The 72089-nt window shown below is 45.9% G+C and overlaps 1 protein-coding gene across 1 annotated transcript; it reads left to right on the plus strand.

Moving 5' to 3' along the window:
* Positions 1–3914: 3914 nt before the first annotated feature.
* On the plus strand, positions 3915–49469 carry LOC119406068 (receptor-type tyrosine-protein phosphatase mu-like). The gene is made up of 10 exons (XM_037672926.2): positions 3915–4011; positions 7243–7378; positions 15003–15152; positions 16186–16285; positions 23108–23184; positions 26755–26883; positions 28326–28442; positions 42970–43121; positions 48077–48212; positions 49268–49469. Exons 2-10 carry the CDS (start codon positions 7286–7288, stop codon positions 49343–49345), a joined length of 1032 nt encoding a protein of 343 aa, XP_037528854.2. The 5' UTR covers positions 3915–4011; positions 7243–7285; the 3' UTR covers positions 49346–49469.
* Positions 49470–72089: the final 22620 nt, after the last annotated feature.

The raw sequence follows: 72089 nt of genomic DNA on the forward strand, positions 1-72089 counted from the left end.
GGGAAGAGTGAAAAACACAAACAAGCACAGTGGCTGTTTGTGTTCTTTACTCTTCCTGAGTTTATTTTGTTCTTTTGCGCTGCGCCCACAATGAATCTATACCAACTGGCCCACTTAAGGCAGTATAGTAAGGTAAATGGCTCGTCCTGGTTTCACCTTTAAATCTGACCATCTGTTTCAATTGTTATAGTGAAATTTTCTATGTGCAATAAGAAAGCTTCTGGCCTTCACGTGGTGCAATTTATACTCGGTAGATTGTCGTACTTATTTTCTGTTTCATTAACAAACTTTAGACTGGTGTGTAAAATTAAATGTGTTCGCTCATTTAAGCGGTTGGCCGTCAGTGTCAATTCGGCCACTTTGATGCCTTTGTAACTCCGATTTCGCAAAAATAATGGAAGATTTTTTTTGACAGATTAGGTTATAACGCCCGCTTGGCTGTAATTCCGGGGAGAATAAAGAAAATACAAGGAGCTCACTTTTGAGTCGATTTTCAAAATATTGCACATTAAGAGACACGCCCTTACTTAAGCATTTTTCCTATGCGCTTCGCACTATACTCGATAAATAGATTTGGCACAATTATTATTGTAATGTAGATGCGCTGAACGAAATGCACAAACGAGTAACGGAACAGGAGGACAGCACTAAAGGACAGGACTGTTTCGTTACTCGTTTGGGCATTTCGCTCAGCGCATCTACATTACAATGCCGTACCAACTAGCCCAAATTGACGCTTTGCAATTATTAAATTGATGTGTGGCAACGCTCTGAAAAACTTTGAACTTACTGAAAATCATACCAGTGGAGCGAAAAATGCGAATTTAAGGCAATATTGAACGATATGCCGTATTCGTGATTTTTTTTTCTTAAAATAAGGGCCTCAATACTTCAATATAACGGCATTTTCTAAACTAATGGTATTTATACTATGCAATGAAAAGTTTTCAGACGAACAGGTATGATAGTTGTTTTGTAGTATCTCGTCAAAATACCATTTTCGCGCAATTCGCAAAGAGTGGTTCTGGCTCAGTGCAGACTTCCGAATTTTTTTGACAAAGGCAATGTTTTTTCGCGAAAGTAACACTGGTGTTATTGTTTTGGGGAATCGGATAGCAAAATTTATGTTTTCGAGCGAAATTAAACTGGGTCACCAGACATGCACCAACGTTCTTGTCTGACCACACCCCTTACCATACCCCCTAAACCAGGCCTCTACTACTGAAGATGCCTTGAATGGTTTTAGGCTGTTGCGTGCAATGTTTGGGCTTAAGTCTTTCCGTACCGCAGAAAAAGGGCATTTTTTTATGGGTTGCACTCGATCTTTTTTGCTGAAGGAAGTACTGCACCTAATATTTTATCGAATACACAAACGAAAAGCAGAATGAATCAACTTTTCACGCATGGAAGTTTTATGAACCAGAGGCTTTTTATGCGAGCGATATAGGTTCCCGAATTGAAGATTGTGAGACGAAATTGAACGGAGCTTGTAAAGACACGCTTCTGTCTACAAAGAAAAAAGGTATCACAGAAATTACGAGGTATGCAAAATGTATTGCCATCTAATAGGCATTGAACAGGACTTTCCCGACAAAAATTCCACTGTAAGTACTACAATTGGGCGTTTCATGCGCCAAATCAGTTCTCCGATGTAAAGCATAGCGTAACGTCGCATGTCTTGCAGTAAACTGTTGTTTTCTCTTCGGTTTTCTAGTCGCACTTGCATTTCTTACAGTTTCGATAAGTTGCCATCCTGGCAGGCTGGTGCTGAAACGTGAACAAAGACGACCCCAAACAGAAAGCGACGTTGATCGATGTTCCGCGCAACCTTGCTTCGTCGTTGCTCTCAGAGTCCGACCAAAAAGCAGCATCCTCATACTCGCTGCTGCTTGTTAAATCGATAAAGTCCGCCGCAAACACACGGGAATGCCGATATCTGCGATGTTTTTGAAGCGCGCGCGCGCGCCACATCAGGCGGCGGCCATGTTTGCTTTCCACTTAGACCAGGGTTCGGCACCTGCGGCCCGAGGGGCAGTATTACGCGGCCCCGGTACAAACCCCCCCTCTCTTTATCACTTACCTGAAGGCTGACATCGCAGTTATGACCTCAAATGGGGTTAGACCGGCACAAAGAAAGATCACTTCCAGATGGCATTGTCCCCCATTTTCACTTCTAGCCAAATAACATCTCCACTTCCTTTCTTTGCACAGAACTTGAAACAGGGAAAGAAAGATTGTTTGTTGAAATACTGCGTCAGGGAAGGACATTTCATCCAAGAGAACGCGAAACTCGTGACCGGCGTGCTCGCAGGCGTTAAGGCTTTTGAGCTGAAACTCAACCTTTTCTAAAGCAGGCTAGGGAGTCTAAGCTTTGTCACTTGCCTTGCTGGAAACGTTTTGTGGGATGGCTCATTGGGCGAGTTGGTGATTCATAATACTTAAAAATACGAGCGTGTAACTTAAACAGGGACTTAGGAAGACGAAAACAAGCGCATTGTCCCCGCTTGTCCTTGTCTTCCTAAGTCCCTGTTTAAGTTACGCGCCCGTATTTTTAAGTTTTGTGGGAGAAACGAGGGCACCGCTTACCACAGAAAAACTCTGTCAAATATTACGGCATTTAAAGAGCGAGTTAGAAGTTAGCTTCTCTGATCTTCAAAAAAAAAACACATTCGATTAGCATCAGATTCTTCCAGAATCGTTTTAAGGTGGTAATATGTACTAGTTGGAGCTGGCTGTCCTTCAGACAGACAATGAGCTCAAAGGCGCAATTTATGCGGATCACACTGTGAAGCTTTACGCTGGCCACAGAGACTCAGAAGCTTTCGAGTTTCGAGGAACTAGCAGAGCCATGGTTACAGTGATCGGCAGTACATACGTCTGCGAACAGACATCCTCGAGAACGAAGTTCATCAATTCAAGCTTTCATTCCCGACTAACCGATAACCACCTCTACGAGTTCCTGCGTCTCCAATTGGGCAACCGTGACATAGATATTTGCGAATCGGCTAAGAATGGGCAGCAGCAAAATTTGAATAGAAAAAGCGTTTTTCTTTTATTTTTTTCGTAAATTGGCATCTTGTGACATGCGTGCTGAAAATACACATGATTTGTATTCCAGTTTTGTACACTATTCACCATTCTACTCTCTCCCCACCCCCCCTTCTCGACGTGGACGATCCCTGGCGTGGACGATGGCGCAACTCTGGAGTTTCGGCGTGCGTTCAAAAATCAAGGCCCTGTAAGGAAAAACAAACTACATAACTAAGAAGGCTATAGCTTTTCTCTTTCACAGCGGATTGTGCAGTGTGTCGTGCACGGCGCGGAATGCCTCGAAAGCGGTAATTTAAACCATCAATAGCGGTCTATCGATTTATTTTTGAACGACTTTGAACGCATCGAGGAAGTGCTTTGCCGCATGACACGCCCAATTGTAGTGCTTACAGAAATGTTTTGGTCCGGAAAGTCCTGCTTAATAAAAAAAGTTTGAATTTTTTAGAGATTGTGCCTATTAGACGGCAGTACATATTTTATAGTTCATAATTTCTGCTATATTTTTTTCATAGTAGATAGAAGCGTGTCCTTACAACCACTGTTCATAATTTTCCGGAATCTTGAATTTGGTGAGTTAAATCGGTCGCATAACACATGTCTCTTTAATGAAACTTGAATTCCTGAAAAGTTCATTCTGTTTCATGGTTTATGTATTACATAAAATATTACTACAGTAGTTCTTTCAGCAAAAACAATTTTGTGCAACCTACAAAACACCCATTTCCCCCGCGGTACGGAAAGAGTTAAAGTGTCACTGCGCGGTAATTTTCGCAGTGGTGGATTGCGGTCGCTACATGAATATTTTACGCAGGAATCTGAAACTCGTACAGTGATGCTGTTTCACTATAAGGCATGGCCTTGCGGCAGAACGCCGCCATGCACTGACTCTCTTGAGTCCTTCATCGATACTGTTCGCTGCTGCCACCTTGAGGACTCTCATCCGATCTTGGTCCACAGCAGGTATGCTCGAGAACGTTTTTTAGGGGCGAAGCTCCTTAAGGCGGCACCCGTTCGTCCCTCGTAGTCGTCGTCGTCGTCGTAGTAGTAGTAGTAGTAGTAGTAGTAGTAGTAGTAGTAGTAGTAGTCGTAGTCCGTAACAAGTCTTACGCTTTGACCTCCAAGGTGGTGCCGGTGGGAGATTTTTCCTGTGCATTGTTGAACAATAAAAAATTCGCAGCGTGCGCGTTAACTAAAAGCCGAATTCTTCTGTCTCTCATTTCCCATTAGCAGCCATTGGCATGTTCCAGTAGGAAACGTTAGTAGAAGTAGAAGTGTAAGTGTTAGCTAAAAGCCGACTTCTTCTGTCTCTCATTCCCATTAGCAGCCATTGTTTACCTCCAAGGTAGTGCCTGGTGAGATTTCTCCTGTGCGTGATTAAACAATAAAAATTTTGTTCAAAACGCCGTTGATTGATGAAATAAACCAACGAAAGACGCCAGATGTTTTGTAAAAGCAGAACGAAAGAACGCCAGATGGTTCTAAAGCAAAACGAAGAGACGCCAGCTGCTTAACGAAAGACGCGAGATTTTTCTAAAGCAATGGTTTTCTAAACAATGAAAATTCACAGCGTACATGTAAAATTAAAGTGAACTGCAAGTCGTCATAACTCATCGAACCTTTAGTATAAACGCGCCCGATCTCACGTCGGTGATGATGTACTGGGCAGAATTCACGGAAGATTCACGGTTTACCGATGAACCTCCGCAGCTTCGCCCACTCATAATCATTCACTCCGTGGATATGCTGTGATTTTTTATTTTTTCTCCTCGAATCAATTGCAACGTCTATCGCTTCAGGTATTACAAATTTTTCCCCCTTTGCGAAATTTTACCATCACTACATTGGAAGTAATTCATGGGACCTGACCTTATTTGCGTCTCCCGTGTTTTCAAGAATAAAATCCTTCGCGGCGACCTTTCTAAACGAAACGCAGCGCTTACTTAGGATGCGGCAGTGACACACGTCGCAAGTAAATGATGAATATGCATCATTTGTCGAAACAAGCTCCGCAACGGATGCGAAATCTGCGGGAAGCTTGACCTTCGTCTTCGAGAGTTGAACGGGATGGCGTAATTGGGCCCCACTCGCATCCCCTTCTCAAGCGATAGCCTCGCTTCGCTTCTCGGTGCACAACTCAGCCGTGCCGCAAGGAAAGGAACGCCTGTGCGCGGAACATAGGCCCTTTGAAGCTACCCTAGAAAGCCTACTGCAAGTAGAGTTACGAATTGCCTTCTACGCCACAATTCTTCCTTTTACAAATTCGCAAAGCACCCGCTACGCCTCCGTAAGGCAACGCGCGCGCGTGCGCATCTGCCGCTTTGTTGATGCTTATGCTGATGATGACTGAATTTGGCTGAGCACTTTGTAATGGGTAGGCCTTTAAACCAGCCACTCGTTGCGCAACTCATATGTTTTCACGACCGGTAAAATTCTACACTACTGCCACGCAATATTACATGTGTTAATAATTAATGACACTCCTCTCACTACTTAACATTCATTTCAGGTTTTTTTTTTCGAGGAAATTTCGAGAACGGGCGTGGCTTTGTGTTAGACCACCTCATTGTCAAGCAGCAGGCCTGGGTTCAATTCCCACTCGATGCGAAGATTTTTTAATGTTTATTTATTAGCAACTATTTTGATTTTCCTGCTGTGCTTGTCACGCATTTAATATTGCTGTGTATGACGCTAAAACCGGCAGTAGTGCTAAAATGATGTAACGGTGTGTTCCGCTTTGTACTGTCAAAGGGCAAGTAATATTCAACCGCTTCGTAGTCCAAAGGGAAAGAATTATATTGTAGTCGACGGGCTGCAGGACACTTCTAGAGCCTGCTGTTTGGCTTCTGATAAGTAAGTTGTATGGCCTTGCGTAATAATTAGCGGCATAATTATACTGTAGTTTACCTAATTTGTTCTAAATACGTTTGAGGTATAGGTGAACGCATGTTCACTTACCACTAGGTTGCCTGATGAAACTATGTATCCTAGGTATACACGTTCAGAGACGATTCAATAGCGTGCTCATAAATGACACATTTTTCAGCGACCTTTTTCTTCGTCGTGCGAAGGGAATCAAAATGTCTGCCTCCTCTCCACGATTTCCTGCTCAATACCTCGTGCTGTGCGTGAGCAAAGGCCAGCAGAGAGAGCTGGCGGGCAATTTTCTCGCGCACGACGTGTGATGGAGGGCGACAGATTATCGACCGCTGCCGGCGCAGCTCCTCGTAGATTTGGCACCGCGTCATTACCTCTGGCAGAGTGCGAGGGTTTTTGGCGAGTTGCCCGGTGAAGGCATCGTTGTCGATGCATTTCATAACATTCCTGATATTCTCAGGCTCCGACACGGTTGCGTAGGCTTTCTTGCACAAGTCGAGGATGTCTTCGACATAGCTAGTGGCATATTCACCGGCGTCCTGAGCTCGTCCGCATAGAGGCTGTTCTGCTTGCAGCTCACGAACGACAGGGTGGACAAACACTTCGATAATGGCGGTTTTGAAATCGGACCACGTCGGAAAATATGATGTGTGGTTGTATCACACCCGTGAGGTAGAAGACCAAGTTGCTCAGTTTTCCTACCTCGTCCCATTTATTGGGGACGCTCACGCGCTCCTAAATTGCCAGCCAGTCCTCCACGTCGGTGCCATCCGCGCCAGTGAAGACAGGTGGGTCGCTGACACAAGGAACACCGGGACATGCGGTCGGTGCGGGAGGAGGCATTTGTTGGGCGGAGCCTTGAGGCATACTAGCTGGCAGGGTCCGGGATCGAAGCTACAGAGGCATTGAATGGGGACCGAAGTTATGAAGGCGCAGCACTCTCACCAATTTGTAAGAGTGTTTATTGGGCGGCACTCGGAGACAATACGCAATGGTGACAGTCAGGGCGCAGCACGGACTCCCGGCACGAGGGGCGTTCGTTCAGAGAGCAGCCGAAGAGGATGACCCACTAGAAGGCGCTGGAGACGACGACCCATAACAGAGTTCGAAGGCTTCGCTACAATATATATTATTGCTTTCTCACACCGAGTAATGGGCAGAGGGGCCCAAAGAAGTGGCAGTAATGATGTTATCATATTCAGGGTCAAAGTTTCTTCAAAGTCGTAAATCTTCTTTCCGAAAAATTTCCTGTCCACGCCATGTGCATGAAACATTTCCATGTCAGCAAGAGGGAATGCATATTCGCTTCCATTTCAGGTTGGGTGTCGGCAGAAGCGGCACATTCATCCTCATACACAGCATGATCTCTCAAGCGGAGGCAGAAGGCAAAGTTGATTGCTTGAGGCAGCTTCACTCTATGCGGCGCAGCAGGATGAACATGGTGGAAACTCAGGTAATGATGTGCTTGCTTGCTGTTGTAGGGAGCTAGACGCCAAATATTTCCTTCCGTCTCTATCTCGCACTCTTCATGTGGATAGTACGTGTTAGATGATAATTTATGTAACCTCTTTCAATACTGTCTTATTTGAAGAAAGGGGGCGGGGTGAACAAATCAGGACGTCTTGAGGGGCTAGTTGGTTCATACTATGCAGGAAAATTTGCGCTAAACTAGAAAAAGGCGACACAAAGAAGGAACACTTCAACAGATCGAGCGCACCTGCGCTCGATTTGTTGAAGTGTTCCTTCTTTGTGTCGCCTTTTTCTAGTTTAGCGCAAATTGCGCTCGATCTGTTGAAGTGTTCCTTCTTTGTGTTGTCCTTTTCTAGTTTAGCGCAAATTTTCCTGCATGGGTGAACAAATCATGGCAATTTTTATATCACTAAATATTCTGACATTCGATAGTCACTATACGGTTAGGCATAAGAAATTCTACGAGTATAAATGAAATTGGATAAAGTACGTTGGCCGGTAGTTGGTTGGCATTCATGACAACATGGTACAGCGTAACACCGTTTCCTGAGGTATCTAAAGCTTTCGCCTTACAAATTTTGTAAAAGAAAATTCAGAGGTCACCGTCACGATGCGCTTAGTTTTTGAATGCGAAGCATTTCTTAGCTAACCTCAAACACTTTGGCCGTATGTATCTATCTATCTATCTATCTATCTATCTATCTATCTATCTATCTATCTATCTATCTATCTATCTATCTATCTATCTATCTATCTATCTATCTATCTATCTATCTATCTATCTATCTATCTATCTATCTATCTATCTATCTATCTTTCTATCTATCTATCTATCCGCCTACGTGTGGGCACTTTCCTTGTCGACTTCATCACTTGTTATATTCGCAATGCCCACGAACTATAGGTGGCGCGCCGTGCTTTTCAATATGGCGCCAGGAGGAGGTCAACCCGTTTGTTAGCATAGGAACAGATAGGACGTGCGGACGTATGGACCGTGCCACTTTCACCGGATGAAGTCATGAGCTGCGCTGAAATGGATATGAGACTAAAATACTTTCCCAAACCATGGAAAGTGCTAAGTACTCGCCACCTAATTATTTGCTGCGAAGTGAAAGGTTATACTTCAGCTCCGTTACCGTGCATAACGATGCTTTGCGAAATCCTGTGCGTGCTACATAAACCTGTATGAACTAGAATTGACGTATGAGCTGAACGGCACTGCGAGGTAGTACGTACCGAGCTTGCCTGACGGATTTGCCGCAGTAGTAGGCCGCCAGCGAGTAGCGCCATCGCTGCTGCGCGTGATCATGGCTTGCAAACAAAGTGTTCTGTGATAATACCCCGTCGTCATTACTTGCGCAGTCGAAAACGCGGAGTTACGTCTTCAACGGAACACAAGCATTTAACATGCCATTCAGTAGCGCTTGTGTCACAGCCATGCTGAGACTCTAGCCGTGTGTACTTCACTCGCATGTTGCATGTTCGATCAGCACGATGGAAACATGAATATCGAAAAGAATAAACACGTATGCTTTTCGCAACGTCGAAGAAGTTCGCCGAGAGGCGTGGATTGTGGCCGTGACTGCACGTTCCATCGCTCTAACCATTTCGCTTCGTTGGTCGAGCTCGAGCGTGTTGGCGGCATGCGGCGCTCCATAATATCCACAATAATTGTGATACATGCAATGCACAAGAGGAACTATGCTTTTATTTTGATATCGCTCAAGGATATTATACATTAAATACAATCAAAGTGACTTACGAGCGTGAAAGAACATTAACGCACGAGGGGACGTGAAGTGCAACTCGCTCCTCGTGAGTTAGCAGCCGGTGGTTCATCGTCGCTGTCACTCTCGGTGCTTTCACAGTCTTCTACGTCCAGTGAAAAATCCTCGTCGTCAAGATGGTTTCTTTCAACATCACTGCTGAAAGCAATCTGAAGAATTTCCTCCGCTGAACGACTTCGACCACTCCGCGTCACCACGTTTACAATTAGACAGAAGTCTGGGCGCGGAGAACGTTTTGCTCTCAGACCGGTCAACTCAACAAGCAAATCGCTTGCAGTGTGCTGCCACCTATCAACAAACGTACAAAAACAAGCGGCGCAGCGGTGGCTATGAAACCCAACACCCCAACACACTGGCGAAGGACGGCGTGGATGGAAAGCGTTCGCTCTACGAAAGCCGTCGAGCAGACGCGTCCTCGAATGGTTGAAACGTCGCTCGCACGATTCGTAACAGCGCTTTGCTGACAAAGGATAGAGGCCCTATTTTTAATGTAACGCCAACTTGAGATCGCTCGGTTATACAAGAGCACATCGCGAGCCCGCGCGACCTCCCGCGTAAGTGTTATGGGACTCATGCACTACAAGAAACACTGACCAATGCTATATGCAAGTAAAACAGGGTGAGGTTCAACTGAATATGTCAGACGATAACATTTAACTAACCTACGTGGCTACAGAAAGCCTCGCGAAGCTGATGGTATGTGTACGCTCTGGGCTAGCATTGAAAGCGCGAGTTGCCACGTATTTTCACGAAACTTTGCGTCTCGCAAGAACGAATCAGATTTCTTGTGTCACGGAGGGCCCCGTTTGTTCACTGATGCAGGGAACATGCAAAGTCGTAGTGTTCCTTCCTTGCCAACGCGTTAACACTGAGGCTAGCACAGCCGAACAAGGGAGCGACTGCATAGTGCCGCCATTTTGTCGTCTACTAACCCCGTGTCTGTCTGTTCGTGTCTTCGCTTCGTCCCCGTCTTCTTTGCGTCATTACAGTTTTACCTCATACTAACCCTCCTCGAGAGGACGCTCCTGAATTCCGCTCGGTGGCGCGACAGTCTATGGGCATTGCGAATACCCAAACTGGCATAGCAGGGGATCAGCGTATGGCGAACACGATTCACTCCTCATGACATGCATAACGCAAAACCCCGGTCGCGTACGTCATGAAACCCTTTCCATCAGTCACGTGTGGCCAGGCCCGTAGGCAGGAATTTTTTTTTTGGGGGGGGGGAGGGGGGCGGGCACTTGCTGAAAACCTTGACTATTTGAGAAAAAAATGTATTTTCATTATTTATTTTTGGTAAAAACACCTGCTTCGCCAAAATTTCAGAGGTAGGGAGGCGGGCCGCTAGTGCCCCCCCCCGGCTACGGGCCTGCGTGTGGCACATACCCGCATATCACAGTTCATGTTAGCGTGTATGTGCCACTGGTGATTCAGTCACAACACAGTAACCGCGAACATACACATTGAAACCCAAAGCAAGTGACGGATCTGAAGGCAGAACTTCCCTGGAAGACGCTCGACTGCCATCCACTGGTCCACGTAGTCCGCCGCAATGACGCAGTGTTCTCTTCATTTGTTATCAGGTTTGGCAATGGCCTGATGCTGAATAAGTAGAAAGCCATATTGATTGAGAGCCGCCTTGTGACACGCAAAGAAGCCGCCGCTATGTGGCCTGACAGCATACGGCTATACTACAGCAATGCGGACGTCGACCGCTATATCGCACGTGGCCTGGACGCTGCGGACAATGTGTTATGTCATCCCGCATGAGATAGCATAATTGGCTCTAAGAATGAGCAGGTACACAGGGATGCCCTGACCAAGGTGGCCAAGATGAACGCAAGCGACATGGGTGGCCTGCCGGCCTCAATTTGCCTGAGGATCGGCAAGCCGCACATGATCACGGCCAACATCAACGTAAACGACAGCCTCGTTAATGGAAACAAGCGCACCTTGTGGTACATCGAGCGTGACGAAAACGACAACCTCGTGCGACTGTGGGTTGAATTTCCAACGTCCACGGTAGGCATTGTCGTCCCAGCCAGGACGAAGCACATTACTACCACACACCCCTCAATACAATTCAAAGGGGTGGGTGCCCGTGGTAATGCGAACCACCACCACCACGATATACGCCAGAAAAAGATATCGTATAAGAGGGCACAGTTTTCCCTTGCGCAAGCAGACATCATAACTATATATATGTCAGAAAGGGCCACATGCGCTCAGGTAGAGTACGGCACGGTGTTAGAATGAGTTGTCTACTGATACGATAAGCACCAACCACTGAAGTTGGTCTACGTAGCACTTTCCAGGGCTACCTGCCTCGACGGCCTATACCTCACCAAATGAGATAGCCAGCAGCACAACCAAAATCGACGTTGCACCGACATTACGCCTGCATAGGCTTTTTTCCAAACCAGTTTAATGACCTGGCGTGGCTCTGTGGTAGAATACCTTATTTCCAGGCAGGGGGGAATGCTTGGGTTTGGTTGCTGCTGTGATTCTAATTTTTATTTTTCCCATTCGCCTGGTCAACACTGCCGATGTCGACTTTTCTTAACGCTCTCGCATTTAAATTGCGAATGTCTGTTTTCGCCGTTCCTGGGTAGCTTGAAACTGTCATTCAGCCGTAGCGCATATCCGTACACCGCGGCCCGTGGTAAACGGGTATGTGCCACACGTGTCTGGAGGAAAGGGTTTGATGACGTACTCGACAGGATCTTCCCGTTATTCATGTCATGACCCGACAGTCATATTCGTCAAATCCTCTTACCCTCCCATGCCAATTCTGGTTTACACCAAGATACGTAGGCGATCATGAGAGCACCCAGACGCAGGCGGATAGATAGATAGATAGATAGATAGATAGATAGATAGATAGATAGATAGATAGATAGATAGATAGATAGATAGATAGATAGATAGATAGATAGATAGATAGATAGATAGATAGATAGATAGATAGATAGATAGATAGATAGAAACTCTCAAAGTGCCAAAGGTTCACTAAGAGATGCTTCGCATTTAATAACAGCTGGGCCATGGAATGGGCGTTTTGTCTGTTTCTCTTGTCTCAATCGAGATCACACCCTGTGCGCTTCGTTCCCCGGCTAGCGTGTGGCTCCGGCCGCGCGCGGCTCGATCGGCGTGAACTGCCCTGAAAATGGTAAGATGGTGGTCATAGCTACGGCGACACGCAAGCCATGCGTCTTCCTCGCCAACTTGGAGACGTCCCGGTGCCACTCGCCGCACGGCATGCTAGTTTACGCAGTGGTGCCACGCCTATCCTCATTGGCAGCCATAGGTGGATTGCAAGACGGTGCGTCGTCTGCTACGGTATTTCCTGTTCGAGGCCTAGCTCTTCGCTGCTTCAACGTGCCTGTTGATCAGTGTAACCGGGGAGGAAACGCACGCACTTCTGTGACGCGCTTGTTACCGATTGCGCAGTGATCGTGTTCTTGCGTTCCTTTGCGAATCGATAGAAAATATTTCGCATTCCACAGGACGAAGCAGGAAGTAGAAATAGACGGTCGTTGCGAATGAAACACGGGGAACGGTGAGAGGGGGGTCTTGAGCGCAGCGGCCAGCATACGTATACGGTTGTGCTTTAAAACAAGCAGTATTATTTTACCGAATAAGCTTGATTATGTATTTTCTAGCACAAACGGCGGCTACCTCAGAATCACACACATATGAGCACATATGGGGCCAAATCAACATATGTTCCCAAATCGTTTAAGAGGTTCTGATAAAGTACAGGTGCTCTGCCATCAAACGCGCCTATTTAGTCAACTTGCAGTGCATGTACTGCCTTGTCATTGACTACTTTACGTCAAAATTTTAGAAAATACTGAGCGCGGAAAAGGCCGGCCAATGGAACAAAACGGCCCCTAAGGTATACTGGCATGGACTAGGACGTAAAACGATCGACATCGCTTTTGAAACGACGAATGACGTATAGATATGGCGCCTGTAGTATTTCAGACACTTACGAACGTGAAGTGCTGAAACCTTAGAGTTGAAATTGAAAGAAAAATGTATGGAAAGTGCGCAGAATTTCACGTGCCTTCAAATAAAAAGTTCGAGGGTACAAGAGAACGAACTCTCAGGCAAAGAAAGATTCGGAGTATTAAAATAAAAACCAGAAAACTACCAGATTTTTTCACTCTGAGTAAAACGTATTTTACTATCCTCATTCAACACATCGAACCCGATATGGTATCTTTGTGACACAATTAAAGTAAACAAATCACTTTACTATTTTGCTACACAAAAAAAAGAAGCACAAGTCTTACATTGCACTGATATTTGATGACATTAGGAAGTGCAACGAATCTTCATATAGCTCAAAACATGCGCGAAAACACTCTCTGCTGCCGAAAAACAAGCACATGTGAGTTCCATGCCACTTTATGAAAAAATGACCCTTCCCATATTTTATAATTGTCCGGTAGTGGTTAAACTTAGCTGCGTGGCTTTCCACGATTTTATGCAGTAATTTTTGAGAAAAATTCCACCGCGACTGCTAGGTGAAACACGGAGAAGGCGACCGCATATGTACCAGTGCCCATACGGCGGCGCGTACTCTCGCACCGGAAGTCGATGGAGACGGCCGCCGTCACACACAATCACTTGTGAGAGTCAGGTTTTTGCTATCCACCTACTGACAGCTCGCTGGCACCCTCTCTACTTTGAACTCACTGATGTCTGGCGCTTGCTCGCCGCTCGGAGATGCTCTCAGGCCTGCAAAGAGAGGTTCACGCGCTGGCTTAGAAGGCGACCTCTCGTCCTTGCGCTCGGCTGCTACCTTTGCGTGATTGTCGTAGCGCCACCAGCAAGCGTACTCGATCGGTCTTGCGGAGTTACCCTGTACGGCCCGCAATCCCGTGATTGTCGCACTGTGTTGCATCTTGAGTTAATAAGCCCGCGTTTGTTTGCGAGCAACCTGTGTCGGAGCGTCGACAAACCCGGCTGTAGCGTCGTTGTGCGATGTGGCATTGGGGTAGATATATATATATATATATATATATATATATATATATATATATATATATATATATATATATATATATATATATGTATATATATATATATATATATATATATATATATACATATATATATATATACATATATATATATATACTGAAGAAGCTTTTCCAATGGGCCAAACGTACTTGGGAAGAGAAGAGACACAACTAAGCGGTTGTCTTAATTTTATTTGCCAACGGTTTCGACCGGAGGACCGGTCTTCATCAGGGCTTATATATATATATATATATATATATATATATATATATATATATATATATATATATATATATATATATATATATATATATATATATATATATATATATATATACATATATCGAAAGAAAGTCAGGTGAGGTACGTGTGCGTCGGTGCATAAGTTGATCGATGGAAGACGTATGTTGGTGATGACAACCAGTGGTGTAGCCAGCATTTTTTTCGTGGGTGCTCACCACTCGATAAATCCGGGATTTAACGAGTGGTGAGCACAAACGAAACAAACTGCTGGCTACACAACTGGTTGTCATCACCAGCGCTACTGCTGTTACACACGTCTTCCATGTCTAGGTATCGGCGAACGGTGGTAAGGAAAACGGACTTCCAAAGTCCATCGAGGGGGTCGTTCTCACGAGAAGGTCGACAGCACCATTTATGAAAATCTCTTACACGGCCGATGTTCACCTTGTCACCATAGTCCCCTCAATGTTGCATCTCCTTCTAGTCTTTTCATGAAATGTACGAAAAGTGACAAACGCCGTCATTCATTTTGGTTTGCGTTTCCAGGAGCAGTACATCGCCGCTCACACGGTGCTGCTCAATATGACTTGTTCAAAGAGCAGGAAGCTGACAATCGAGGAGTTTCTGAAGTTGTACCAGAACTTGAAAGCAACACATCCAGCCACTGGGAAATCTCCGATTTGCAAAGAATTTGAGGTACATTTTCACCTATGCGCTCTATGGCGCTTTATTACTAGTGGAATTCATATTGCTGAACTTAAAACAAAGCGAATTACTACGGGCTTTTTATTCAAAATGAAGTGACTAGCCGACGCAAGTCAGCCTTTACGGCCGTACTACTCGTAAAATATATGCAAAAATAGCAACTCAAATTGCAGTACATGCATTCATTTACATCCTATTGTACTCTTTTTATCATTTGCTTTCTGCATGCTGATAGTTGCCGGCCTGCTGCATCGTGGTCTTTGTTCGCGATGCGAGAGGTGACGGGATTTATTTACATTGATTTCGGCCACGTTGATGGCTTGTAGATTGTTCCAGACTGTTGTCGAATGCAGTAGCTCAAAAGTTGCACACCCCCTTTAAATCAAGCACTACCGATAACAGTGGGCATTCCCTTACTCAACGACCGCCGAGCACGCTAATGGCTGCCACGGCAGCCGAGTTGTATACTTTGAATTGAGTGGGCGCAAGTGAGCCTAACAAAAAGAGTATTTGACGAGCCTTTCAGCGTGCTCCTGTCTGCCGGCTGCCGTCACCTCCAATATTACACCGAATGTTTCATAAACGTGGCTTTGTAGAGGAGCTGAAGTATGCTATTTTGGAAAGAAGCGATATGAATGCATAGCACGTGAAGTGTAGCGCTGCTAAGTTTAAAGACGTGAATTCGATTCCCGGTCACGGCGGCTGCATTTTGATTTGCGCGCAATGCAAAGAATATCTGTGCGCTCAGATTTCGTTGCACATTACAGAACCCGAGGGGGTCCAAATTAATTTCCAATCTCTTGTATTGCGTGCCTCCAGGTTATATCGCCGTTTTCGCGCTTGCTTGAAACTGCCCAAAATATAACATGTGATTATATTCCGGCAGTGGAAAGCTCTCTAGGGTCCAGTGTACGTCACTCTCACTTCGCCGCACGTTGCAGAGAACATAAAATTTGATAATGTGCAGCCAAAATTATTTATATCAGATATAGCTTGTTCATAAACTGTTAACGTGTTTTCAAAGGAATTGAGTCGAATGCGTCCACACCCTCAAGCCTCGGAATACAAAGGTGCACGGGATGAGCGGAATGCCTACAAGAACAGGTCGCAGAAGATCTTGGCTGGTAAGCTCACTTTAAGTACTCCCTAACTGAAGACGAACGAAACAAATCACACTGAACAAATGAAAGTGTAAAAGACGTTCTAACTTCCACAGCGAACGCGTGTTCACAGTGACGACAAAAATAGAAGTGCCTCGTAAATAGGATCGCGACAACGATCTTTCTATGTACAGACTCGATCCTATGGAGGCCTGCGTCTGGGAGCTAGGCCAGAACTTTCATGCCGGAACTACCTTGGTCTTAAGAAAGGCCACTTATGTTGCAGACCACACTGTGAGCCAAGTAAATCACGCGTTGTCGGTGTCTTCTCTCGGCTCCGTTAGCAGAAACTTGCTTCTTCGCTTTCTACACAGCAGCGAATGGCTGCGAAACGTCTTCGTGAGAGCAGTGACATTGTTATTTTTCTAGCTGACAAGGAGCTTGTCATATTGGGCCTAGACACGTATGTCTACAAAAAAAATATTGGCCGCGTATCTGCGTGCTTCGCTGCAAATTTCGTCGAAAGACTATGGTGTTCTGCCGGCCGTTCTTTTTCTGCCGGCCGTTTCTGCGCCCTTTCAGCGCTGCCTAAGAAACACTAGCACTTTCGGCGCAGCCTAACAAGCAATAGGGTGTTTAGAAATTCGCATCTATACATTTTTTAGTAAAGGAGCACACCACCTAATACTTACGTATTGATGTTGCACCTCAGATATGTGTAATATTTGCTTTTTGATCGACAATGTTCACAAACATGAACGCAGCTACCAGTTCATGATAGCTGGGCGTTCAGCAAGTGCTTAAACTATGGTCAGGTGGCTGGATCGTGTGAGAGACAGAAAGAGAGGCACACAGACCAAAATTTCTGCGTTTAAGTTCCACAAGGAAGACTATCGTCTATAAAAACTAGATTTACATGATGAGCCAGATGCTTACATCCGGCTCACCCAGGGCCCTACGATGGAAGTGCAAGAGGAACTACAGAAGACCCTATGGTATTTGTTCCCTTTTTTTTCCCTAAGCACAAATGTCTACATGACTGTCTTGTCTGCGCAGACATTTCCCTTAAAGACAAAGTTGTAAAAGACATATTCGAAGATAAACTTCGCATGAACTGAAAATGCCTTGGCCGAATTCATCAAATTGGAAATCACAAAGTAAAATGACCAGTGATCATATACCTCCAGGATTTCAAATAAACAAAGGCAATCTTCGCAAATGTGAAAAAGTTAAAAGGCAGTACAATATATATTCAAAATAACTGTTCAGCATCGACGTTAAGAAAACGGAAACTGCGCTTGGAAAGTGCAAAGGGTGAAAACAGACCCGGGAAGAAGGTCTCGCTTATCCACGACAGACTTGGAATCGTTAATTTTGTTTAGATGAGACGCTAAACAAACGCCTTAAAGCTGCAAGATCCATACCATATAAGCGCGTGAAAGGTGAGTGCTATGACGCATCTACATCACCTCGCGATTGACATGATGCCTGCGCTGCTCCTAAATGAATCCGAATATTGAATGTAAACGCCCGCAGTGTCAAAGACAAAACGAAGTCCTTAAAAATTTCGCTGCTACAGTATTGTCCCCTTGTTATACTAGAAACCTGGCTTAATGAGGAGATATGCTATAATAACATTTTTCCTCCTTATAAACTATTTCGTAAGGACCGGTAAACTAGGGGCGGTAGTGTGACGATTTTATTTAAAGATAACGTTGAGAGTGCTTCATTGGACGGCGTACTTGGTGTCGAATGGCTGCGTGTTACAATGTCTTGCTGGGGTCACAGTTTTATGCTATACGCATTTTACAGACCTCGGGATGCCACAACGGATACATTAGGGACGCTTCATAGTGAAGCGTTCATGCATCAAAAAAACCAAATCGTTCTGCTGGATGATCTTAATCTACCGGGAGTAGATTTGATAGGCCTTCTGTCTAGAAATTCACGCAATAAACATACTATTATGCTTGATATTATGCTGCGGCATAATTTAATGCATGTAGTCTATGAACCAGTTCGTGTACAAAGTACATCTAGCTTGGTGTGAGGTTTGGCATTCATTAGCCGCGATTTCCCTGATTACACTGTAGAAGTCAAGCTAGTGCTTTCCTATCATCATTTCGTAAACATATCGTTACCACTACTAAGTGTAAGCATTTCTCTGTTCGTTTCTCGTGCCATTGACCCAAGCATTGTCGAATGCATGCAAAGCTGTTTCCTTGATTTCAATGGAACTAACGTTGAATTAAATTGTAACAAGTTCAAATACATTTTCCACCGCTGTCTAGATATTTTCATCCCCAATAAGCTAAAGAAAGTTAAAAGCAAACGCCTTATATGAATCGTAACATCGGATGAATCGCAATTCGTCAAGGATCAAACTGTGATTACCCACTGCAAAGTAATTTTTTAAGTGCTTAAGCTTCCCTTTAAAGTACACACTCGAAGAAAAACCTGCTCAAACTTAGAAAGCAATCATCGCTTTCTTTACTTACTTATTGCTGGAAATACTTCGTTTCGGGTTTGGCACCTATTTAGTTTCGTTATTTCATTGATGACAACATTGAACCCTGTGGGTAGCTGTCCGGAAACGGAAATTTTTTCGCTAGATCGGGAACTTTCTTAAATTGGATTTCGTTAGATTAAATTTGAACTTTACAACGTTTTTATCAAACGGCTATGTGCAAAAGCCTTTTGGCGAAGAAGTAAATAAGCACTGTTTCAAGACTTCAAAATCAGAATTGTTGAGATTAAGGCATAAATTTTTTTTCTTTATCAATCATTTCGTTCAGCATGATAGAGTAGCTTGCGCGGTTCCAAAAATGGCACTATCTACACGCGTCTTGAGTACTGGAAGTAAGAGCCTTTTGGTAACCAAAATTTACTACGGCACGAGTGTGCTAAAAAGCGCAGTAAATGTTATTCCACCATTAACTGTGGTGTTCAGTGTCACGATAATTTTTATCGTTAGTGTTCCTGAGTCGCAGACCGTACCTAATCCTGAGTCATGACAAAACCACTTCGTCCTACATCCGATTTCTAATGTTGAGTTCAGACCACCCTCCATGCGGAATACGAAGCGGTTTCGATTGGGCTGTTCACTTCCAACTTTGGTTTAAAGTCGTGCTGAGTATTAGATGGCGTGCAAATTGAAGGCTCAAGCAGAAGCTTCCCTCAATTCCAGCCACGCATCCGAAAACTGGTGCTTTTGTGCACTGCAAGCGTCAGCTTAAATTTCGGAAGCTGCAAACACAGCGGCCACCATGTTTCGACACCACATACTCGAATGCCAGTGGCTGTGGCGTCACCAGATATTCATAATTTGGCTGATGTCGAAGGAACTAAAAAGTAGCCAAAAACTAACCAAGTAGTGAAGAGTTCTTTTTTGCCCCCAAAGGGCCTACGAAAGAAGCCAAGTAGGCGTAAAGTAGCGAAACCTGGCAGCCCTGCAGGCTGCCAATTAAAAATATCCACCACACCTCACATAGTGTGCGAATTGATAAAATGCGCAGCAGTCAGCGAGAGGCTGCTCAACCAAACTGCTTGGAGTGTAGCAAATCTAGACATTCCTGTCATAACACGTCGTTCACTATCGTATGTTGGGTCATGCATGCATTCATGTGTACTCTTGTCCACCGCGATAATATTAAAAATGAAACTCATATTCTGGTATAAACCAGGCATATCATTTCACTTGTCTGTCATACTCATGACATGCCAATTTTGTGAGAAAGTAATGAAACGGTCACGAGAGCAATGAAACTGTGTCATAGAAATCATGACGTACATGACATGCATGACCTCATTTTCATCTTATGGCCTGTCGCCTATGTTCCTTATGACTCATGTCATGGCAAGGCAATCGTGGTGTGCAGTCTTCACGGATTGAAACACCACATAAATTTTTGTAGTAACGCGAGTGCTGAGCCATTGCTCGAGATAACAGGGCCATTCATTTTTTTTCGCAATCTTTCTTTATCTTACAATATTTGTGGGCTGCAGTGGCATATCTTTTAGAAAAATTGGGGCAGCTAAACGAAGGAGGCGGTGGACCTTGTGGCGTTGCCTTCCTTTCTTCCCTCCTGCTCACCCTCCACTAACGTGAAGCCTGGAGAGGTAAGAAGCACCGATGCTTCCCATAGCAATGAGAGAATAGCGTCATAGACAGCGTCCAGCGCCCATCGCGGACGGCGTCCATCACAGAACCGTGGGTTTTCCTGAGTCTTATTTGCCACTCGGAGAAGTGTACGTGGCGTTGTTTCACGTGGGCAAACGCGCGTTCTCGCGAGCTTTGCCTGAGCCAACGCGCCGTCTTATCTGCCACTTCCTTTACCGTGATGGGCCAAGACAGGAGACACCGTCACGAGTTACGACGACAGGAGGCGCCGGAAGCCCTAGCGCATAAGGTGCTTCGCGCCTAAAAGACGAGTCCCGGTGCGTGCGCACTTTTTGTGTCAGATAAGCAGGGAAGCCTTCCACTATGTTATTCCTAGGGGCGGTGTCCAGCCTGTGAGAAGAGCCTAGCACACAAAACTTGGGCTACACGTACGCTTGGTGCGCATGCACGACTCTTATTGATCTCAGCGCTTCGCGCCGCTAGAAGGCGTTGGCTGGCTGGTAAGTCAAAGCCCGTGCAGTGCTGTTAAAGAATATGGAGACAGTACACTCCCGCTTGGAGAAGCCTACAGAATTTTAAAATTAACAAACATAAAACATTATTATCCTTTCATAGGGGGGAAATGATTGTCGTGAGAGGGGTGGTGCGAACCTAGTGTCAGCCACTTTTTTCCGAATGTGCAACTTTCTAATCCACGTCGTTCTCCGTTACGTGTTGTCTGCACCTTTCAGCAAGCGATACATCGTTGCCCTTTCCCCGCGAGGAAGCTCATTTTCGCCCGGAAAAAAAGAATTAGGACATTGGAGTGCTTTTTCCTGGGCCAATTGGTGCGATGTTTGCGAAGTTAAGCAGCATGAAATACGATACGAAAGACGCGCGTACAAACAGGACCAGACACATGTACAAACGGGACCCTTCAGCTCTCGTCCTGTTTGTACATGCGTCTTTCGCGCTGGTAAACTTCGCAAATTAGGGCATCTCTCTCTTTTCTTTTTCGGGCTAGTGCGAGGCGTTCTGGGAAAAATTCAAGAACAATGCCGGACCTTCTCAGCGCGCTCCATTGTGAGAAACTGTTCCGCTTCAATGTTTATCCTTGATCTGCTGCCTCCAGGCACACACACGCAAGTCCCGAGCCATCAGTTGGAATCAACGATTAAGAAATCCAATTAGCTAGCATCGAATAACTGAATAGCAAGTCCTGTTTATAGACCATCGCAGAAAAAAAAGCCAAAAACGGTTGTTCCCTGCTTGTACTAAAGAAAAAATTGGCCGCGTATCTGCGTGCTTCGCTGCAAATGTCGTGTAAAGACGATAGAAGAGGCGCTGTGTGAGATATGGACGCCATCTGGCAATACGTCGGGAAACATGAGTGCTGTGCTGCGTGCTGGTAGTCCCGGCGCAGCAGCAGGCGAAGACCGGCGGTGACCAACGCGACCGGCGGGGACGCCAGCCAGCCCGAAAACGCGGTTTGGCGCGAAGCGCTGAAGCAGAGAAACGTCCGCACTCAACGAGTACTCTCCACACACTCTTTTATTTACACGTCGCCTGGGTAAAACAGGAACGCCAGAGCGGCGCCCACAACCGGCAGCCTGAAGGCCGCCCACAACGCTGTTGTTTCATTTTTTAAATATTTTTTTTCACCTCCTTGGCCTTCTCAAAACTAAAGTTTTTCAACACCAACCCATGGAATTCGTACAGTGCAACAGAACCGAAACCGAAACACAACAATGAACTCGTGCGAAGGGCACGGAGGAAGGCAAATTTCAGCGCAGTCGCATTTTCAGCTTTGTTGAAACAGCGCTCACTAGACGACGACGAAGTAAAAGAAGGCACACGACAGGCAGCGCCTGTCCTGTGCCTTCTTTTACTTCGTCGTCGTCTAGTGAGCGCTGTTTCAACAAAGATGAACGCATACCAACTCACTCAAGCTTCCATACTTATGCATTTTCAGCGCAGCTTAAGAAACTAGGGTCCTTAAAATTACGTATGTATGCATTTTCTATTAAAGGAACACGCCACCTAATACTTACCTAGTGATGTTGCACCTCAGATATGCATGAAATTTACTTTTTGATCGACAACGTTCACAAGTATGAACAGCCGTACCAGTTCAAGACGGCTGGCCCTTGGGCAAGTGGTTCAACTTTGGCCGAGTGGCTGAATCGAGGGACGTGCCGACAAAGAGAAAGACAGACAGAAAGACAGACAGACCAAAATTTCTGCGTTTAAGTTCCCCAAGAAAGACTATCGTCTTTAAAATAAGACATACAGAAGGCCCAAAATGCGGTGGTCGCGCTACGCCTGATTGTCCGAACGTGGGAGCGGCCCGCTGCGCGCTGAGTCGCGCACCTCAGCACTTTTATTAAAGTTTTGCATCCATTCATCCACCCATCAGAACTTTTGCATAACAAATAAACTGTTATGCTTCAAAACCGTCGTCATTTGAGCTGTAAAACTGTGTTTGCATTTGAGGTTGTCAATATTTTGTCGTACAATATGTAATTAGAAGTTAACTTCGGCACTCATCAGTGAATTGTCACTACCTCTTGCTATTGGGCTGTGCAAGGTATTACACCCTGTATTTCGGGTATTATGGCACTTTTCACGATTGCAGTATTGGTCTATTTTTGCTTTCTTTAGCGAGCACACTGGCGCTTTGTGTTCCAAGATGGTTGAACCTTATTACATGTAGAAGTAATCAGAACTGAAAGTGTTTATACTTTCAGCCGATAGCAAGAGACCTCGACTGGACGTGACATTGCACGACAGCAAGACCGATTACATCAATGCCGTTTATGTGGATGTGAGTATCAATAAAACTGTCACTAGCGCAGTCGCGCTTCTTCTTGGAGCAGAGCTTTGTGTGTATGTGTGAAATATGTATCGAAAACTTTTATTCATCTATTTACACTGCCAGGTGTGGATGGGCAAGTCGGAAGGCCCCGCGTCTTACAATAAAACCCGAGCTTGAACGTAGTAGTTGATGTTCGCAGCATAGCGAAGCGGTTTAAGTGGCACAGAACTTGTGCAAACCCCAGTACTCACTGCCGGTGCACTAAAAATTAACAAGCTCTCTCCAGTATACCGTGCTCTCGTCCTGTACGCGCTCCTGTATGGCTGTACGGGCCTATGCGCTCGTCCTGTACTGTACGCTCGTCCAGTGTACTGTGTTCCTTCGTCGTCTTCTTCTTTTTCGCTGTGTTTCCTCAGCTAAGCATGTACCAACTCGCCCAAATGAAAGTCTTGTTCTATTTTTATTAAAATACTTGCGGCGATACTCAGACAAGCAATAAAACAAAAGAAGACAGGATAGAGGAGACAGGATAGCTTGTTTGCTTGCTTGTCCAGTTGGGCCACAAATATTTTATTAAGCTCTGCACCAACTAACCCAACGTCACTCTCTGCTCTTGTTCTGTACTAGCCAAGCGGGTACGCGTGAAAGACCTCTTCGCATGGCGTAGTCACGCAGGGTATGGTATAGCAAGTAGGTGGGAAAGGAAAGTGACGGTGAGGAGGAGGAAAGAAGGTAAATCATAACATAGTCGTGTAAAGTGCAGTATAGCATGGAGATGGGGTATAGTGAGAGTGAGAAGGAGCGATGTTAGGATGAGGAGCAGGGACAGGAGAGGAAGAGAGGGCTAGGTATAGTATAGCGTGCTCCGTCCTGTACGCGCTGATTTGTACAGACATGCATCGTTTCCAACTCGCCCACCTCTCTACATTACAGCATTGCGAGGGGTTGGCAAAAGGATGATGCGGGTGAGTAGAAGAAAAAGGAGACCGAGAAGGTAAAGAGCCATATATAGTATAACATAGCAAGGGGGTGGGAAAGAGAAGTGTGCATGAGGAGGGGTAGATGAGAAGGAAAGGAGGAGGGGAGAGGGCAGTGCGTAGCATAGTCATGTATAGTATAATATATCAAGGGGCGGGAAAGTGAAGTGAAGAGGAGGGAAAGGAGGAGAGATGAGAATTAGAGGTTGGAGCGGAGAGGAGTAGCAGTGGCACAGGATGTAGGGCGGAGTCGGGCATGGAAGAAGGCAATGTGCAGCCGCGCCTAGTGCAGGTGTTGTGACGTCAGTGTTGATGTCATCAGCCTTCGCGATGTTCTCAGTGAACCTGGCCTCTCAGTTGCACTGTACATTGGTCTTTACGACCTTAGGTCAGTTACGTCCACGCGCAAAGTTTTTACTTACATATCTTTGGCTTCATTGAGCTCTAGTCGGAGAAATGCTAGATACAAAAAAAGCTTCTCACATTCCCTTTGCTATGCTCCGTATAAACGTTTCCCTTGAAATGAACTTTGATATGTGTTCGTATATTCAAACTTTTATCACACGAAAATGCACTGACAAAATAAAGAAATGAGCAAGCCAATCAAACTATTTTGCTTCAATATAACCGTGCACAGTACAAAAAGCTGCAGCAAATACAAAATATGGCTTTCCAGTAGCTAGGTTATTCACTTATATTAAATCTCTCCTGCATTTCCTTCACTGAATTTAGCTTCCCTTTTTTCACGTCGATTAATCGAATAGTTAAATTTTCTTGCACGGCATCGTCACCTGTTCAATTAAATTCTGAAATAACACCTGTACAAACTTCGCGCCATAGTCACAACTTGAACTTGATGTGGGCTCTAAAATGTTTAAATTTAGCTTTCTCCACTTGTGGCCAACGTTTCGCCGAGCGGACGTGCGGTGCCGGTCAGCAACTGATTTGCTTCGTCGCGGCAGTTGCTGCCTTCAGGAACACAAGTTCGCTTGTGAGAAAGGTGGTTCCACCGACATTACCTGTTTAGTGATCTTTCATTATTCATGGTTGTCGTACTTCATACACAATACATGTGCTGCTTTATTTGTGCACATAAAGCGCGCGAATCATTGCCTACGCAAAGAAGAATTGCGATTCCAAGCTGTTCATATCCATGTGCACTACGGTTTCTCACATAAGATGCCTAAAACTTTGAAGTACATCACATATGAGTGCCAAAGGCCGCACTGAAGGAAATTTATTGCGCCGTCTTGGTCATGTCACGGGCATAATATGATGTACGAGGGGTAAGCTATACATTATCAAAGTGCACAATATTCTTTGACCGAATGTGTTTTTAACGTACACCTCATTGTGACAGCTGTAAAAACTACTTCAATATGCACGATGTTCTCGTTCACATACGTCGCCCAAACTTGCTCTTTCAAGTGAAGCGTACTTCTAAAGTAGAGTTCGATGGGTATAGGGCCAGCCCTTTCCTATATGCAGTATGGAGTAGTGACAAAGCACTCGTAATCATTCGAGGTCAATGTTTTATAAACATTTAATATGCACAATAGCACGGTGTTCATGAAACTTGCAATCATGGCCACTTCATTGTTTGATATTGATTGAGCCTTGGACACACGCCTACGTCGTCATCCCCAAATCACGTGGGCCATCATTGATGCCAGCGTTACATTCACTTAAATACTGAGCCCTACTCAAACCCCTTAAACACCATCTAGATCAATTAGAACTTTCTGAAAGTGGGGTTCATTCAGCGGTGCCTTTAGTCTGCGTCAACTCACTATTTCGCTCATTTATGGCTTGGCATATGGACTGCTCAAAACAAATCAAAAGCTAACTTAGCGACCTCTATAATTACTCTTGTGCCGTATGATGTGTGCACAGCTTAAAATGTCTAGAAACGACAATTGCGTGCAATTCAGGCTTGCCTTTTCCGCGCTTCAAAATTCTGAGCGGCGGTTCTAACTAGCTGAAATTCGTCGTGATAACAAATGTCCACACCCTATTAGTGTTTAACTACATTTCGCCCTATTTGTCTGTCTTAGTAACATCTGAAATTATGTACAGTACGCTTTTTTGAATACTAAATAACACTTCGTTATCATACTAATTACACTGTTTGTTTGTTGTATATACGTACAATCGGTGTCGAAAGTTCAGAGATCACTAGGTCTAAGAATACTTTGAATTTCCCAGCAATTGTTTACTGTATTCGCTATAACTGCAAAGTACATGCTAGCGCGTTTTAGAACAGGCCGGAAGTCTACACAGCGGGAATATTCCGCGTTTTTTTTTTTTGTGTCTCGTGGTCCTTAAAATTTTGATGCTGACTATTTGTAATCTCTGCAGTAAGACAATATATCTACTTTGTGGTCGCTTACAAGGAAGTTCCTAGCCATGGTTACTTGCGTACATTTTTGATGTTCTTGGAACTCGCAGCCAGCCTATATGCTTCGAAGCGTCTTATCCCCCTTCCCTCAACTCTGTACTGCCAAGAGGCTATGCGCGCATGACGTAAATATATGAAGTAATAACTATAAATCTGTTTTGTACTGCCAATTTCAGTGCTATCACTTTATTTTTCCCTTTTCAGGCATTCAGGAAACCTGACGCCTTTCTTGTAACACAGACGCCTTTGAAAGAGACTATTAACGACTTCTGGGAAATGGTGACCTCTTCTGGTTCTATAACACTGGTTACGTTGGGGCCACTACCAGACGAGGTATGCCTGAACTAAAGGATCTTACGAAGCGTTCAAGGTTTAGTCACTATCTTGTCTTTTTAATTTTTTCCTTTTTCGCTGCTAATTTCCACTCACCGATGCTGCAAGCACAATAATTCTACGTTTCGACAGCAGTAAACTCAATCGCTGAGCTAACGAAGTTTCCATTGGTGAGGTTTTCTGCTATTGATGGACAACTTTTGAAGTGCTATTATACGTCCAAAAAAACGGCAGGAAGTGGAAGATGGAAGCTTGGGATGAAAAAATCCGTAAACAGGGGGTGGGTGCTCGAGCCGACGTTTCGACAAGTGGACTTGTCTTGTTCCAGCCTTGAAGAAGACAAGTCCACTTGTCGAAACGTCGGCTCGAGCACCCACCCCCTGTTTACGGATTTTTTTATTATACATCCAGAACTACTGCCTTGCACGTGCTCTTATGAAAAAAACTTACCATGTGAAACTTCTTGGGAATATTGGCTGGATATGCTGTTAAATTCGCGGCTATTTCTAAAGAAACTTGGCTTTTCAGCACTAACAAATCTATGAACGTTTGGAGGCCAGCTGTCTCGCTGTAACACGTTAATGGTAAACATTATCAATGCACCCTTCAAATCTTAGTAAGTTATATATTCCTTGTGCAAATATTAGTCAAGCACGGAAAAGTACTGAACACTGGAAAATGTTGCGACTTCTCTGCTCTTCACGCTGTTCTGCCAGCGTCGTTTGCGGGCTTAGCTCACACTGCTTACCTATCAGCTAGTGCGGGCTTTAGCTCTCTGGTTGTTGGTTACTAATGTAGCATCACTAGCATGGCGCTCACTCAAGTATTACGGAAACATGCGGAGAAGTGTTCGTTAAAATTGGAAGAAAAAACGTGTCAGGGTATTAAGAAAAAAACACTAATAATTTGCAAACGAAAAAAAGTACTGAGACACCGTGAGTCACTTGAATCGTCAAAAATACTCTCGTTGGCTGTTTTGTGGGAAAGAAAAAAGGAATGCGAATTGTTCAAGCACGCGTTTAAAACAGCGCACAAGGCGGGCCAATCGGTTCCACCAGTTAGGATAAAATCATAGTAGACACAGGGAGTCGCTCAGTGTTGATGTCCTCCACACCAACCTCTGCAGTTTTAGGAAAGCCCTCGACCATAATGCAATGTTCATCGTGGTGAAGCATCAATGCCATTCACCTGACCTTGTGATGTTTTTCGTGCACCTTCTAAAGTATAGCATACAATCATTATGGCCAGCGCAAATATAATACGAACGAGGAATGAAATGACAACATAGCCGCCGGCGGGACGACGAGATAGGCGTCCGTGTTCTGTTTGCGCGGCCCTCATAAGTTTTTCCCAATTCGCCCAATTTGCTAGGCTATGGCGTGCATTCGTAATAGATCGTTCGCCACGTATTCCGATCAGACTAACGTTGTGCTGTATTACAGACATTTTGGCCGGACGTCAACAGTATTTCCATTTACGGGAAAGTCACAGTGGAGCACATAGAAAGCACGGAATTCCCAGGCTTGGTAGTGCGAAGCTTCAAGATTTGCCAAAACAAAGTAAGTAAACCAAACCATTGATGGCAGTACTATGTCTTTCTTAAAATAAAAACAGCTCAAAATAAGAGGAACAGTAGGACATATGGAACCGCGCTCGCTTAAAAGAACGTTTATTTGTCACAACCGGGCAATATATACTTGCGCAGTATATAACAGAACATAGAATGAACAATAAAAATGACAAAAGCAAGGACCTGGTCCAGTGTATTTCGCGTTGTTATATTTCAAGTTTATCGTGCAAAGTAAAAGTAGCCCAAGCATCCAATTCAGCTGTGCCTTTCGCTTGAATTGTCAATGCTGTTTGAATTGCTGTTTGGCGAAAACGTTATCCAGATTTTAGCTTATCGGGATGCAAAGTTGAAAAGCGCCATGTGTCTACTACAAAGTGAACTACAAGTAGTATTCATCGAAAGCGTCAACTGCCGTTACACTTTTTTACAGCGCAGTAGCATCTACGCTGTTTCCAAGAGGCAAAAAGCAGCTCGACTACAGTTATCTGAGCAGGGGAAACGACAGTAGAGACATGAAACTTTTGGGCGTTAGGATAATATCGTCAAAATATCCCGGGAAAAACTCGTTTGACGTAATGTAATGCGGTTGGTCGATTCCACGAAAGATAAAAAAACGGTGTATACTTGATGTTTCCGATTTTCCTGATAATTTTGCATGTTGTGCACATATGACAGCACAGCACGAAATCGCAGTTTGTTTTCAAATAAAAAATTTTTTCAACACAGAAAAATTCTGCAAGCATCGCCGGTTGACGACGACCACTTTACGAAGAGTGCGTTTTCGTAAATTCGCAACCATGCTGGCAGCTACTGAAGCTGTATATTACAAATATCTTTCTTTTTAGCGGAAGTAGAAGTAAAGAGCAAAGCGCTCTTATCATTTCATGGAATTCTGAGCAAATTATGTATTTTTAAAAATTCACGAAAACGCTGCGTTTTTGAAAATCAGTCAAGTTTGGGACGCTACGGCTACTTCTGTGAACATCTTAGCTTGCTCATATTTGCAGTATGAACAGGCCTTTATGTGAATAATGAACCTCTGCATTTGTATTTCTCTAATAATTTTCAAAGTAATAAATTTTCATGCTCGACACACCAAAAAGACAAAAGTGCTCCTCGATTAAAAAATCTATAATAAAAAACCCCAGTCTCAATTTTGTTCAAAGTCCCCCAAAATGTTCTCAAAGGACTGAAGAATGATATTATGAAAAAATATGTTGCATCATTTTTATTAGAACAAAAGCAAAAATGTCAAACATTGTGTTTCCAGAGCGTGGTGGCTACTGCGTAAAGGACATCTCTAGTAACAACAAAATACAGTAATACGGCTTTTTTCTTCTCTGAGCTTCGCTAAACAACAGTAATGATCTATTGTCGGATAGTGGGAACTGTTTTATAAAGAAATAGATCGCTCCAATTGTTGTTAGCGTCAGCTCGGCGCTGACGCTAACAACGAGTGTGTAATATATTGTACGCTGGGACTCACGAGGCTATGTATCGCGTGCTCTGCTTTCCCGTCGGCCCTGATTGTGGGTGGGATGCATGTTATTGGGTGTTGGTGGGACAGTTTTCATGCCTCTAATGCGTCTGTGTATATCATCGTTGACGCCACGTTGGGTGTGATACCCAATGCCTACAAGTTCTAATAATTGCCAGCCTGCTTTAGCTTTCTACAAGCGTTTGTATTGTGCGATGCTCCGTACCTCGGTTACCTAATCCAGTGCACTGTGAAGACCTATCAGAAGTAGCCTATCGTTGCTTGTGGTTATGGAAATTCCGATTGCTTGCTTGTATGTGTTCATAATTAAACAGTCGAACATTAATCTTTATTTATTTATTTGTTTATAGCACTGTAAGCACACGGGGGCTGTTGCAGGTGTGGGGAAGGACAATATTGGTCCAAACGTCACTGAAAAACTTCAGCTGACTCACAATCAACAAATACACTGCAATCCAGCTTGGTTCAGTCCATAATTGTACGAAGCAAGACGGAAAACACGAATGCATCAATTCTTGTGGCATAGAGTAAAATATCATATGGATGATTGATACGCGGTGACAGTCGGGCTGGAGGGTTCAAGTACAAAGTAGGACTTATGTTTAGTGTTTTATTTGTAGTGAAGAGGAATGTCCAGCGCTGCAGTCACATCGCCAGCCCTGCGCGAGGCACGAGCTGGAGCTGCCTGGCCCGTGTTTTTGCTGCAACGCTGCCCGCGCCCGTCCAGTTCCTGCTGCCACTATCACGACGAGCACCGCTTGTAGCCCAGTGTTTTCATTATATATTACACAGGTGCTATAGAATCGTTTATCTTTGTTAACAAAGATAAACGAGCCCTTAAAAAATAATATGCTTTCCTTCATTCATAGCGAGGGTCTCGTCCTGGCAGACTTAATGCTTTCAGGTAGTATGCGAGGGATTATTGGTCAGCTGCCAGCTCGTAAAAAGATCACGTGCTACGTGACGCCAACAGGCAAAAAAATGTTCCACACTCGCCGCCATGGCTGCGATTGACGCTGACTAACACTCCTTGGTTTAAATCAACATATATACCCCAGAAAGTGGACGATGGGATGACCGCCGCCGTAGCTCAGTGGTAGAGCATCGGACGCGTTATTCGAAGGTCGCAGGTTCGGTCCCTGCCGGCGGCAACTCATCTTTTCGTCCACTTTACTTTCTTCACATTTATATTCTAAATACTACAGATAACACCCCCTGTACTTTCCTTGGCGTTATTGTCTGTTAGTTCTCATTAATATTGTGTCTAACAAAGATAAACGAGCCCTTGAAAAATCATCTGCTTTCCTTCATTCATAGCGAGGGTCTCGTCCTGGCAGACTTAATGCCTTTAGGTAGTATGCGAGGGATTATTGGTCAGCTGCCAACTCGTATAAAGATCACGTGCTACGTGACGCCAACAGGCAAAAAAAGTGTTCCACACTCGCCGCCATGGCTGCGATTGACGCTGACTAACACTCCTTGGTTTAAATCAACATATATACCCCAGAAAGTGGACGATGGGATGACCGCCGCCGTAGCTCAGTGGTAGAGCATCGGACGCGTTATTCGAAGGTCGCAGGTTCGGTCCCTGCCGGCGGCAACTCATCTTTTCGTCCACTTTACTTTCTTCACATTTATATTCTAAATACTACAGATAACACCCCCTGTACTTTCCTTGGCGTTATTGTCTGTTAGTTCTCATTAATATTGTGTCTAACAAAGATAAACGAGCCCTTGAAAAATCATCTGCTTTCCTTCATTCATAGCGAGGGTCTCGTCCTGGCAGACTTAATGCTTTCAGGTAGTATGCGAGGGATTATTGGTCAGCTGCCAGCTCGTAAAAAGATCACGTGCTACGTGACGCCAACAGGCAAAAAAAGTGTTCCACACTCGCCGCCATGGCTGCGATTGACGCTGACTAACACTCCTTGGTTTAAGTCAACATATATACCCCAGAAAGTGGACGATGGGATGACCGCCGCCGTAGCTCAGTGGTAGAGCATCGGACGCGTTATTCGAAGGTCGCAGGTTCGGTCCCTGCCGGCGGCAACTCATCTTTTCGTCCACTTTACTTTCTTCACATTTATATTCTAAATACTACAGATAACACCCCCTGTACTTTCCTTGGCGTTATTGTCTGTTAGTTCTCATTAATATTGTGTCTAACAAAGATAAACGAGCCCTTGAAAAATCATCTGCTTTCCTTCATTCATAGCGAGGGTCTCGTCCTGGCAGACTTAATGCTTTCAGGTAGTATGCGAGGGATTATTGGTCAGCTGCCAGCTCGTAAAAGATCACGTGCTACGTGACGCCAACAGGCAAAAAAAGTGTTCCACACTCGCCGCCATGGCTGCGATTGACGCTGACTAACACTCCTTGGTTTAAATCAACATATATACCCCAGAAAGTGGACGATGGGATGACCGCCGCCGTAGCTCAGTGGTAGAGCATCGGACGCGTTATTCGAAGGTCGCAGGTTCGGTCCCTGCCGGCGGCAACTCATCTTTTCGTCCACTTTACTTTCTTCACATTTATATTCTAAATACTACAGATAACACCCCCTGTACTTTCCTTGGCGTTATTGTCTGTTAGTTCTCATTAATATTGTGTCTAACAAAGATAAACGAGCCCTTGAAAAATCATCTGCTTTCCTTCATTCATAGCGAGGGTCTCGTCCTGGCAGACTTAATGCTTTCAGGTAGTATGCGAGGGATTATTGGTCAGCTGCCAGCTCGTAAAAAGATCACGTGCTACGTGACGCCAACAGGCAAAAAAAGTGTTCCACACTCGCCGCCATGGCTGCGATTGACGCTGACTAACACTCCTTGGTTTAAATCAACATATATACCCCAGAAAGTGGACGATGGGATGACCGCCGCCGTAGCTCAGTGGTAGAGCATCGGACGCGTTATTCGAAGGTCGCAGGTTCGGTCCCTGCCGGCGGCAACTCATCTTTTCGTCCACTTTACTTTCTTCACATTTATATTCTAAATACTACAGATAACACCCCCTGTACTTTCCTTGGCGTTATTGTCTGTTAGTTCTCATTAATATTGTGTCTAACAAAGATAAACGAGCCCTTGAAAAATCATCTGCTTTCCTTCATTCATAGCGAGGGTCTCGTCCTGGCAGACTTAATGCTTTCAGGTAGTATGCGAGGGATTATTGGTCAGCTGCCAGCTCGTAAAAAGATCACGTGCTACGTGACGCCAAGAGGCAAAAAAAGTGTTCCACACTCGCCGCCATGGCTGCGATTGACGCTGACTAACACTCCTTGGTTTAAATCAACATATATACCCCAGAAAGTGGACGATGGGATGACCGCCGCCGTAGCTCAGTGGTAGAGCATCGGACGCGTTATTCGAAGGTCGCAGGTTCGGTCCCTGCCGGCGGCAACTCATCTTTTCGTCCACTTTACTTTCTTCACATTTATATTCTAAATACTACAGATAACACCCCCTATACTTTCCTTGGCGTTATTGTCTGTTAGTTCTCATTAATACAGTTGCTATAGGAACTTCAAGCGTGCGACTTGTAGGCAACTTCTTTGTAGACAACAAGTTTATTACTAGTACCGTCGTGCGTATGATACTTCGTATGCTAGTGTGCTTTTACACACTAGTAAAACACACTAGCATAGTGTGTTTTTACTAGTGTAAAAACACACTATGCTAGCTTGGGATAGTCTAAGGAGGTTGCGCTCTGTAATTTCAGTGTATTTGTTGGCTATGCGTTTGAGGAGCCGCTTGATTTGAGGTGTTACATCGTCTTATTTGCGTACTGTCTCTCCATTGTGGTCGTTACTTGCAATGATGGGACCCGTTACTCTGATCTCGTCAACCTTGGGTGTGGGTGTGCCATCTGCCGCGGGTACGTGAATTTCCGGGTTGTTCCGTTCCACGTAGCTGTGTAGTTTTCGGTCACGTCGTGATTATTTGTAAATAAGAAGCTGAGACTTCTCTGCGCAAGCAAACCTTTTATTGGGCGAACTTGGGTCCAGAAAAATAAAACTGAAAGTACATTGAAAAATTTCGGCTTCGTCGCTGGCGCCCGCGTGAACTCTTGAGTAAACTTGACTCCTCGCGTAATGCACGCATTCTTGTCGGAACGGTCTAATACAATCATAGAAGCATTGGTTTAATACAAGCATTGCAGCACGGTATGCGCCAAGCGCTCGTAACAGTTCTTGTGGGTGAAGCCCGATCACATAAAAAAAATGTCGATCCCTCTGTCATAGAACTCGGTATAACACAAAACTCAAATGTGCCTTCAAAGAGGCAGTTCAATATTCATTGTAAATCTAGAAGAATTTGCAAATTGCTCTGTGTATTTAGCCGGTATGGCACCGTTTGACAGGCATGCACCCACGTTGACGCCTGGTGGCACAGCGCTATCCCGACAACTATGACCAAAACCCGTGGCCTCAGTCATCTCAGTTCAAGAAATTCGGGTCGCTAACCATCGAGTATTTTTCGCACGGCCTACTGTTGGCAAGCGGCGTCCTGCTACTAGGTTGCTTTGGCGAAGTTACGACCACAGTTATAGCAGCCTTTTCGTTGCAACGCGCTCGGCTTCAGGAACGCGAATGGCAGAGTTCATAGCTTCAGCCGTGAACACGCGAAGGCATTCCGCGTTCCGCGTCCCGCGGCTGCATGTGGAAGCTGCACTAGGCAGGCGACAAGGCGTCATGCAATAAAACTATACGAAATTTAATGCACGTAACTGCGTGTTCACCGAATGAAATCACCGCGTACAGGGTATTTCTACGGTAGCGTCCGCTCCGCTAAGACTACCGAAACGCTCTCCTGACGGCGCTCTTTAGTGTAATCACATGGGCTCCGAGATTTGGCGCTCCGAATTTCGTAGGCCATAGTCATGATGCAGACATTTGCTTCACCAGCCCCTGCATTGTAGAAACGCCCCTGTCAACCGAGAGCGCAGTGAGAGGGAGCAAATGTTAACAATATAAGACGTGGTTGTGGAGCTGTGTGCGCGTCTGCCGGTAGCGCAGTGGGTAGAGTACCGGGCCCCATCATCGCGGATCAAGAATTCGCGGGTTCGATTCTTACACGACAGAACTTCATATATTTCTTTCCTTTGGCACCTGTTCGTGTTTATTTCACTGACGTCATTTCCGTGACAGAAACGACGTCAGTGAAGTCTTCGGCAACCGCAGAATAACACACTTTAGTATTAAATTAAAAATAGAATGCGTCGCAATGCCCCTCCCCCTCTCAAAGCGTATCATGCTATGCTGCAAATGGAACATGCAAATTAAATTCACAAAAATGACAAACATGCAGAGTCCGTCCTCGCGTATGGTAGGGTTCGAAGCGCACCAAGTGCGCTATTTGCGGCCGTGCGCGGCACCGTTGAGAGTACGCAATGCCGTAGGGGGTAACTTCTTGGTCCAGCGTGCCAAGACTTCGAACTACCTTATATAGCCAGAAGTATTAGCGAAGTTTTCGCGTAGCCCACGTCGGCGTATGGGCGACCAGACCCAAACACGGTCACCGGGCTGGTATTACGCGTAGCGTCCTCGAAAGTTGTAACGACGTCTGTCAGTCCTATGCTGGTTCTCGATGCCCAGACGGCCGATGTTTCGAACTTCTTCGACACGCTGAAGGTACAGTGCAAGGCCCACATTGTCCTCGTCAGTGATCGTCGGCAGCATGGCACTAGGTGTGCCTACGGGGCTCACTCATTAACCTGCATGAAAGGCATTACGTGCATTTATAGATGTGAAGCAGCTTTTGCGCTGGGCTTTGTCCGTAGTTCCATTGGCGACCGTCCGCTTTCTAAAACCTACCATAGCCATCTGTAACATATTGAGCGCGTGCTCGCGCCAAAGAGAGGTCTTCTTCGTCTTGTTCTTCGACCGCCTTGATGATGATACGTGCAGAGCACCTTTGGGGCCCGGGCTGCCGTATGCTGGCCTAGCTAAACGTAACGCAGACAAAACCACGTGCGCTGGCACGCGCTAGCGCGTTCGGGCATGAGTAAGGGGCTCGGTGAGACGATGTGGCCTCTCCCCCTAACACGCTCCCAGGAATCACGCGATGGCATCGGGGGACGAGATTCTGCAGACGCGCGATGAACCCGCGTGGCGTGCTGCAAGAACAGATCGGGACGAGTAACAGCAACAACAACTACAGTGAATTCATGGTGTGCTCCACATGCCAGGACGCCTTAATATCGGGCAAGGTGCCCGGGATGAACGCAACTTTAAGTCGACCCATGCGCTCCTTCGCGTGCCCACATGGTTCCCTTTAGTGGGAGATGGTGAATTTTCTGCACTCCCTCGTTGGAAGCGAATGTTTTATATGGAAGGATGACACCCAGTCTTCTGCTCGATGTCGACGTAGCATATCGCAATATCGGCGAGAGTTTTCTTCAGATGCTCAGTGAGGGCATTCATCTGCAGATGGCATGCAGTTGTCCGTGTATGGCTTCTCTAGCTGTATTAACGCGATAGCTCTAGGGAGCTCGTTTCGCAGAAATTCCACTGTCGGCGTCGGTGTCGTTGGTTGTGGGGGAAAAATAAGCGTTGTCCGTGACCAAAAAATCGAGAAAGATGCAAATAAAACACGTAATAAAAATCTTAGGTACGAGTGAGAGTCGAACTCAGGCCTTTTGCGTGGCAAGCAGGTGTTCTACCACAGAGCCACGCCATTGCCTTAAGCTGCGTCGTAAAAGAAACAATATACGAATGTCATGTAGTGGAGGAGTCTCCTTAACGCATGTAATATTGCGTGGCAGAAGCGTAGGATCGCGCCAGGCGTCCTAACATGTGAATTGGACAAAGAGGAGGTGTTTTGAAAAGCCCACTCATTACAAGGCACCCATATATATTTCATAATCATCATCAGCAAAGCATCAACAAAGTGACCCGCTGCGTAGGATCTCGTGTTCTGTGTCCAGTTTTTCACGCGCTAAGTCTTGCCATGATTACATAGCAGTTCACCCAGTACCTCAATTTACTTTATTGCGTAAAGCAGACTCCTTCCAGTATATGACATTCCAATTGCTTTTTTTACGAAGCAGTTTCAAGCACCGGTGTCACTCCGTGGTCAAACACCTGCCTGCCCAGCAGAATGCCTGGGTTCGATTCTCACTGGCACCGAAGATTTTTTCTTATTTATTTGCATCTATCTCAAATTTTCGCTCATGCTGCACGCCAATTTTTCGTCAACAACCAACGACGCTGACGCCGACCCCACAATGTCTGCGAAACGAGCTCCTTAAAGATATCGCATTAATATTATCAACTGGTACTATTGACACGTGTTGACGAGGTATTCAAATTCTTTTGGTGAGAGGGTTACAGATGTCGGGCTGACCCATTCGTCTTTTATGCTGGTGAAGTGAAGGGCTTTAATTGATTATCTTGTTACTTTATAACGATGGCGTGAAAAGATAGCAGTAGCAATAAAAATTGCGGGACCCTTAAGCTTCGCCTTTAAGAGTTGAACGCGATAGCGAAATCCGACCCCTATTGCGCACTTCAACCACTAAGTGCACACTAATAATGTGTGTTGTTACACAACGACACACGCGCGCACGCGCGCGCGACGTGGTCAGGCCAGAAAAGCGGAGGTCAAACGCCAACAACTCCATGAAGATGCCTTGCTGAGAGCAAGGGAAGCTGAAATGAAGTGTCGTCGCCGTGATGTGGATCCTCAACTACGTGCGCGGGAAGCCGATCGCAGGCGTCAACAACGCCAAAATGACGCACAACTTCGAGCTCGAGAAGCGGAGGCCAAGCGTCAGCGTCGCCAAGACAACCCTGACATGAGAGCAACTACTTGTCATGAATGTCCCGCCGGCACTCATCGATGAGCGAGGGCTCTGCTGTAGTCGCATGGCCTCCGAGATGGCGGACGCGCGGCACGCTTGCCATCTCGGAAGCCATCAGGTTTGCTCTTTCATTGATATGTTTCCCGCTAGATGAACATCGTTGTCCATTTTGGAGCTGCTTGTAATTTTGGGTGTGTACGTGTCTTTAGCATGGTTTTTAGCGGAGATGGGTGCGCTCTACCGGCTTTTTCGAAGCATGGCATCGCGCAAAAACCGTAGTTTGATGGCCTCGCCAATGAGCCTACAAATCGCTGAATGGGCTCATTTTCGTCGTGACACCTGCCGAACAAAATGCGTTAAGGAGACTCCTTCCACTACATGGAATTTATGTAGTGCTTTTTCCAAAGTAGCTGCAAGTAACATCGTGGCCTTGTGGTAGGACACTTGCTTGCCACGCAAACGATCCGGGTTGAATCCTCAATGTGACCGAAGGCTTTTATTGTTTACTTTATTTGCATCTTTCACTATTTTTCGCTCACGCGACGCCGACACCGACGGCGGAATTTCTGCTCTATCGCGTTAAAACTGGGATTACATCCACACGAAGTCTATGCTTAGACAAACGAAAGGAGGTAGCCGTGTAGGAGGGGAGAGAGCATCGGTGTTCTTGCAGTTTTGTGTTGATACACCTCCCGCTTTGGCCGACGTATTGCGTTAAAACTGGGATTACATCCACACGAAAGTCAGTGCTTAGCCAAACGAAAGGAGGTAGTCGTGTAGGAGAGCGAGCGTGGGTGTTCATGCAGCCGTGTGTTGATGCACCTCCCGCTTTGACCGACGTATACTTCACCACACAATAAAGGAATCATAAACCATAGCTTGCAAGGTACGAACTTATTACCATTATTAGTTGTACACCCTGATTTTACAGATGGACCTGATTTTTTCATGATGAGAGTACAAATCCTTCCAAATTTCTGAGGGGCGGAAAAAACGGTATCATCCTGGTATCAACTGGAAATGTTTGTTAATCCATGAGGGAGGCGATGCAGATATGGCACAATAGAGAATTTGCAGACGCGTTTTTGTGCACGTCACATGCTCCCGCGCAGTCTTTCTTGGCCCATTTGATGAGCTTGTTACATGCTGTGGTTATCGCAGGCTTGTCGTAACCTGCCTTCTTCAGAAGCTGTCTTCTGAAGCTATCTTTGACCTGATTGTGACAAGACTTGATAAGCGAACAACGTAAAGAAGAAAATACGACGCTGTTCTTGATAATCTTAGAGTGAGCTGAATAATCACGCAGCAGTGTTTTTTTTTATCTTGTTCAGTTGTGTGTACAGCGCATGCCCTGTATTCTTCTCGTCCTTTCTACTCGTCCTAGTACTGCCTTTTACATCATTATGAACACAGAAAGCCTAATCAGTGCTGGCCACGCATGTGTTCGCTTGTTAATTTTAGTGGACCAGTGTGGTGAGTATTAGGATTTGCCCATTTTCGGTGGCACGTACGCGCTATAGGAGTTTTTCAGCAGAGCAGTTATGGTGGAGGTTTGAGGCGTGTCGTAGATAGAAAATTATCATCATCATGTACAGGGCACGCTCAATAAGCGCCCAAGCATTCGGTGTAGATGGTTATCAAGAGAAGCTAAAGCGTGCTCAGCAGTTCTGCTGTGACCCACCCTTCGGCGACTTAGTGGAAGCTGCGCTAATTTTTATGTTTTGTAGCGTTAACTACGCTGGCCTAGCCGAGGCAGTTTCGCGCGCCTCGTTAAGATCCGTGCTGCGCATGCGCGAGGATCAGTGATGTCACACAGCTGGCGCACCGGAACCTCCTGCGCACTCCGCTGCCGCCGGTCTGCGCATTCCAGAGGATTGATGTTGTAGCCGTGGCAGACGCACTGGCGCCGGCGCGCGCGCAGCTATTCGCCTTCGCTTGCAGTCGCCGTCTGACACTGCGCTGGAGCCGCTTCATAGCGCCTCTGACTGGCGTTTGCCAGTGTGGTATAGCCATGGAGAAGGAGAGCGCAAATGCTGCTCAATGGCGCAGAAGAGCGGAGAAGCCTAACTCATCGGATCCCGATGTAGTTGCCTAGCAGAATAAATACATATGTGCCACATAATACTCGTACGTATACCGCGTGTATGTCATTGGAGCAGCAGTAAGCATAATAATCAAGCTAACCCTGGACAATCAGGAAAGCTAAGAATAATCAGCTGAACCTTTGCTAACGCTACTTATATCCTGGCATATAGCCGAGCTAAGCCACTGAAACATTTCTTTTTAATAACAGCCGAGTTATTTATGGTCGAAGTTTCTCCCTGCGTAGCGTACAACTGCTGGGTTTTCACGTCCCAACAGTGCGGCCGCCGCGGCCGGGATTCGATCCCGCGACCTTCGGAACAGCAGTCGAGCGCGTTAAACCCTCGTCCACCACGGTGTTTTTCCTGCGTAGCGTAACGCAGCTCCAAGTGGGTATGTACCTCAGAAATTGCACAAACCCCATACCTCACCTGAGTCACCTCCGATCTACTAAAAAATGAAGAAGCTATCTATAAACAGCCTAGCGGGCATGTGCCACAGATATTGCGCACCTCTGCTGCACTAAAAATTAATAAGCTATCTTGCCAAGCGTGAGGACACAAACAAAGCGCAAGAGCAGGACAGGAGATCCACAGCTTCGAGTGAGATGAGCTGAGATTAGACGTGAAACGTTTACATTGCACCTTGAGTTTCATACGAGGCGAGACGATGCACGACGCCGCTATGAAATTGAAGCTTGAAGCAGCTTCGGTGGCTTTATTTCGCGAACACTGGTTAAACAGTGGACACGGCGGTGGAACTACTATAGAGCAAAGTCGAGCAATGAAAGAGCAGTGTGATACCACGAGCTCCGCTGATTAATCACTCTTCGCGACGTTAAGTCAGGGAAGGAGCTTCAATTTTTTTGACAGCGACGCTGCTTAAGCTAGCCGTAATGGTTCCGACCCTATGTCGAAAAATAAACGGGTATGTGCGACAGAAATTGGGTAAATCTCACTGCTCCCCACTGGTCCACTAAAAATGTAGAAGAGAACAGTTAGCCCAACAAACGGGTATGTGCCACAGAAGATTGTGCGGCCTATCAAATAACTCTGATCATCATGAACGGGTATTTGCCACAGAAAGTGGGTATATCCCACTACTCACCACGGGTCCACTGGTAACACGGGTCGTCCATGTTACGTGTTTTTCGCGCTTACAGAAGCTATGGATCTATGAGAGGTGCGAATGCTTGGTTTGAGCGCGAGCTTCTGTCTCTGGAGATTGGGCATCCGTGTCCTGCCTGTGGTAAAACGGAAAGTTGAGCCAGTTGGTTGGCATTCATCTTAAACTGTGTGATTGTGTGTGGTTTAACTCGAACCTCTGTGCGCTGAGAATCAAAGTAGAAACTACGTAGAATCACCTAGCAATGGCCTAGAAGTAACCTAGAAACAACCCTCATCACCTAGCTAAGGCCTAGAATCAACCTAGAAGGACCTTCAGAATCGTCCAGTTTCGCTGTTTTGAGGCTTGCGCGGCTTAGAACTTAGTGCAGGCTTCGCCATTCTTTTTTATATTCCCATTGCATTAACTTCAGCAGTCTTCGTGCGCTCTCTTCTGCCCAAATTTCTATTATTTATATATTTGAGTATGTATTTTTGGAGCAGTAAAATAGACATCTCCCCGAGAAGTGAATTAGTTGTGCAGCAAGAAAAGTGAGAATGTAGTTCTGGTGAGTGTAGAAAGCTTTTGTGGACAAAAAGCGGAATACTGAACTTATTTCGCCCATTTCTCCTAGCGTAAATTTTTTCATATTCACAACAGACTCTACCAAATGGTTCATAGCGACTCGAAAGACGTTGCGCATGCTTGCGAACGAGAAGAAGAGCTTACAGAGGCGTTGGCGTTCTTGCGGTCCATTCATTGTTTCTTCTTGTTCGTAACCTTGCGCCACGTCTTTCAAGTAACAAATTGCTACTCTGTCTGGCAAAGACATTCGAGAGCAATGTGGCGTTCAAAGTATTGATGTCGGGTGATTGCAGTGATGGTGATAAAGACATTGTGCTATTCTCCATCCCTTGCAGTAAGTGATTCAGCTGTGAACTCTTTGGACATAACCGGTTATATTAACCCTTCGAGGTGTCGGCTGGTGTGTGTACTTGGGATCTAATTCGCGCTTTCCTTCTCGCGTTCTTTCCCATCCGCTCATTAATGATTCTTAAGCGGTATGGAATACTGGGCGGATGAAGCAACGAAGGAGACACACGGACCAGCGCTGACTTTGAAATGAAGAAACGCAGATTGGGCGAGTTGGCAGGTTTCCATAATAAGTATAAAACAGCGCTTAACGCATGGTGCGAAAGAAAGAAAGAATAGACACACACGGCCGTGTGTGTCACTTCTTTATTTCGTCTCGTGTGTTAAGCGTCGTTTCATATTTATAATTTGAATTGAAGAAAACGATAGCATAAATACAATAACTGAGCACCTCTTGACCAACCCAGTATTCGCTCTTCATAGCGAATCAGCTCAAAATACTCTGCGGAGCTATGTAGAGCCATTGTTGTAGATGTACAGACAGAAAAAGTAAAACGCAACCAGGATATCAGGCACGCGGTAGCAGAAGATCCTTATAACGACAGTGCTTAATTGCACAGAGCATTTTGAGCAGATTGGCTATGAAGGGCCAAGGCCTGTTTGGCAACGAGGAGCTCAGTTCGTTGATTTATGTTCTTGTTTTCATTTCAAATGAGCTTCAGTTGAAAATCAACGCTGTGCCGTGTGTCCCCTTTCTTCGTCTGCATTAGTCGCGCTGTAAGCAACGATGACGAGTTCTTTCCCTGCTACCTTTCAATGAATGATTATTAGTCCTAACGAAGGAAACTAAACAATTCAAGAAACCCGCCACGGTGGCCTAACGGTCATGGTGTTCGGCTCCTGACCGGAAGGTCGCAGTATCGAATGCCGGCCGAGGCGGCAGCATTTTCTATGGAGGCGAGAATGCTTAAGGCCTGTGTACTCAGATTTATGTGCACGTTAAAGAAACCCAGGTGGCCGTAATTTCAGGAGCCCTCCACTACGGCGTCTCTCACAATCATGTCGTGGTTTTGAGACGTTCAACACCGACAATTATTATTAAGCAATTCAAAACGGCGGGGCTCTGTCCTTTACACTCTATATATATATATATTTGCCACAGAATCCGCCACGGGTATTCAAGCAGTTCCACTGTCCCGCGTGGAAGCAGCTGGAAAAAATTCCTGGCTCGCATGAGAGCGCATTGGACCTACTGGGCCGCGTGGACCAGTGGCAGATGCGTGCCGAAGGTGCACCAGTTGTTGTACAGAGTCTGTAAGTAGCGCATTTCTCTTGAATTGAATGTACGCTTATGCACTGGTGAGAGGATTGCTTATTTATGTAAAATACCCTCCGGGGCCGCCAAAGGCAGTAGAGGCACGTTTTCTGGTTAAGATATCATTTGCTACACTGAACACTATCTCTAATGCATGCACTGGAGGGCGGTAGTATAACGTAGGAACACCATGCGCACCAGCTTGTAGTTGCGCAGTGCTTCGGTGCTCGTGCCCATGTCCTGTATGAAGCGTCGCGCTTCGCTGTTGCTGGCGCTCGGTTAAGGCGTTGCAGGTAAGGCCAAGAAAAAGGTGAGAAAATATATGCCCAGTAGGGACACCCCGTCTCACAGGACGGGGGATCCCTACATAGCGGTCGCATATTTTTAAGGCGAAAGCTTTATATGCCTCATCAAACGCGAAAATGGATTATCGGCGTCGGCGTCCCGCGGCGTCGTGTGGAGCACGAGTGATGCAAACAATCGTTATTATGTGATGACGTAAACATATGGCGTAATCATGACGTCAGAGGTCGCAAACATTAGTGGCGTCAACATGGCGTAACAAATTTCCGCTTATCGTCACATGACATAACGTTACATGATGATGTCATAACATGACATCTTAACTTCGTATAAGGTAGGCCGATCACGGAGGCAGTGCAATACCAGGTGAGGAGCTTCCGATACTGGAGGCAGTGCAAAACCACGCTAGGTGCGCAAAGCTTTCGGAGGGTGCCGGGGCAGGATCAATACATCGACTGAGAAGAAAAAGAATATGGCGTTTGCCTTCGAGTCGTCTTAAGTTAATGCATAAATGACCCAGTGAAATTTTTCGGGACGAGAAAAGCCGAAGAAGACTGGTTACAGCTTGATTTTGGAAAAAAACGCCAGGCCTGCGCTGAAACCGCAGCACAGTCACAGCGAAAGCTGGAAGAGCGGCGTTTACTAGAGCCGATTGTAAGCTCTCTTGGGGCTACTAATACAAGTACCCACTACGTCATAAATACAAGCAAGGTACGCCACTATGCCATAAATCACAATATTTGTGATGTTGGGAAGCACCTACTAAGCCATTATTCGTCATTCTGCGGAGAAGCGAGGCACCAGCTACACGTCTGTAAGGCAGTATGTGCACTTTGTTGACGCCACGACTGATGACGATGAAGAATTATGGCTCAGCCCTTTGTAATGGGTTGGAAGCTTTAAATGGCCCACCAGTTATGTAATTTGCATTGGGTGACGCCCGGTCGCTATTTCCCTCTCCCGTCATTCTGTATAGAGTACGCTGACGTGGGAGAGAGACGGGGGAGGCGAAGAACTATACTGAGACCCCGAGGAAATGGATCATGCACTTATGGGCTTCCTTGGCAACCAATACAAGTGCACTTGCGAGGAACCCACTACGCTGTAAATCATTGTAATTTTTGAGAAGTAGGGCAGCAGGCACTGTGCCATTTTTCGTCATTCTACGGAGAGCCGTGGTAACTGCTAAACGCATGTAAGGCATTATGCGCACTTTGTTGATGCTGTGCCTGATGACGACGAAGAATTATGGCAGAGCCCTTTGTAATGGTTTGGAAGCATTCAACAACCTACTCGTTGCGCAATTCGCATTGTGTGACGCCTGGTTATAGAATTCGCGGTGTGCGACGCTTGGTGCTTATTTTACTCTTCTACCACGCTATATTGCGGATGTTAATGTGGTTCCTTCCCGACATGAAGCCTGTATAGGACCTTTTTGCAAAGCAGTTTCAAGCACCGGCATGGCTCAGAGGTTTAAAAAAAAAAAAAAAAAAAAAAAAAAAACGGCATGGCTCAGAGGTTGAATACTGGGCTCCCACGCAGAGGGCCCAGGTTCGAACCTCGTTTCATCCTGGAAATTTTTTCTTATTTCGTTTTTTTTTCTTATTTCGAGCGATACTGGTTACGGACACTGGCGGCGGCGGCGGCGGCGCCATAAAAGGGCCGGTGAAATGATCTCATAACAGCTTTCGCTGTAAAAAGGTAATTGATTACCGGTGATCAACTACAAGAAAATATAATTGAATTACACAGAACAATAGAGTTTCGAAAAAGTAATCGATTATATTACAAAACTGTAAAGAAAGTGTAATTGAATACAAGTAATCGATTACTTGCAACTACAAGTTCAGATACCGCTCCAAGAGAGTTTACCAAGTGCTGTACAAAGGCCGCTGTAGAAACTGGCTCTAGAAAGGCATTAGAAATCTTAACGCGATAACATTAAGGCGGCCGTGTCAAAGAAATTCCGGTACCGTCATCGGCGGAGTTGTCACTGAGCGAAAAATCTTGTTGGACGTAACGAATAAAAACGGCGCATACAAGCACGCGTGTGAACGGCGAACCTTCGAGGGCCTAATTTGTGCACACCCGCATTTTTCTACACTCCCGCGCGCCAGAATTTTTCGTGGTCACACCTACAACGCCAATCTGTAAGGCAATGAAAGGTTCGCGTGAAAAAAAGTTAGGGAGGGGCGGAGCATGTAGGAAAGGGTGTTTCAGCTCGACCAACGTGAAATGTGAGGAGGGGCGAAGCATGCAGTGTGCGCCTTTGTTTCCCACAGCAAAATCACTGCTAATGGGCAATGAGAGACAGAAGAGAGATTAGACACAGACCCGCAGTCCGCTTTTAGTTAACGTGCACGTTGCGAATCTTTATTGTTCAACTACTCACAACATAAGTCTACCACCGCACCACATTGCAGGTCAAGAGTCAGTGCCTACATATACGCGGTGGCCGGTGAACGGTTTTGTAGCGCGAGCTGTCGTTTTTTTTTAAATCAAGAAGTTTGCGTTCAGATGCTGACTGCGTCGGCGGTGTCTATCGCGGGCGAGGGCGCGGTCTCGTTCCTTGAGAGCTGGTAGTTCAGCGCTCATCCGCAGAAAGAGCGTTTTCATAGTCAACGCGCGCCGTTCGCTCTCCCTCCCCACATGGCGAGCGCTGAGGTTGTGGCGCCCTCTTGCGCTCAAGCATATGAACCGTCCCGACAGCAGACGAGGATGCACGATGTACGCCGACATGCCGGGACCTTAAGGTGCTTCGCCCCTAAAACCATAATTCGAGCACGAATCGAACCCTGGCATTCTGCGTAATAGTCAGCTATTGAACCACAGAGCTACGCCGAGCTTGAAACTGCTTATAGTTGGATACTATACTGGATACCAAGAAGACCGCAGCGCTGCAGCCAGTCGCCTTCGCGACTAAGGAAATAGTTAACATCGTGGTTTAGCGCTAAAAAAAGACAGGCAGACGTTATAGACAGGACAGGCGCAGGACAGTAGCGCCTGTGCTGTCTCTCACATGTATCTGTCTTTGTTTAGCGCTAGACCACGATGTTACGTACTCACCAACTCGCCTAACAACAAGTTCTAATTAAAGAAAAAACTCGCCTAAAACAAGTTCTTAATACATAATAATGCAGTTCGTAATGCATCCGTCTTGTTTATTTACGCCTGGTCGCCTGCTAAAAGAGTGAGCTTCTAGCCGTACTTCATATAACATTCCAATTAGTTGCTATCGCGTTCATTGCTTCGACCTTTCGGTAAAACTGACTTTATCATTGCCTTATTCATTGACATTTCCTAATAAGGGAAAGACGTTGCACATATGTAACGTAATACATTTCACTCACATCGCAAATATTTGTGAGTCATCTCCCAAGACCAAGTTGGGTGTACAGGTATGTGCCGTGTACATAGTCCTTGGAAGTATTTTCAACTCTGTGTTTAATTACTTGGGCGTGTCTAATTAGAATCTTATAACTGCAACTCGGTTGCAGTTCCTAATGCATCTGATGACATCAGCTTCATGGTGCGTTCATTCTTAACTCGATAAAACTATCAAGATGCCTTTCCTACGTTGAGACATTACGGGAATGGAATTGAGTGCCCGGCCATTCCCCGGAGTGGGAATGGGCTCAGTGTTTTCATTCCGAGGAATTGAAAGAAATGAAATTGTCATGGGAGGGTAAGAGCACCTGACCAATATGACTGTCGGGTCACGACATGAATAACGTAAAAAAATCTTTTCGCGTACGTCGTCAAACCCTTTCCTCCAGACACATGTGACACATACCCGTTTACCACGGGCCTCGATGTTAGGGTATGCGCCACAGATGATTCACATTTTATATCTACCCAGAAACGGCGAGAACAGACACTGGTAATTTATATGCGATAGCGTTAAGAAAAACCGAAATCGGCTGTGTTGACCAGACGAACGGAAAGAATAAAAAATAGGATCCCAGCAGGAATCGAACCGAAGGAATCGAATCCTGCATGGCAATCGGGTATTCTACCACAGAGCCACGCCAGGTCTATAAACTAGTTTAGAAAAACAGCTTATACAGGCGAAATGTCGGTGGAAGTTCAATCATGGCTGTCTAATTTTTTCAAGAAAGCAATGAACACTCCGTATGCACTCCTAAGATACAGGCGTCATATGAGACTAACGCCTGTGGTTCCACTGTTGGCTCCGCTTTTATAGCACTGTAATAAACATTACATTTGTATTCCTATGATTCAGCAAGCTATATTGAAGCATTGCTCCACGCCGCAGGAATACAATAACGAAAGTTACGTATGACATTCACATAATTACACCATAAAGTGCACTTAGTTTCGATAACACTGGCGTATGTACTAAAACGTACCACAAGTTACGCTTTCAACGCCAATGTTGTCGACGTGCCTGGTAAGCCCACGATGTACACACACTACTACGCTTACGAAAACACGTCGATCCACCTCCTAACGCTTGGCTGAACATAGAATTACTGGCTGATTGCTTCGCATGAACCGATTCCCACAACGCGTGGGATCTGTCGTATTTTTTTTCTTTTTGTTTTGACGATTTTCAGGAAAATAACTCGAGAGGTTGAACTGCATAAACTGCAGCTTCGGTTATTCGTCCCTCACTTCTGTTTTGTTTCAGAGATGGTTGTGAAGAGTGTGGTCTATACTGTGTCTTGGCCAGTGTATGCGAGCAGGTGAAGCTTGAGCACGAAGTGGACGTTTTTCGCAGCGTACAGAGAGTTCGGGCAAGCCGACCGGAGTTCATCGTCAGCCTGGTAAGGCTACTCTCTTTCAACGAAAATAGCTTAACACTCCGATTTTTTGTTGTTTCACGTGGCAAGTGCTCACATTGGACACAAGGATATAATTTCACGGCTTGGCTTAAACACGCACCCTTCAGCGCACACACGAACATAATCAAAGTTCGACTTTGCTGTTTCGAAAGTTCTTTTAACAAGCAGAAATTTCAGCTTTTCCTCCTGTACAATTTCTGTTCCCGTAAGTTTAGGAACGTCTCATAATTGTTTATTTAGGGCTGCGCACGACGCATAAGAGCACCTTGCGACTAGGAGAAGCGGCTTCCTCTTGAACGCCACTCAATAGGATGAAACTATCGCGCCAAGATATTGTTGGAGTACTATTTTCTTGCCTTGCGGCGAGGTAACAGGGGATAACAGGCTTACATCGAAGGGTTAAGTTGCTTGTCCAGCGTCGCACAAGCAGCCACAAAGTGCCAACCTGGATGAATTAATTCCCAAGAGAGAGAGAGAGAACAACTTTATTAAAAATAAATGAACCCCAGTCCGGGTCCACTAATAAAAAAAGGCAAGGCTTAGCCATCAGAAAAGCCTAAAAGTTTCAAATGTCCTAGTAGTGCTTTCATGATGTCTGGGAAAGAGTCCACGAGCAACTCCTCCAGGGTCGCTGGTGTTAGATTGGTAGGTATGTATTTAAGGCTCTCGCCCATGGCTGCACGGCCCCCCGGACAATCCCACAGAACGTGAGCATTATCCGGGTAGCCACTGCATGCCATGCAGGCAGGAGACCCGCCCTTGCCTTGTATGTAGTGTTGAATGTGGGATGATGAATTCATTCTAGGTTCATATTGCGTGATATTCGCGCAATACGTTCTTTTGGGCAGTTGTATCAAGGATCTAGCATTTTTTTTCCAGACAGACTGACATAAATAAGTCTATCCTTGGTGTAAACTGATGCATTTTGCCTGACGTAAAGATTTTTGCCACGCGTTTCTTGCAGTACAACATATTCGATAGAAATTTATCAACAGCCAAATTAACGTGTTCGTATTCTTATTTTTTGTGCCTTTCAGGAGCAGTATGCCTTCTGCTATGAAACTGCGCATCGGTTTATTGACTCATTTGGAAGCTACTCCAATTTCAGCGGCTGACTTTCTTATTGAACTTGTACAAAAAAAATAACTTTAACACATTTAGCCGCTAGTCAAAGTGTATTCTTTGCGGCAATGTTGCTTTTTCTCCTTAAGCTTTTTTTTAACTTTTGTGTGCATAAAGATCTTTAGTCGTATTATCTTGTCTCGTCATTTACCACAACACAAAGCGTTGTGAACGTGTTGTGTGTCCACATCATACCTAAATCTGTGCTTTTTAGCTGCACGGCAAGAATGGATGCAAAGTTTCTTATACGAACTGCGAAGTCATACCGTCTCAGTTTCCATTCGCCAAAAAAAAAAGAGGAACTGCCAAAGGAAGACAAAAATATTACGCAGGCCAACACATGCCTGCTTGACTGAGTAAGCCCGCTCGAAGAGATTACTGTAAATCATTCCATCTCGGCCACCCATACTAATGTTTTACGAAGTGTCGCTATCGGTAACGACATGTGAATAAATTATCGATGATCGAGCAGGTTACGATGGATTTGCTTTAAAACACATAATTGTATAAGCCAATTTTTCGGTTCAATACCCTTTTAACGTTAAGTTTCTAAGTCGTTAGGCTCGCAAGGCTTGTTGGGCTTTTCCGGCCATCTGCAGTAGGTATCGTGCCGTGCAGCATTACTTTGTATGCCTAACTGAAGACCAAATATTCCTGTTCATCCTTTAACCCTTTTCTATTATCGTTATTAGCGTCTCATTCAACAGTGACAAGATTCGGTAAAGCATTAAACTAACCAGCACTAGTGCATACACTTGTGTATGCACTAGTGTATACTGCACTTGCTTGTTTTTGCTACCACATTGATGACCACCATGCACCACCTAAGGGCTCAATGCCGAAATTCTTTCTAAATGCCCCTGCCTAGTGACTGTGTCGCAAAATTAAAACCATTTTCTGTCTTTTTACAAATATGAGAAGCGCACAAATAAACGTGATGAGCTATTCTTTTTGATTGACGACTGTTCCCCAAGCATCGTAATATTAGCAAAAACCTGATTGCCAAGTAAAATTAGTGATGCAGAAAGTTTACAATGTAAGAACCCCTACAAGTTTTACAGAGCTAGGCAGCTATGCAGGATGGCCCGAGTTTGGCGAACCTCGGAATTTCTCAGAGCTCTGATGACATAAACTTTATGAACTAATAGTACTAGAAAATCAAATCCAGCTATCAGCTAGCTCCGCGTTCCATTGGTTACGATGGAGCGTGGCGTCACGTGAAGGGTGGTCGACAATGCTAGGGTGGCATGCTCAAAGCTGCGGTGTGTTCTTTCATTTGTTTGCCGTTCCACTGAGTGCAGAATCTTTTACTAATGATAGTCCTTAGAGGTACGGGCTGTTTATCTTCATTTTTGAGCGTTGCCTGCGCGAATTCCTGCACCAAATATTCTTTCGAATATTTAGCACTTCGGCCTGCGAGATTAGCTCCGGCCGAGCATATTTCAACAGCTAATCGTCAAGGCCACGCGTAGTCTTCTTTCTTCTGGCAATATACCACTGTGAAAAGTTGTGGTTGTGCAACAACCAGCTAGATGCCATGGCGGTGTTTTTAAACAATGTGAACAAAGCAAGGGGCTTAATGGAACAAAGCGACAAGACGCAGTGTTAGCAATACGAAAGCGAAAGATCGCTACTGTAGCCGGGCCATATTCGTTCCTTCGTCAGCTTTTTTCTGTGCACCGATTGTAACCAGAAGTATTTCCAGCGGCTGTTCTCATCGACGGCACTGTACAACGCGCCGACGCGTAGGTGGTAACATTGACAAACTACTTGGAAAGAAAGGCTGCGTCATCATTTCACCATGGAGATTCATGTGACCTACATTTTTAACACGAAATTATTTTATGCCGGGTTCCGCGAAGGCGTCAACGACGTATTGCGGTCACGAATATGACGAGGGTAAAATGCCAGCTAAAGGATGACAAAGAAAAACTAGAAAAAGTTGCATGAGACGAATGACCTGGAAGTCGAACCCATGACCTCTCGGTCAGCGACGATAGGTGCTGGGCACCCTACCCAAGGCGCATGTACGAGGCTTCACAAATATACCCTATATATATCATACATTCTCCCTCGCACGGTGCGCTTGCTTGACGGGGATGGTGTCACCTTCTTGGAGCGGTGAAGTGAATGTCTCCATCGTGACGACTAACGCCCATGATCATGATGAAACCGCTGTGGTAGCTGAAGTTGTGAACATATATTCGGACACAGCAAATCGTGAATCCCGCGTAAAGATGACTATATTAAGCTCATAATCAACACTGGTACCCTATATGCATTTCTTCAAAACGTCGTGAGTTAAGGAGAGAACCAGCGCGATGTGCGCTTTCTAGTAATGGGTGACCGACGCCTCTGCTCCTGCATACACTACCACACTGCGCGTCAGCAACACGGGAGGCAGAGATCCGTAGCATGAGCCGCAAACGCGTGCGTCCCGCTGGCCTCTGTCTCACTCCACCAAGGCTCCACCAAGGCTATGTCTCGCTCCTTTCTACAACGCGTATTGCAGCAGTTTTATTAGTTGGTGCTTGCGCAATCGAAGTAGTCGGCGGCAGAGAAATCCCGTTGGTGCTTGTGGAAGCTGCACTACTCCGATAAACCGGCGCACGCTAACACGAAGTGAAAGGCGAAGAACGTAACTGCGTCTAGGGTGCATCGGCGACGCCAGCGCGGCCAGTGGTATCTAGACGCTTTAACCATGTATGACCTCGGATATCACGCTCAATCTCGGACTAAGCGCTAGTAAGTGTCGATCGTGACGTATTACTTCTTTTCACCTCTCACAGACGGCGGCACCGCCCCGCCTATAGACACCACCAACAGAGAGCACCCTGCGACAGAGAATGTGTGAAAGATATAAGGCGCGTTCGTGAAGCGTCCAGCTCTATCAAGGTAGCTTAGTAGGTTTAGCGTCGGGCGGTTACCGTCAGCGGCCGCAAGGTTGTTGGTTCGATTTTCTGCGGTGGACCTTTTTATTGGTATTTTTCTTTCTTACCCGACGTCCATTTTATCGACGTCATATCCGTAACGGATGTACTTGGTGGACCCCGGCATAAAACACTTTCGTGTTAAAAAACAGACACACACACACACTCGCCGTCGCTCGTCGCCGCCTTTGCCATTTTCTTCCGTTGACTGGTCATTGAAGTTTCCTAATTGCTCAGCTGTGTCGGCAGACGTGCCCGTGTGTGCGCGACTGTGATCTCGATGCTAGACGTGAACGGTATTTAGCGACGGCAGTGCTACATCCCGTACTGTGAGCGTGTTGGTTTCATTATGGTCTGGACACTCAAGCGAGCTTGCACTTTTGTGTATGTGTGTTCGGCCAGCACCTGGTTCGGCACAGTAGGCAATGCCAACGGTAAGTGGTGCTTCTAGCTGTGTTCTCAGTTTCGCGTCCTATCGTCGCTGAGGTGTGTAGTGCTGCACAGTGTGTCGCGTGGAAAGTACAATGAAAAGCAGAATAGAAAACCATTAGACGCACGTACGTGTGATGCCTTATGCGCGGATAAATAGCTTTCGTGAAGGCACAGCCTTCGCACGGCCAGTCTACCGAAGAGCGAGTACGCCTCAAAAAAGACAATTAGTGCTTAATGAAATCTTATATATATATATATATATATATATATATATATATATATATATATATATATATATATATATATATTTAAATAACTTGATATGGTGTAATCATGCACGTTTTGCAGGGTACTGCCCATACGGGCCATTGACCTAGACAAGCCGATTTGTGGCGTTTTATCTGCAAACGTCTCTTCTCTGCCTCGCATCAACACGACATAACGTTCAAAGTTCAGGTATCTAATTCTTCGTGCTTATTTTAACACATTTTGTAAAGTTCTTGTGGTGTTCGAAAATTTCGAATAGTAAAATGCTCGTGCGAATTGTATCAGATACCTAACTATCCTAATCGAATAATAGATGCTTCAAATATTGGCACACCCCCAGGTTTATGTAGCTTGTGGACAACACTTGTCATCATTGAATCTCATTTCAATAACTGTCGCACCAGATAACTGGTCGCTTTCTCTAAAACACCAATGCGTTCATGTCATGTCTGTTATGTAATATCCTCACACGTGCTTTATGATTATTGTTTTCGCGTGCTGGGGTTTTTATATTTACTGACAAACCCACCCCGTGTTGAATCTGAAATGCACCTTAGGCATGTTAATGTCGCTAGGTACAAGCTGCATTAGATAAAGAAGCGATAAATTCACCGTCTTACATGTGTCAAATTTCTGTATGCTTCATAGGCATCGGAAAAAATATCACGCGGTTAAACATGTTTTGTTGTTTCGTAATCCCATTTTCTATATGCTATACGTTTTCTTCCCGCACAAGTTTTTGAATGCTGGCGCCAGTGTTTTCAGATTTTCTCAATAGAGCTTACTTATACATGTAGCTATAGCTACATTTGTCTTTCAAACCTGATACAAAGTCTGCTTACAAGAATAAGTTGCCCAGGCTAAACACTTTTATGACCCACCCTACTGCCTTCGATACAAAAAAGATCAAACGTTGGTTGCAATTGGTTTTAACGACCCAAAGCGGCTCAGTGGGTGAAAGGCGCCCTAGACGAATAGCAGATGTCGTCGAATAAGCCATACCCTAACTACTTCCAAAGCGCTATCGTTTGCAAACGCGGCCTTAGACTTCAGTTCTATTCAACAAAAACAGCCTATTCGCCGATACACGTCGCCCAGCATTTCAATCGTGCCTCTTTGTAAAACGCTCCATAAAAAGAAAAAAATAAACTTGCGTTTGCTATACGAGCTTCCTGTTATACAGGTGGCGAGAGCAGAATACACAAACAACAGTGATTAAAAAACATATACACAAACACTTTTCTGTTTGGAATGCCGGCGACGCGACATATCTTTTTGCTCTTCCCGTAGAATGTCTGTTTCAGTTATGTGAAATGGCTTTGTCGGGGTGAATATTTTCGGATAGTGCACTGCGCATAGGTTTCTTAGAGCATTTTCTACACCAGCCCCCGATAGCATATAGGCTACAGTTGTAGAGAAGCTGCAAATTTAACATAAACAAATTCAGAAAGTACATGGAGCGCAATAAAAGTTTCTTAGGACACTTTCTCCACCAGGCCCCTGATGGCGTATCGGCTGCTGTCAGCTGCAAATTTACCTAAAGAGTATCCGGGCAATGTAAGCCGCGAAAGCGACTTTACGTGGCGCTAGAGAAGTGCCAGTGAAATTATTTGAGGTCGTAGGAAGACGATGGCCGAAATGCACACTTCGGAAATGTTCAGCATAAAAAGACGCGAAACAACTGCGTCATCGACATGTCGCACATGTCTGTTAAAGAGATGAGTTTTCTAAACGCCATGGTAGCAAGCCAAGATTTTATATGTTGTGACAGCACGGTAGTTCGCGCATGCGCAAGGTGGTAGCCGGCGGGTTTAGGCTAGCCTTTCAAGATAAGTTAGTCTTGAGAAATTTACATTTGTCTTAGGCAAAGGCTACCTCGTATATTTATATTCATTGCAGCAGGATTTTACGAATCGCGATAGGCGGATCTTCGGTCAACACATCAGGTATCTACTACAAATTATGCAGGAATGGGAACTGCGCTGTGATTTCTGTTATGTTTCGATGCCTTCGAAATAACTAAACCAATATAAAAAACTGGTACAGCAGCATACCTAATTTACAGTCGCGTATTTCTCAAAAGCAATGCTAGTCTTAGCTCACTTATAGACTCGACTTCATATGAAGGCACAGCACAAGTTCCTTCTATACCCTATCTCTTTCGATTGTACTTACAAACATTACGAACTTTACGTGTCATTGTGCATTGTGATGAAATGGTTGGTAATATTCCTCAATATTTTACTGCTGGGAATTGCGTTAGTGCTGATGCTGTGCTATTTCGCTCTTTGGTGTGTTCAAGAAAGAGCACACGTGCTGTGCGCGTTGCTGGGTCTCTTTATTGTTAGATTACCTGACAATGCTACTGTTTTAATTCCAACAAAACACTACAACCAACATTTATTATATCAATTGTTGAACAGATTTTTCATGCAAGACATTTTACAAAAGATGAAAAGGACATGGAGTTGGACAAAAAGAAATCCACACTGATCGAACATTGGTCCGCTCATTTTTATCAAAAGTAGCGTAATTGCATAATTAATTTGAAAATGAGTAGACCTGCACTAGGCAACAGGGGAGCACATGCAACTGGCTTTTTTCACTTTTATTTTTTATGTCTACTCGAGTCAACGTATTTATGCATTGTATGCGTAATCTTAAATATAGAACAAGCCAACCTGTGCAGTGATGTAGCAATATTATACGACCAAAAATAAAAAAGAAACGTTATTTTCCGAAGAGCAACGGTTTCAATGAGGCATACTTCAACAAAAAATATTAAGGGAGCTTCGGATTATTAGCGCCAAGCTCGAGGAAGTAGAGAGCTGGCGGCCTTCTTTGTACTTCTTATTTTTATCTTCCTCTCTTTCTTTATTTTTCTCTTATCTCTGTGTTTGGTATGTTTTTTGTCCGTGTTCATTTCTATTTCTTTCTTTCTTTATGCATTACTTTCTCTTTAACGCTCTTTCTTCCTCTTTCTCACATTTCTTTCTCTCTCTCTCTCTCTATGTCTCGCTTCCTCTCCTTTCTATTGCTTCGTCTCACTCTCTTTATTCGCGTCTCCTACTCTCTTTTTATTATCGTTTTTCTTCCCTTTCTCTCTATTTCACTTTCTTTCTATGTTGTGTAATACTCTCTTCCCACCTCCTTTCCCTCCTTCTCACCCTCACTTTCCTTTTCGACCCCCTTGCTATTCGATACTATACTATCCTATACAATTCTATGCTATGCTCTGCGCACGCTCTGCGACTGGTTACAACGCTCGCCTTCGGATCGAGGGTACGCAGGTGCGGGTCCCGCCTCGCCAAGAATTTTTTTCGCCACGAATTTTTCTCTTTCTCTTGCTTTCCACCTCGTTCTCTCTACCTTTATCTCTCTCTGTGCTCGTTCTCTCGCCCGTCAGAGTTATTCCATCCCGCGCCGGACAAATCGGCGCATGTGTTCTGGGAGCGAAGCAGAAGATAAAGAAGACGAAGATAGCGCAGGCCGGTGCATGATGACCATGGTTTCGTGTTCGCTCTGCATGGACTAAAGGTCGGATTAAACAGCTACGCTAATAATCAGATTTTTTAACAGCGAAGCTATTTAGCAAATCGTTCTTTGTCCAGCGAACCAAAAACTATCATCATCATAAACTGGTATGTGCCACAAAATTGGGTAACCACTGGTCCACTAAATATGAAGATGCATAGGCGTATCTACCGGGGGACAGGGGGGGGCGGCGCTAGCCCCCCCAATGAGAAAAGTGGAGAGGGGCGGAGACCCCCCCCCCAACTTTCGACACTGGTCACTGTCGGCTGCACACTGGGAAACCATGAACTGCGGCGAACTTTTACTTCTACGTTGCAATCACTTACTTATATAATGAAATTTGTCCTGCGCTTCTCCTGCGGAGAACGTCTTCCGTGTCTCACGATCACGCACTGTAGATTCTCTGCGGCGCAGGCCGCCTATGCAACGCTTTGCGCTACAGCATTGCAGAGAATGCTGAGTAAGGGCTCTTAACATTAGAGCACTCTGTCGTGATTCTATTCTGCTGTGCCTGGCCGGAAATTTGCATAATCGACGAATGCAAATATGGGAAGGAACCACTACACGTTTCATGGACCGATCAAATGCTCTTCCTCCTTCACGAAATTCATTTTTTTCATGGGAAAGTAATAGCGTCCCCGCTGCTCTATATCCAATTTGCTATGAGTCGATGAGTGTGCAGAACTGTGGAATGTTTATACGCGATAGCGTTAAGGAGCCCGTGTCGCAGAAATTCCGGCGTCGGCGTCGTTTGTTGTGAGCGAAAAATCATCATTGTTCGTGACCGCGAAATCGCCATGGATGCAAATAAAAATTGGCCGCCTATCTGCGTGCTTCGCTGCAAATGTCGTCTAAAGACGAAAGAAGAGGCGCTGCGTGAGATATGGACGCCATCTGGCAATACGTCGGGAAACATGAGTGCTGTGTTGCGGGCTGGTAGTCCCGGCACAGCCGCAGGCGAAGACCGGCGGTGACCAACGCGACCGGCGGGGACGCCAGCCAGCCAGAACACGCGGTTTGGCGCGAAGCGCTGAAGCAGAAGAAACGTCGGCACTCAACGAGTACTCTCCATACACTCTTTTATGTACACGTCGCCTGGGTAAAACAGGAATGCCAGAGCGGCGCCGCATGGCATTCGTACAGTGCAATACAGAACCAAAACCGAAACACAACAATGAGCTCGTGCAGAGGGCACGGAGACAAGTTTCAGCGCAGTCGCATTTTCAGCGCCCCTTAAGAAACTAGGGTCTTTAGAATTACGTATGTAAGCATTTTCTATTAAAGGAACACACCACCTAATACTTACCTAGTGATGTTGCGCCTCAGATATGCGTAATGTTTGCTTTTTGATCGACAATGTACACAAGTATGAACCTAGTCAGCCGTTCAAGATGGCTGGCCCTTGAACAAGTGGTTCAACTTTGGCCAAGTGGCTGAATCGAGTGACGTGCCGACAAACAGAGAGACAGACAGATAGACCAAAATTTCTCCGTTTAGGTATCCCAAGAAATAGTATTGTCTTTAATAAAAGATGATGTGCCCGAGGTGGAATCCAACCACGGCCTTCTGCGTGACAAAGGAGGTGTTCCACCAGAGAGCACGCCACTGCTTGAAACTGCACAGAAAGTAACATTCGTGCTTCACAAACATACGCGTCCCGTGTACAGGCGTCATCGTACGAGATGTTAACGCAATAAAACGTGGTCCAAGCGTACATTGCCACCGGGCCTCACAGCATGTGAATTGCATAACGAGTTGGTGGAGTAAAGCCCGCCGCCCATTACAAACCTTGCTGGGCACACACATTACTGCGCGTATTCCCAAACAAACACGTAATGGTTACATCGCCAACTTCGAAAAAGTATCAGGCGCGAAATTGTTGCTGGTTTAAAGCGCGCCACCCATTACAAAGGGCACACACATTAGTGCACGCATTCTCTTACACACACGTAGTGGGTACACTGTTGTCATAAATGTTGTGCTGAAGAGGGCGGAAACCTTTATCTTTACCACAAGTACGTCGCGCGCGCGCGCCCGTGCGTGCGTGCGTGTGTGTGTGTGTGTGTGTGTGTGTGTGTGTGTGCGTGCGTGCGTGCGTGCGTGTGTCTATGAGTGGCTGGCTGGTTGGGCGACTGAACATAATGACAAGCGAAATTGAGCACCATGATGATGGGGCCGGATAATCGCTATCGCGTTCAACCCCTAAAGGTGAAGCTTAAGCGTCGCCCAATATTTAGTTGGGTCGCATTTGGAGAGCTTAAGAATGTTTCTACTTGAGTTTCCGATCAATCTGCTTCGCCTTGCCAACAGTTTTATATTAACCTAAAAACGTTGGCCTTGCTTATCGTATGGTAGCTTGCAGCGGTCGCGGCGGCTTGGAACATGGCGAGGAATAAGGCAGTGGACTCGAGTACATTGGGAAGCCCAGCTTTCAAGCTTGTCCCGCGTCTTGATCTATCGGACCAGGGAAATGGTCAAGGTCGACGGTTTTCTGGACTAATAATTGTTGAGATTTAATGTCCCAAAACCGCGACATGTTAATGAGAAACCCCGTAGTGGAGGGCTCCGGAAATTTCGACCACGTGGGGTGTACCTAATTTAGGCACACGCTCCTCTAACATTTTCGCCTCTATCGAAAGTGCGGCCGCTGAGCCGGGATTCGATCGCGCGATCAGGGTTTTCTGTATTAAGGAGACTGAAGGGACAGCCGGGCTAGTTGATTTTGAGTCACCTCAAAATGACTTGCGCAAGGCCAAATACAACCGTGGCGGAGCATGACCGTGACGGAGCATGAGGTGGACCGTGACGCAGCATGAATCGGTGGAGCGGGAAGGAGGGCACATCGCGCGCCGTAGCCGCTGGGAGGGCGGCAGTGTCGGCGTATCGCGTGTAAAGTCCCTTAATATATAGAAAGTAGCGACACTCTCCTCCATATTCTCTCCAAAGTGTCCAACCCTCCTCTCCCAAGTGTCCAAACCTTATCTATATCCTCTCCCAAACGGCAACGTGCGGGCGCCGGCTCTATATAACCCGGCTTGCGCCACTTTCCTATAAAGAATGCTATGTCACGGTGATAACGCGCGCGTTTGCCGGGCGACGGCCCGTGAAGCGGGGAGGTGGAAGGCGGGAGAGGAGGGTGCTCGGCGTGGCGGCTCGGTTAAAAGAAAGACGGTACTTTCCCAAAAACATCCAGGGACTTTAATCGCGTGAGGTTGCCTCGCCGCGACGATGGCCCAGCGGTTACCAGCGGACGTCAGAGAAAGTGGCCCATACAAATCGATGACAACGTGCCCAAACGGCGAATCACGGCACGGTAGAGGTTGCAGACCTGCCGGCGACAAATGCGTCGAAGTTATGCGGCGCTGACAATCGATGCGGGAGCGAACGAACTTCTGCACGTAGTGGTACATCCCACGCCAAAAGTACCGTTGGCGAATGCGGTGGTAAGTTTTCGATACCCCAGAGTGCGCACACTGCAGATCAGAGTGGAACGACTCGCATATGTCAGAGCGCAGACTGCGGGGTATCACTAGTAGCCAGTGGTGGCCGTCGCCGTTGTAATTGCGTCGGTGGAGGAGGTCGTCGCGAACGGTGAATTGACGGGCTTGACGACGCAATGCGCTAGTGGTTGGTATTGCCGATGGATCAGTCAGCGAGTCTATTAGTGAGGCAATCCATTGATCATTGCGCTGTTCGGCAGCTATGGTCTCAATATGGATGGAAGAAACGGCAACGTGAGACACTGAGCTGTGGGCATTGTAGTCAGGCAAGGGAGAGCGCGACAGGGAGTCGGCGTCAGCAGGCTGGCATTCGTTGCGGTACAGCACGCGGATGTCGTAGTCTTGCAGGCGGAGTCCCCAGCGGGCGACACGGCCTGAGGGATCCTTCAACGACGACAACCAGCACAGCGCATGATGATCGGTGACGACATCAAATGGGCAACCATACAATTAAGGTCGGAACTTCGTAAGGGCCCAGATGATTGCGAGGCATTCTTTCTCCGTGGCGGTGTAATTGGTCTCGGCTTTAGTAAGCGTACGACTTGCATATGCCACGACATATTCCGGGAAGCCAGGTTTGCGCTGCGCAAGGACAGCGCTGAGGCCAACACCGCTGGCGTCCGTGTGTACCTCTGTAGGGGCCGTACGGTCGTAGTGGCGTTGTATGGGAGGAGACGTCCACAAACGACGGAGCTGTGCGAAAGCGTCATCGCACTCTGACTACCACAAATTGAGGGGCCCGTTGCTGCCGAGGCGCCGAAAGTAGCAGCATGGTCCTACGAAACTGCGCAGCTCTTTGACGGACGTAGGTTTGGGGAACTTTGTCGCGGCCCGGAGCATGGCTGGATCGGGTGGAATTCCGTCCTTGGATACGACGTAGCCTAGTATTGTCAGCTGCCGTGCTGCAAATCAGCACTTCTTTAGATTCAGTTGTAGCCCGGCGTCGCTCAAACACGTCAAAACATGCCGCAGGCGTTGACGACGCGTGGAGAAGTGCGGGGCGCAAACGACGACGTCGTCGAGGTAGCACAGGCACGTGTGCCATATCAGGTTGCGCAGAACGGTATCCATCACGCGCTCAAAGGTCGCGGGCGCATTACACAGCCCAAACGGCATGACGTTGAGTACAAGCCATCAGGCGTGACAAACGCTGTGTTCGGTCGAGCGTCATCAACCATATGTACTTGCCAGTACCCTGAGCGCAAATCGAGAGATGAAAAGAATTCTGCTCCTTGCAGGCTATCAATCGCGTCGTATATTCGCGGTAGTGGATACACGTCCTTACGAATGATCTTGTATAGTCGTCGGTAGTCCACACAGAACCGCACAGAACCGTCCTTCTTCGCCACAAGAACAACAGGAGACGCCCAGGGGCTGTTAGAGGGTCGAATAACATCGCGTCGAAGCATGTCGTCAACTTGTTGGTTGATTACACGGCGTTCTGTGGGACTTACGCGATGCGGACGTTGCCGCAGTGGTGGTTCGGCGACAGTATCGATGCGATGCGACAGCAGACGTGTGGCCGAGAGAAGTTTTCGCGATATCGAACGAAGAACGAAATTCTTCCAACAGGCATAGAAGCTGGGAACGCTCCACCGACATAACGTTGTCAGTAATCGAGGAACCAAATAAACCAGCGGGTGATGAATCAGATGTGGAAACAGCACTGAGCGTACGGGAGCTGGCGCAGTGCGTGTCACCCGTTGCGTCCATAACTTGTGCGTCTTCCAGGGCTTCCGCTTTTCCGAGACATTCCCCACTCACCAACGTATCATTGCACAGGGATGGGTTCGTAACAAAAATATCAGTCTCGCCCTGATTGACTTCCACGGTCGCAAACGGCACCAGCAATCCTTTCCTAGTGAAAACGCGATCAGATGGAGAAAGGAGTGCAACGGTGTCGGAGAGACTGGTTCAATAGACAGACACAGCCATTGACGAGTTTGCAGGAACTGTGGTGTCGTCTTTGACGAGTACCTTTGTCGCAGCCGATGGTTTTTCCGCCAGCGCCAAATCTGATAATCTGAGAAGTTTGATAGCGTCGCAGCTTTGCCTCTTCGAGTGCGACGACTAGTTTTCCTGGTCTCGTGCTACTGGACGAGACTGCATCGGTGACAGTAAGCGGCGTCGCGGGGATGGTGAACGGCGCGTAGATGGAGCTGGGCGTGATGTCGGTGACATAGGCGGTGACGTGTCATAAGACGGGCGGCTGGACTGGCTGGTGACGGTTGATCCGACTCGAGACGGCTTCACGCGATTGCAATAGCAAGCGACTTGACCGGCGCAACCGCACACAAAGCAGATGGGGTGGTTATCGAACGTGCGCCATCGGCTTGCCGGGCTAGGTCCCATCCATGTCGCAGGACGCTGCTGATATGACTGCATGGTGGGCTGCAGTCATATGAATGTCGCCGTACGCAGCCGGCACACTCGCTTCGAAGGCCTGAGGCCTGGCGACGGCTCCGGCGTAAGTAAGTGGGGAAAACACAGGGATCGCTAGGGGCAGCACTGCCTACAACTTGCGCGTAATGGAGCGGCGCAGTCGCTGGATGGGGCTAGTGGTATTCCGGCATAACCTCCGCGATTTCCTGCTCAATAGCCCGGCGTATGGGGAGGCAGCAGTGTGGTCGACGGCTGTTCAACATGCTGCAAGTGAGAGAAGGCTAGTAGAGAGAACTGGCGGGCAATTTCCTCGCGTACGAATGACTTGATTTCGGCGAGCAAGACGGAGTGGTCCGAAATAGCAGACAAGCCAACGAGATGGGCGTCGCGTGATGGAGGTCGACGCGTCATCAGCCGCTGCGATTGCAGCTCCCCGTAGCTTTGGCACAGTGTGATGTCCTCTGCCACAGTGCGAGGGTTTTTGGCGAGCAACATGGTGAAGTCATCGTCGTCGATGCCTTTCATAATGTTCCGGATCTGGTCAGACTCAGCCATGGTCGCGTTGGCTTTCTTGCGCAAGTGTAGGACGTCTACGATGTAACTAGTGACAGACTCGTCCGACTGCTGAGATCGTTCAGGCAAACACTGTTCGGCTTGCACCTTACGGACGGGAGGGCGGCCGAACACGTCGATGATGGCGGTCTTGAAAGCGGACCACGTAGGGAAATCGGATGCGTGGTTGTTGTACCGTAGCCTTGCGACACCCGCGAGGTAGAAAACCAGGTTGCTTAGTTCGCCTACCTCGTCCCATTTACTTGGTACGCTCACACGCTCGTAAACCGCTAGCCAGTCCTCGACGTCGGTGCTATCGGCGCCGGTGAAGACAGGAGGGTCACGGATGCGGTGGAAGAAACCTTTGCTGGGAGGCGTCTTCAGGCATGGTAGATGGCACGGCACGGGATCGACGCTCCAAGGGAATCGAATGCGGACCGTAGTTGTTTCAAGGGCACACCGCTCTGCACCAAATTGTAAAGACGTTTATTGGCGGGCACTCGGCGACGATGCAAGACAGCGACAGTCAATGCGGGGGCCGACTCTCTGCACGAGCTGCGTTCTCATCGAAAGGAGCCGAAGAGGGTGACCCACTAGAAGGTGCTGGAGAGGACGATCTATTGCAGATTTCCAAAGCTTTGCTACAGTGCATCAAAACCCAGGAGTGTTAGTCACCGCCAATCGCAGCCATAGCGGCGAGTGTGGAACACTCTTTTTCTGCCTGTTGGCGTCGGTCCCTGCCAGCGGCAAGTTCTCTTTTCGTGCACTTTACTTCCTTCCCATTTATATACTAATTACAACAAATACCCTATACCCTCGTTGCCATTATTGTCTGTTAGTACTCATTAATATTGTGTCAAACAAAGAAAAATGTGGCCTTATAAGTAATCTTCTTTCCTATATATATATATATATATATATATATATATATATATATATATATATATATATATATATATATATATATATATATATGGTGCAATCATGCACGTTTTTGCAGCGTACTGCCCATAGGGGACATTAACCTAGTCAACCCGATTTTTTGGTTTTTATCTGCAAAGCTCGCTTCTATACCTCGCATTAACACGACGTAACGTTCAAAGTTCAGGTATATCATTTTTTGTGCTTATTTTAACGTATTTTATGAGGTTGTTGTGGCATTAGAAAATTTCGAATAGTAAAATGGCCGTGCAAATTGCATCGGATACCCAACTATACTAATCGAATATGCGATGTTTCAAATATTGGCACACCCTAAGTTTCTTGTAGCTTGCGGATAACATTTATCACCATTGAATCTAATTTCATTCACTGTCTCAGCAGTTAACTGGTCCCTTTCGGTAAAACTCCGATGCGCCCATGTCATGTCTGATAGCGATATCCTCACACGTGCTTTGCGATTCTTGTGTTCGCGTGCTGGGGTTATTATATTTATTTACAAACCCACTCCGTGGCGAATATGAAATGCACCTTGGGCATGTTAATGCCGCTAGGTACAAGGTCCATTAGAGAAAGAATCGAGAAATTCACCGTCTTACATGTGTCAAATTTCTGTGTGCTTTATAGGTATCGGAAAAAATTTTACGCGGTTAAACATGTTTTGTTGTTTCGGAATCCCATTTTCTATATGCTCTATGTTTTCTTCCCGCACAAGTTTTTCAATGCTGGCGCCAGTGTTTTCAGATTTTCTCAAAAGCGCTTAGTTATACATGTAGCTATAGCCACATTTATCTTTTAACCTTGATACAATGCCTGTTTACAAGATTGAACTGCCCACGCTAAATAGCCCACCCTACTGCCTTCGATACAAAAGATCAAACGTTGGTTGCAATAGGTCTTAACGACCCAAAGCGCTTCAGTGGATGAAAGGCGTCCTAGACGAATAGGAGATGTCGTCGAATAAGCAATACCCCAACTACTTCCAAAGCGCTATCATTGCCAAACGCGGCCTGCGACTTCAGTTCTGTTCAATGAACACCACCCCTGCGATACACGTCGCCCAGAATTTCAATCGTGTCTTTGTAAAACGCTCTGCAAAAAAAGAGAGAGAAAAAAAAACATGCGTTTGCTATACGAGCTTCCTGTTGCACTGGTTGCGAGAGCAGAGTACACAATAAACAGTGATTGAAAAACATATACACAAATACTTTTCTTTTGGGAACGCCGGCGACGCAATATATATATATGTGTTTTTTCCGTAGAATGTCTGTTTTGGTTACGCTAGAATGGCTTTGTCGGCATTTTCTCCACCAGCCCCCGATGGCTACCGTTGTAGAGAGGTTGCAAAATTTACGTAAACGAAATCAGAAAGTGCACGGAGCACAATATAAGTTTCTTAGGGCACTTTCTCCACCAAGCCTCGGTTGGCGTATCGGCTGCTGTTGTGAAGAAGTTGCAAAATTTACGTAAACAGTATCCGGGCAATATCAACCGGGAAAGCGACTTTACCTAGGACTAGGGAAGTGCCAGCTAAACTATTTGAGGTCGTGGGAAGACGATGGTCCAAAGGCAAATTTTGGAAGCGTTCTGCATAAAGAGACGCGAAACAACTGCGTCAGCGACACGTCGTCGCACCTGTCTGTTAAAGACATGAGTTTTCTGAACGCCATAGTAGCTAGCCAAGATTTCATATGTAGCCACGCATGGTTGTTGCCGCATGCGCAAGGTGGTAACCGGAGGGTTTAAATTAAGTTAGCCTTTCAAGATAAGTGAATCTTGGGAAATTTACATTACTCTTGGGCAACGGCAACCTTGTAGATTAATAGGCATTGCTCAACGATTTTACGCATCCTGGTAGGTGGACCTGCGGCCAACACATCAGGTGTCTTCTAGGAATTATACATGACAGGGAACTGCGCTGTGCTTTGCTTTGTGTTTCGATGCCTTCGGAATAACTAAAGCAATATAAGAAAACTGGTACAGTAGCATACCTAATTTATATTCGCGTATTTCGCAAAAGCAATGCTATTCTTAGCTCACTAATAGACTCGCTTTCATATGAAGGCACAGAACAAGTTCCTTCTATACCCTATCTCTTTGGATTGTACTTACAAACATTACGATGTTTACATGTCATTGTGCTTTGTGATGAAGTTATTGGTATTATTTCTCAGTATTTTACCGCTGCGAATTGTCTTAGTGCTCATGCTGTGCTGCATACGTTGCTCTTTCATGCTTTCAATAAAGAGCATACGTGCCGTGCGTGTTGCGGGATCTGTTTAGCTTTATATTTCCTTACAATGCTACTCTTTTCATTCCTAACAAAACATTACAACCAACATTTATTTTATCAGTTGTAGTATAATATATTTCATGTATCGAGACAAAACAGAAAACTTGTGCATGTAAATGAATTGCTGGAGCACTGACCTAGAAAGACTAATGCTTGCGTTTTACCAAACAGGTTGAACAGTTGATTCTTGCAAAACGTTGTAGAAAAGATAAAAACGGCATGATAAAAACGGTTAAAGTGCATATTAAAAGGGTTTACAGCCCAATCACGGTAGTTCCGAAGGAAAGGCGTAGAAGCGAGGAACGGAAAGCAAAGAGCGACGACACGAGCGCTATCTACCAACTGGTTTATTGTTAACGACACACACGTACATATATATATACACAGAGGTAAAAACTTTTATCAAGCAGACGTATGTAACGTGACACATTTCGGTGGCATGTCCGATAAAACTAAGGTACAATGATAACTATTAAGAAACTAAACCTTATCCAAAAGCGGAAAACATTTTTCATGCAAGGCCACCGAAGGCTCAACAGCGAAGTTCAACACTGATCGAACATCGGTGCGTTCATTTTTATCAATGGTAGTGTAATTGCATAAAAAGCCAGAGTTTCGCCTCAGGGGCGAAGCAATGAATGTTATAGCAAGAAATTGGAATGTCACAGGAAGAACGGCAAGCAGCTAGAAAATTGCTGCGCGCTGTTCAAGCACAAAGGACACAGGAAAAGAAAACACACAAGGCGAGTGCGAACTTACAACCGTCACAGCTCGACACTTGCAGTGCGCTGCTCAAACAACAAAGAAGGCACGAAAAGAACGCACAGGTATACATAGGACGAGCGCGAACTGTCACAGTTGTTACTTCTACTAACTTCTACTTTGGCTGACCTAGCTAGCAGATAACTCATTTCGCAAACCCGGCCCTTGCAGCGAGCAATGTGACCTTCGTGTGGTCTGCAGCTTGAACGCAAACTTTGCGGTGAAAGCACAAGAAGTACAAAAGTCCCCGTTAAGAGATAATCGCGCCAGCCCGGTTGACCACGACCTGTATGTCAAAGTACAAATCGAAGGCTCAAATCCCAACTCCGGCGAAACGCTAGACAGTTTTAGAATTGGGGACTCAAGAAGGTTGCGAGCCGCCAGGACGCATGCGCAGAACGCAAGCCACTCTCGGACTCTTGCGCTCGCGTTGCCCCAAGACCCTGCAGCGCCTTCCTTTGGGCGGCAAACACAACCGCAGAGCGCACGACCTCACGAAAAGAAAATAAAGACGACGCTCGGCAGTGGCACGTGAAGCCACCGCACGCGTTCCCTGCGGGCGTCGATTGTGGTCACTAAGATAAATCTTCGTTTGGCTCTAGTTGGTAAATATCCCTTAGGCTAAAATTACAGCGCAAAGGCGCTTTTTTGTCTTTCTTACTTCTTCTTTACTTCTTTGTCCAGAGCTATTGTTGTGTGCGCATGTGCGGTAAGTTTGCCTTGGGCTTATGTATGCATTGGCGTATGAAATAATAAAGTAGTTCATATTCAGCGCTTGTGTCGCACGTTTATTTTCTTCGTGAGTGAGGACACTGAAGCCACAGATATTGGAGGACACTGAAGCCACAGATATTCATTAAATCCCATACAGGGTGCCAATCCATAGAACAACCAGGTTCTTACAGCATAGTCAATACTAAAATTAGCGAGAAAGTTTGACACAGGAGCACTAATTAAACGGACCACACAAAGAACACAATATCACAAAGAAGTGAATATAAAGAAGCGCATCCCACGTACTCTGGTGTCAGCCAACCGCTCTGTGATAAAAACGCACCTCCGCGCCGCGAACAAAGTGTAAAAAGCGCGAACTTTTCCATACATTTCTAAATCGATACCTCTATCTTGCTCAATCTTTCAAAACCATTTTTTTCGCTAAAATGACCGAATTTCGGTACTCTCGATGACAGTATCAAGAATAACCTCTCCCAAATAGCTTGTTAATTTTATAAGATAATATTGCTGGTTATTACAGTCGCATTTCAAATTGTGCTTATCGTCCTACTTCCCGCATATTAGGCGCTTCCAGTTTGTATGCTTCTGGCCGCTCCATAGGAAAAGTGTAACTGTATTCTACTTTGCAAAACAGGCTTTGGGGCAGATTGGCGTTGTACCTTTCTTTCTTAATTTTCTGCGCCCGCTCTGTCATGAAACTTTTCGTAACCGACATTTTTCATAATAGTTATTGCGTGAGCATGTATAGTTTCCAAACGTACAGCCTCGAGCACAAATAAAAAAAAAATTACTCCCACTTAACAAAACAAATTATCAATAAAAGGTACGAACATAACGCCACCTATACCGATTTCATCTTCAGCATATACTGACAGGAATTAGGCAATGTCGACCATTCTACTCAACGCACAGGTCCTTGCAAACGTCCGGCAGGAGGTCACGGATGGTGTTGCCGCCGAGGCGTCACGATGTGTGCACCAGGATTCGAGGAATTTTCTTTTTCCCTCTTTTGTTCACGGGCCAGCGTCGAGCATGGTCCCAGTCCAAACTATGTCCCGTCTTCGAGCACTGTTCATCAGAGAGAGATACTGAGAAATGTTTTATTCACAGAGACGCTCTACTTGAAGGTTAACATTTTGACAGTTTTAACTTTCTGATCGGGGAGATAAACTGAGATTTTACTCTGCCTCCAAACCTCCCCCCCCCAAAAAAAAAAAAACTACATACACGGCCTTGGCAGCGGGCCGGAAAAGAGAAAAGTAAAAGCCACAGCGCAATTGTACCTTCCCCCTCAGCAACACGGAAAAGACTGCTAATTTCTCAAGAAGGTGCCTTCTCTCCTTCAGTTTCTTTCATATATCATTTCCTTCCCCTCGCCGCAACGACGCTGAGCCGTGCTCTCCAATGCGTTGCAGAAATAACCGTTTTTTTTAATCCTCAAACCATTACTACTACAAGAACCGCAAACATGGAAGGGGGGTCGACAGACAATAACCCCTTTCCGACGAAACTTCAAGCGCCCCACAACCCGTTATTGTGCCACGCGACCCCTTCCTTCCTTTTGCATTCCGCGTCACCCCCAAACTGGTCTCGTCACCCCTCTTTCCCTTTCTTGTTATGGACGGACCACATTCTCCGAAGTGTCAATTACATTTCTATATTGATATCTCAGACACCACTTATCATATCAAATATTTTTTTCACCAAAATGAGCACGTATATGCGTTCTAAAAATCTGTACGAAACACCTTTCTCTAGCTCAATTCGCTAAATATATAAAAAATTAATACTGATTCCAGTTTTTCACGTTCTATTAGCTCAGTTTACATGACAGATCAAGATTATGAACTCGTGATGTTATACCTCAGCCTGGTGTATAATAATACCGAAAGGGGACAAAAATGACCCTTCATTTACACTAACAAGGATAACACTTAATTACTCTTAATTGAATTACCCACAACTATGATGTTTTCCATCTATGCATGTCTCCGCGCTCCAAGTATTACAGTGCTGTGTTTAAAGTTCCAGCAGTTATCGATATTTTTAAAAAAACCTGGTCCAAACAACGCGTTTTCGAAATTTCCGCGGGATTTTTTACTGCCATCCTGTAATGCCAACCTAGTCTTGGTAACCTCTTTGGTTATCAACATAACAGTACCCAATTTTAGCACTTTTCGACAAAAATGACGCAGATAATTCAACAAGAGCTCACTCACCAGGTTTGCGCCGCACCCACGACCTTCCGCTTGTTCGCCACTCGCGAGATCACACTGTCGTGTGCTGCAAAGCACCATCACGCGATTAGGGTCCCGCAACATGCTGCTGTCGATGGCATGACAACCTTCGTGGACGCTTATAGTCGCTTGTAAGTCCGCAAGGTGCACGGAACGATTTCCCTTTTCCGAACGTGGCCGAAGGCTTCGCACAATCCTCGCTGCACTTCGATTCGGGTGGCTTGGATTTCAATAACTCAAATGACACTAGGTTTCCAAATGATACAAGAACTTTATTTAAATACTGACAACTGTTAGAGAGCTAAAAAGGATCCTTCATCTATCGTTCCTCTTCACTCTTCTGCCACCGTCTTCCCCCGCGCCGGCCACCCTCTCTCCATCTCCCCTTGTCAGCTGCACCATCTGATCCAGGAAAGCCTGGTCATCATCCCGTTCCCAGAACATATACACAGGGGTGCCAATCACCCGACCTCTACCGTGGGAAAGCAAGTGTTGGTCAGAGGCCCCGCGACGTTTCAAGGGAAAGCGTAGATCTTTAACAGTGGAACGTAGGGACCGGCCGGCCGGCTAGGCTGCCTACGGCACCCCTCCAGCAGCCAATAGAAAGCCGCTGAGCGATGCGCCGGAGTATTTGCGGCATGAGCACCGGAGTATAATCAGGGAATGGGCGCCCTTTTCCTCTCTCCATCGCCTGCGGGAGGAGAACGGTGCTGTATGAACGTATATACTCCGGTACATTCTGATGTGTTCTAGTTGGGGAGAGGTCACCGGAGTTAGGCGGGAGCATCATACCCCAAGACTTCCCAGCTGGATACATTTTCGTTTACAGTGCACCGTTTGAAGACGAAAGCCCGTAATATTGAAGTTGTGGATGCCGCCAAAAGCACTAAATCTTGATACTACATTGAAAGTGGCAAAGCATGCTGACTGCTTGTGCTTGAAAGCACAACATTTTCGTCAAAGGAAACGCTCGAAGGCATTAAGTGCACCCCACACAAAGCTTTTGTCTACCTTCAAATAGGCTGTGTGTCACGCAAATTAGGTTCGTAAAATGGAATAGGTGGGCATCACACTATAAAATACACGTAGTTAGTGTACTTACTCGTGCATTTTCAGTCGGCTTCTAGATTTTATGCTTCAATTGCAATTTTTTACTCGCGGCGAAGCTGAAAACACCGCACAGGCACTAATCCCTTGCAGGGTCGTGATCCTCGCAGACAGCGCTAAGTATTATTCTCCTGATGCGCTGCTTGCTTTGGCATCTAAAGACGATGCACTGGTGCCCAGACGAGTTCTTGTACACGGAAGCGGCGTGAACAGGTAATTTTCGCACTTTAAAGCATGTGAACTGCAGCTCGCTTTGATTACATAGCGCAACCCATGCGCGCCTTGGCATCCTGGCGTCTGGGTGCGAGAGTGTCCGCTCGGCTTGCCAGCAGCCCGGGTGCGAGACGGGCGTGCTCTGGTGTGTACTATCCTATGCAATGATATGCTATGCTCTGCTCACGCGCCTGATAGCCGACTGGTTACAACGCCCGCTTTCGGATCGCGGGTACGCAGGTTCGGATCCCGACTCACCAAGAAATTTTTTCGCCACGAATTTCTCACTTTCTCTTTCTTTCTATCTCTTTCTCTCTTCCTTTATCTCTCTCTGTGCTCGTTCTCACGTCCATCAGAGTTATTCTATCCCGCACCGGACAAATTGGCGCATGTCTTTAGGGTGTGATAGATAGATAGATAGATAGATAGATAGATAGATAGATAGATAGATAGATAGATAGATAGATAGATAGATAGATAGATAGATAGATAGATAGATAGATAGATAGATAGATAGATAGATAAAAACACTAAAATTGCCTTGGGTTCGCGAAGAATCGCTTCGCACTTAAAGTGGGTAATTATTGTTGAGGCGTTCCGCATTAACGCGAGAGCGTTAAGGAGCTTCTTTCCCAAAAAGTCCGGCATCGGCGTCGTTGGTTGTGAGCGAAAGTTGTCCCTGACTGAAAAATCGAGAAAGATGCAAATTATTAAGTAACAAAGAACTTCGGGGTCGAGTTAGAATCAAACCCAGGCCGTCTGCGTTACAAGCATGATGTTCTACCACAGAGGCACGCATTCCTTGAAAATGTACTGAAAAAAAAGAACACTATATGAATGTAATATAGCGGGTG

Source organism: Rhipicephalus sanguineus, chromosome 9 (assembly GCF_013339695.2).
Source record: "Rhipicephalus sanguineus isolate Rsan-2018 chromosome 9, BIME_Rsan_1.4, whole genome shotgun sequence".
Classification (NCBI taxonomy): Eukaryota; Metazoa; Arthropoda; class Arachnida; order Ixodida; family Ixodidae; genus Rhipicephalus; species Rhipicephalus sanguineus.

What these genes read in the sequence shown, in the direction of transcription:
- LOC119406068 (XM_037672926.2), top strand. Translation starts at nt 7,286, where the DNA reads ATGATCTCTCAAGCGGAGGCAGAAGGCAAAGTTGATTGCTTGAGGCAG. An exon ending in CGATTTGCAAAGAATTTGAG is followed by an intron (nt 15,153 to 16,185) that starts GTACATTTTCAC and finishes GTGTTTTCAAAG; the next exon opens with GAATTGAGTCGAATGCGTCC. An exon ending in CGGAGTTCATCGTCAGCCTG is followed by an intron (nt 48,213 to 49,267) that starts GTAAGGCTACTC and finishes TGTGCCTTTCAG; the next exon opens with GAGCAGTATGCCTTCTGCTA.